The sequence below is a fragment of the Neltuma alba genome, unplaced genomic scaffold (genome assembly GCF_004799145.2).
Source record: "Neltuma alba isolate B1F8T4 unplaced genomic scaffold, ASM479914v2 tig00012192_pilon, whole genome shotgun sequence".
Classification (NCBI taxonomy): Eukaryota; Viridiplantae; Streptophyta; class Magnoliopsida; order Fabales; family Fabaceae; genus Neltuma; species Neltuma alba.
In genome coordinates, this window is record NW_021636732.1 from 16 (window position 1) to 72,104 (window position 72,089).

At 35.0% G+C, this 72,089-nt stretch overlaps 3 protein-coding genes, 1 long non-coding RNA gene and 1 pseudogene across 7 annotated transcripts in view; 3 read left to right on the forward strand and 2 right to left on the reverse strand.

The window, feature by feature from the left end:
* Positions 1–1,226: 1,226 nt before the first annotated feature.
* On the reverse strand, positions 1,227–5,927 carry LOC114724594 (amino acid transporter AVT1A-like; annotated as a pseudogene).
* Positions 5,928–9,980: 4,053 nt separating this feature from the next.
* On the forward strand, positions 9,981–13,359 carry LOC114724593 (phosphatidylinositol 4-phosphate 5-kinase 5-like). The gene is made up of 8 exons (XM_028910967.1): positions 9,981–11,185; positions 11,278–11,445; positions 11,613–11,778; positions 11,890–12,006; positions 12,087–12,280; positions 12,408–12,538; positions 12,641–12,713; positions 12,801–13,359. The coding sequence occupies exons 1-8, from the start codon at positions 9,981–9,983 to the stop codon at positions 13,087–13,089; spliced, it is 2,343 nt and encodes a 780-aa protein (XP_028766800.1). The 3' UTR covers positions 13,090–13,359.
* A 2,942-nt stretch (positions 13,360–16,301) lies between these two features.
* Positions 16,302–36,270, forward strand: LOC114724595 (ferredoxin-dependent glutamate synthase, chloroplastic-like). The gene is given in 34 exon segments (XM_028910968.1): positions 16,302–16,723; positions 18,782–19,094; positions 20,119–20,561; positions 20,643–20,774; positions 21,145–21,243; positions 21,984–22,054; positions 22,686–22,782; positions 23,543–23,635; positions 24,506–24,651; positions 25,128–25,287; positions 26,088–26,198; positions 26,318–26,342; positions 26,345–26,532; positions 27,736–27,893; positions 28,157–28,286; positions 28,511–28,569; positions 28,747–28,852; positions 30,244–30,340; positions 30,608–30,723; positions 31,276–31,473; positions 31,648–31,758; positions 32,154–32,393; positions 32,481–32,579; positions 32,873–32,968; positions 33,061–33,258; positions 33,369–33,443; positions 33,589–33,717; positions 33,861–33,959; positions 34,412–34,554; positions 34,639–34,732; positions 34,855–35,093; positions 35,226–35,304; positions 35,579–35,662; positions 35,782–36,270. Coding segments are annotated over 34 exon segments (4,875 nt in total). The 5' UTR covers positions 16,302–16,438; the 3' UTR covers positions 35,944–36,270.
* Positions 36,271–68,012: 31,742 nt separating this feature from the next.
* LOC114724605 (kinesin-like protein KIN-7O) overlaps positions 68,013–72,089 on the reverse strand; it is an 11,078-nt gene continuing 7,001 nt past the window's right edge. For 3 of the 4 annotated variants that reach the window (XM_028910982.1, XM_028910981.1, XM_028910979.1), the window contains exons 24-33: positions 71,868–72,056; positions 70,957–71,163; positions 70,739–70,828; positions 70,493–70,633; positions 69,972–70,069; positions 69,155–69,239; positions 68,939–69,070; positions 68,733–68,852; positions 68,581–68,652; positions 68,013–68,498 (exon numbers count right to left, since the gene is read on the reverse strand). In XM_028910982.1, coding sequence (XP_028766815.1) covers positions 68,256–68,498; positions 68,581–68,652; positions 68,733–68,852; positions 68,939–69,070; positions 69,155–69,239; positions 69,972–70,069; positions 70,493–70,633; positions 70,739–70,828; positions 70,957–71,163; positions 71,868–72,056 — 1,377 coding nt within the window. In that variant the 3' untranslated portion in view covers positions 68,013–68,255. The remainder of the gene's footprint in view (positions 68,499–68,580; positions 68,653–68,732; positions 68,853–68,938; positions 69,071–69,154; positions 69,240–69,971; positions 70,070–70,492; positions 70,634–70,738; positions 70,829–70,956; positions 71,164–71,867; positions 72,057–72,089) is intronic. The other variant, XM_028910980.1, reaches the window with a different exon arrangement.
* Positions 70,045–72,089, forward strand: part of LOC114724606 (uncharacterized) — a 14,048-nt gene continuing 12,003 nt past the window's right edge. Inside the window, exon 1 of the long non-coding RNA XR_003738331.1 lies at positions 70,045–70,056. This is a non-coding gene — a long non-coding RNA (uncharacterized LOC114724606). The remainder of the gene's footprint in view (positions 70,057–72,089) is intronic.

The following is a 72,089-nucleotide window of genomic DNA, read 5'->3' on the forward strand; positions in this document are numbered from 1 at the left end:
TGAAACCTCTGCGAAGATTATTAACTCTCACGCGAGAATCGGAGACTGATCCGGCAACGAGGCATCGTCCGGCCTCATAAACTGTGGCACGTGGCACGTACACTGCGAATTCATGTGATTATATAGCATCGTAAGTCTCGTTTCAAAATAAATTCTATATATTTTATAGCCATCCGGCCATCCCTCATAATAGGATCTCCAAATACATAAACTATGTCACCTCAAACGCTGAACTCAAACCAAGAATTTTATACTCCCTCTGGTCTAGCTAGTTTTTCAGTCTCTGTCCCACATGCTGTATAGGTCGATCAGAATTCCACCATATTTAAAAAATAAAATAAAAAAATATCTCTTCAATGATCTGCCCCCCGCTCTTCATGCCTTTATGAACGGAACTGAGGAAGTATCATTTGATTCTTTATTTTACCTTTGCCAAAACTAATGATGTCCGAGGATGAATCAACTCGGAACGTTTTTCAACAAAATATTACGACTTGACGAGCCCATCAACGTTAGCAATCATCCTCTTTTTTTTTTTTTAATCACTAAATCAAGCAGCGGACCCTCACCTTGTAGACCAGAATAATCAGGATGTAAAAAAGTTCATTTGGATTTGGCTTCAGAAAAAGGCGTGAACTGAGGAATTTTCCTGTGCATTGTATTCAACAAGAAGATGAGTCTATTATGGCTGATCAAGTCGCGAAGAGGGTAAAGGCCGGATGATTTGTCAATCAACTCGGCACTTTCTTTTCTTTTTGTTTTTTAACGACACGATCACAGCTCAAGCCGTGCAAAAGTAAACTAAATTAGGGCACGTCGGACAGTTGAAATCTCTGCGCCTCATATAAGAGTCATTGATAAATCAAACATCAAGACTATATTGATCTGCTTGATAGGCAGATTAACATATTCCGGCAGCAGAGTGTTCTTCACTTTCACGTTTTTTTCCAATTCCATCACGGGTCATAGCCTCATAGGAAGAAGAGGACCCTTTCGCTCATAGTGATGATTCCTTTTCAGAAAAGCCCACGTAGCTTTCGAGAGAAAAGAGCTGGCTTATAAGCTACAATTACTAAATTGAAAGGGGTGGCCAATGGAAACATGCCACTTGTTTTGCTGCATTGCTACGATCCTCTACAAAGCTTAGGGTTATGAACTAGGTTCAAGAGTGATACAAAGGTATATATGGTCACAATAATCCAAGTGGCCTCCGGGTCACACACTGAAACCTCACTAGCACGAGTAGTTTAGATATGAAGGGGTTGAACTGTATGCTCTTAGTAGCTCTCCGCAAGTCTTTTCACCGAAGAATATGTTCCCAGAATTCCACTTACGACTCCCAACACTGCGATTGTGATGCTCAGAGCAACCTGATTATGTCAAGAAAAAATAATAGAATGGATTAGATGAAACTGAGCAATTCAACAGTTCGAAGTTAAGAATTTGGAACTGTTTCTGACAATAAAGAATTAGAGAGAAAAAGAGGGAGTGAGTGAGAGAAAAGGAAGAAGAGATAAATTCCAATTAGATTTCCTAAGTTTCAGGATAGAAGAGTTAAATTAAGATTAACCAATTAACTAAGTGTTGAAAGATAAGCTGCATACTAACCTGCGTTTTTGTCGCTTTTCCCCGCATAATTTTCATAAAACATAGAGCTGGCATTATGACAGCCTGGGAAGGAAGCCAAAAAAAAAAAAAAAAAGATTCAGCAACATCTCACTTGGCAGTTTCATGTGAAATTCCCACACTAAACACTGACAGCTATTAACAATAATAAAATAATAATAATCATCAAAGCAATAAGAGTCTAATTCATGTCAGATCAATGTAAACAAACATTATGGAGATATAGAGTTGCGAGGCTGTAAGCTGCAAAGAATCTAATGACATTAATAATGCATGTGACCATTTCACAAAATGAAGAAAGAACTACGTTTGAGGAAATTCAATGGCCACTTCTAGTAGTATTACCCATACACAAACTAGGAGCTAACGAATACAAGGCACTAAAATTTGCTGTGGCGCAGGTAATGTTTACTGCATGAATACTAAATAGAAAATAGTCAGCTCAATTAAGAGAGACTATCTATGAGCATCACAGGCACTGGTTCCGAGTGTGCTAAGACCTAGCTTCTCACAAGCATCTGTTAAAGTAGCATAATCTGTGAAATCCTAGAGGAACAGACTGGCTTGCAAATACATGGCTGGGTGAAAAAGCTAGATTTTCATTGTATTTGAATGGCAGTCACTTTCGAGAACAAGTTACAATGAGAAATTAAAACCTTAGTTTTCCTTCAACACATGACTTATTTGTTGACAATGAAGCTTTTTGAATCTACAAAGTATTCTAAACGTCGTCAGACATTGGCTTTCCCATACACGTTTAACTGAAACATATGCTTACCACAAGGATACTGAGTACAGAGCCGATTAGAGCCATCACAAGTCCTGAAATTATAATAAAACAAGTAAGATTTCATCAAGCACACTTTACGAGCATTGACAATTTAAACATTTCTTCTTGCATTGGATAGCCCAGGCAATCATAAGCATAAGTTATCTGAATATTAAAAGCCCACAAAACTAATATTTCTATCCTTGATAGTTAATAAGGAAATTTCCCTTGAGCAAAATGGATGAAAGAAAAAAAAATCGACAATGATAGGATTTTGTTCAGTATCCGTTACTGATTGGGATTTTATACGATAGAAATTTTTGTATTACAAAGTAAAGTTTGTAACTTACCGAAGAAAGGAATCAGAAAGGCACAACAGACTGTAGATATAACAAGCGCTGATCTAAGTGTAATGAACACCAATAGCTATCCACAACTCTGGCAGGTAGCAACTCCTCTATACTTCTCGCCAGCGGGTTCATCAACAAAGCATATTTTGTGAACGGGTAATACCTGAAAGAGCAAAGAAGAATAATATAATAACTATAATCCCCAGAAACGTCCAAAAGCAAATAACGATTAGAAGCTCAAAGACTTCGCACTCACTGTGGTCCACAATGCAACTTTAGAGACAAAGGAATGTGGCGGCATATGTTCAGTGTTATCTGAGACAAGGTGGCTTCACCAAACATGAGATATCCCATGACTGCAACACCTCCATATACTAAAATACACAGAACAAAGCTGAACACATGAAACCAATAGTGAGTTAATCAGGTGTTGGTAAACAAAATTTCTAGCAAGTGCCAAAGAATGTTCTGTACCATATAATTAAGGCGCTGGTGAATTTGGTTTTGTCAGCCATGGACTGGTAAATGTTTGGAAAAACTGAATGTCCTGAGTAGCAAAACCCATAGATACCAATAGCAAATGGAATGCCACTCCAATTCACAACTTGACCTGGGTGATGGAACCCAACATCCGTTGTTACCCCAACAAGAAACACACAAATCACAATAAGAATCGTGTTGCAACAACCCCTCCAGCTGCAGAATTATTCAGAAAGCTGTGATAAGTGCATGCTAAATTAGGAGCATTTAAAACAAAGAAAAATCTTCCTCAGAATTTGCAAAACCTGAAAGATACGAGATTACGCGAAGGTCCCTTAACCAAACAGTGGGGAGGACAATAAGTGCGGTCAAAATTCCAAACAAGTGCATGGAATCCAGCTGGAAAACCACCCCAATCCAGGAACGTTCCAGGAAACAGCCTAGTTAGGTTATCTCCCTCCAAGATGATGAACTCCACACAGTATGACTGCACTCAAGAAAAGAGGTCTCTACACAACAATCATACAGAGTAAAAGAACATGGTATTATTTCATATCTAAGAAGAATGATAACAATAAGAACAGATTCAGCACTTACATATAAATCGGTGTACAAAATAATCTGCAAAAAGATCCAAAAGGGAAAATATTAGTAAATACTGGATTATGAAACCACCATTCCGTGTATTTTATAGCAATTTATTTCAGCACTTGGGATTTTCCACTCATGCATAATACATATAGAATTTAGATGAAGCACCAATGGTAGAAGGAATGACACATCACGGAACATATCATTATCTTAAAATAATCTGTAAAAGGATCCAAACACGACAATATTAACGGAGTAGCAAAACCACCACACTCTGCCTATTTTAAAAGCAGTTCATGTCAGCACTTGGGATTTTTCTCGCTTATGCATAATACATATAGAATTTACATTGAACACCAATGATTGGGAAAATGACGTGTCATGGAACATGTTACAATCTTAAAATGTAAATAAAACAAGGTATAAATGATAAGGAAGAACTGGAATCATTCAAGAGTAGGCCAAATAAAAGAAGTAGAACACCTCTCACAGGCACTAATAGATTTAGAGGTTATAATATAAAGCTAGAAATGAGCAAATAAAGATATGCGAAGCAGTGCCACAGCCAAAAACAACACAAATCCCAGTTGACACTTCAGACTGCCTCATAAGCATTGCTTAGCAATTAAGCATATTTAAATAACTAAACAAACTCACAGATATGGCAAGACGGCCTGCTCTTCCGAAGGCTGCTTCTCCAATATCTGGATATGTTAGGATGCCTTCTCTGCTTTCAAAGCAGATCTCATAAGTGTGGCTGTGTAACAACATACAACTGCAAAAAGAACCAGCACCAGCAAACTTGCCCATCCAGCTTGTTTCACTGTATAGGACGTGGACAGAAGGCCAACTCCAGCCATCACGTTAACCCCTGCCAGGTACAGAAAACACCTTGGGGAGTGATTAAGTCGAAACAGAACGTGAGAAAGTGGGAGTTCTTGGATGCAAAGGATGAACCAGATAAACAGGAATTCATCATAAAGCTCTTAACAAGGTTTTTAAACCTAAGGTTAACCTCTCATTCGTTTACACTGACAACCACTAATGTCGCAACAAATCGCTGACTCACTGCGACGAAACAACTTACCATTGAAAACTGTTTGAGTGAGGCTACATCCTTGACCAATGGGTAATTCTCCAGTAAGTTGCTTTTGCAATGAAACTCCCTCCAACCATGACGATTTCTTTTGAATCAAGTCTTCATGATCAGATAATAAAGGAGTCTTTCCATCTAGGCTTAAACTACTCTTGGAACGATTGACAAAACTTGAATATATCAAACTCGGTGTTCGGAGAACAGCTGCTCCAATATTCGGCGATGCAGCAATTGTGTATGAATCGACAGTCTCTCTATCATAAGAAATCCAAGAATAACAAAAAAGAAAAGGCACCAATCAGTGAGTTAAAGCGGAAGACTAGGTTCATCAGGTTTGCTGAAATAAGTGAAAAAAACTGGACATCAAATGCGAAAAATAATTCTAACGCCTCTTATTAAGTAATCTAAAACATCGGTCCCCCTCCGAATTCGTTATTCTCATCGGGGCCCATAAAATGCTTCACGAGTACCGAATATCAACTTAATGAGCATGATTCGAGGAATTTCAAGGTTTCTAAAATGCATTGTAAAAAAACGGTATTGAGAAGTTATCATGGGGAGATAGATGCACAAAGAGACAAGTCAGAGAAGACTTTACTTGTAACTCTGGGGCCATTGCTGCGATGAGAAAGTGTCAGGCCCACCATTGCCGTCGTCGTCGCTTCCGCTGTCACTACTACTCTCAATGACAAGCTTGGTAGATTCATCGTCATCGTTGGCATCCTCTTCGTTCTGATCGAAGAAAAACTCGGCATCTTTCTGCTTCTCGTCGCTAGCCATCGCAGATGAACTTTTTAAGAGAAACCAATTAAAAAAAAAAAAGACGCAGTTTTGAAGAACTCCAAACAGAAAAGCGGAAGATAAAAGTAAAAACGAAGCAACGCGGAAAGGAATATAATGCCTGATAACGGATCAGTAATATCGAGAGCAATGAAGGCATACATGTGGGTGCAGACAGAATTCTAGAACGTCGGAGAAGGCAAAGCTGGCTATTGGCGTTTGAGAGCTGGGAGACTCAAGTGGTTGTATTGTATTGTGAGCCGCGAATTATAGGGAAGGAGGAGCTGAGGTGGCGGTTAGTTATCATCAGCGGGAAATCAAATCAGTGGCGACAGAAGAAGACAAGCCTGTGCGTACGCCCACGCGCTTAAACAAATGAGCGTTCTTTGATCCGATCCGCCTCTTACGCTACTTGCCTTGTTCGATTTAGCTACTTCCCATTTATATCCTTGTATTTTTTTACTAATTATGACATCTTGTTTGTATAATCAAAACGGAGGTAGTACATTCATGCCTACGTTACCTTGAGCTGCACAGCTTATTTTTTTCAATCAGGAGTCCAGACTAGTTAATCTTAGCCCCCGATTCTTCCTATGAGTTGGCTTGTTCGCTCAAGAATTTTTAATTCTTTTAATTAGGGAATTTTTTTAATGATTGTTGGCTGGTGATGAATAGTAGGGGAAGATGATAATGTTTTTCTGGTGGATGTCCTTATCCCATCTGCCATCAACCGGGGAAGATTCACGAGATCAAAAAGTTATCCCGTCTCAATGTTCAGAATGGGTTCATTTCATCCCAAATCTATTATGAACATCCTTGTTTTTTCAATGTAAAATAGAAAAATATATATTAAATTTTAGTTATTTAATAATTAATACTACATTCATTCTTTATACTTAAGTAGATAAAAAATTAAATTAGTTATTTTAATAAATATTTTTTATTATATTTAAATAATCAAATCTATTTAAATTTTTTTTTTAAAAATTACTACAAAAAGAGCGTAGAAAGGTATCTTTTATAGATAAGTGTGGAAGGTGGAAGGGAAAGAAGGATGGTTGAATTTATAATGGCGGCCAGAATACCTTAATGATCGTATATAGTGTTAAGTTTGTTATATTTCGCATCGCCCATGTGTCGACAAAATTACTACCCCTTTCATGTCGCCTTGCTTCCAATTTCTACGACTTCCTCTATCGCCCCCCCTATTTTCCCAATCATAGCCAGTCTCACCCGTCCTCACTCGTTGGGATTTCAAATTGGCTGTGTAAAAAAAAAAAAAACACACAAAGTCCATTCAAATAAGTTATGATGGATTAATGAGCCCCATCATCAGAAAAGTCCCACTGGTAGTAATTTTTTATTCACTTGCCATATATACTTTCTTCCCCCTTGAAAGCGTGTTTGTTACATTTTTTCTAGAAAGCGACTTCCTTATCGGTTTATCAAAGCCCACGTCGAGGCACGGTTGGCCATTCTCTCCACTTCTTCTCCCATCCTCTTCCCTTCCGCTACTCTTTTTTTCCCTCATAACTATTAGATCAAAATTTCAATGGTCCAGATTTAATATTTACAATATTTTATAAAAATAAATATAATTATAAAAATAGATAAATAAATTTAAACTGTAAAATCTAATTTGAACAGCTAATATCTACAGACTATTATTACAGAGCAATTTTTTTCAATTTTTTAATTACAGTTGTTAATGTTTAGACCATATTTTAACAGTTTAAATTTATTTATTTTTTTTTAATAATATTATTTTATAAGATGTTAAATCTGGACTATTGGAATTTGATCCATGGTTGTGAAGGATAAAAGAGGATAGTGGAGGGAAGAAGGGAGAAAGTGGAGATCCAAATCCGAGGCTCCAGGCTTAATATTAAAATCATTGTGATGCGTGTCACTCCGCCAAATCTGGGCTTTCACTATTATTGCCTGAAAATAAATAAAAGCGAGCAATTAAAGCCAGATAATCCAACGAACTTCATAAATACGAATAAATAAAGTGATCAGCGAATTTTGACTGTGATAGCGATCCATGCCACGCATCTCAAGTACCTGGCACTGAATTCTGAAAAGTGGAGCATGTGTCTGCCGCTGCCTACTATAGTCTGCAACAATGAAATGGATGGCTAACGAACTCGTTTAACATCCTCGAGATTTTATGACACATTGAATAATCCAAACATCTTTTCACACATACACGTCACTTGCTGGATATAAATTATAGTTAAATTAAATATTACACGTGCTATCTGTATATCACTGAACTCAAGGTGCTCATGGAGTGAGCGGTAATTAAGTTTAGCCTTTTTTTTTTTTTTTGCTGGCCACTGTATCTTTTTATTAGAAGCCATCCGTTCCAAGTATTGTTGATATTAAATATATTTACCTTTTCAGCAAGAATTCAAAGTTTGTGTCGTCAAGTCATGAGGAACTAAAGCAAGTTCTTCAAATATACCCAACCCTGTCCGGGCTTGGTCTGTAGAATAAATATACAAAAAACAGATTCTTGTTTGAAAGAATTACAATAAGGGCCTAGAAAAGGAAAATAACTATCAACAAATCCCAATGACTAGTTAAAAGTTGTCATTTTCTATTTTAAAATTTGTGTTATATACTGTTTAGATCTTTATTGGAATTTCTTAATAATTACATTTTTTTTTGAAACTTGATGGTAATTCTCGCTCCTTGTCTTCGGTTGCAACAAATAGGGCTTTAAAGCAGGCCTTTCTTTGAACGCTATCTCCAGAGTCTGTATCAATTAAAGGACTTTTCACTTTATTGGGCCCTAAGTCTCTCGGGTCCCTTGAGCTATCAACACCCAAGCTTCGCTTCCCCTGGCCCCAAAAATAAACAAGTAAAAGTTCCCCACCCCCACGATATAAGACTAGTACCAGTATTCATGGCCCAAAAAAGGGACTAGTGCGAGTATTAACTTGAGAGTTTATTAATATTAATATTCATATTAATATTTGCTTTTGGATGATTGTATGGGATCTGATTCCCCTGAGTTTTAATTTTTCTTGTTGGGCTTAGCCCTCTTTTGTACCAAAAAAAATATTAATATTCATATTGACATAGAAGGGCTAGTCCTTCACAAGATAGCGAACTAATATTCGAATCCTTATTGAGAGAGGTGTCCATATTTAGTACCTGACAGTGTCTCAATAGGATTGTCTCCAACAGGAAGATACCTATGTTTCAGCAAAAATATCAATATTGATATTGCATATGAATTTGAGACAAAACACAGTTCACTTCCACCGAGAAAACAATCCAGCGTTGAAAGTAGTTAAAACGCCATATTTGGCCTTATCTCCGAGCATTCAATGAATGAACCTGATCCTAAACTGATCATGAACCCCCTAGACCACCCATTTTGTCGCACCCTTCCAAGAATATAGGAAGATTTTAATGGTTTAATCAATCAAGTTAATCTAGTTAAATATTTAAAATCTGTTTAACAAATAACAGCCATCCGATTAATATGATTCCCAAGTCAGTTTATTTTGTAACGACAGGGTGTGATTTGTTTTCTTTTTTTCTTTTTATTTTTACCCGTTTGTTCCCTTTATTTTTGTTTTTCCAGCGGAACCCGCCAAGGAGATTAAATAATCAAATCAGTACTTGAAAATTCTCATTTGGTCAGAATCATCGGTTGGTTATTATTAAAGAAACTACATTTTTCTTTTTCTTTCTTTTTTTTCCCCCCATAGTCTGCTTGCCTGAATTGGAAAATTTGTTGATGGACAAAGGCGAAAAAGAATGGGAAAATCTGTTGGAGAATCCAAGGATAGTAAACAATCATACACTTTGATTTAGCGCTGGACTCCCCCACACATGTCGTGGTTCTTAGAGGTTGTAGGACATGAACGAGTCTCTCCCTCTCAATCGCAAAAATGCAATTACAAACATCGGAGGAGAAACTGCACGACACAATTCCTAACGTTTTGATTTCAAACAACTCAATTCATTGGCTTGGCCGGCAAGGCAAACCAGAAATTCGACGGGCAATGTGGTGATCATTCCCCGGGAGCATAAGAAATTTGAAAATATCACCACGAAACAGAGAGACCCATATAATTCTGACACTCCCCTTGAATGTTCTAGCATTGGTGGAACATCACAGGCTTGTGATGTTTCTGATTCCTGATTCATCTTGGTTGCGTGGGATGTGTGAAATATTCCTCTTAATTAAATTTCTTTACTTGGGCAGCTATGATTTTCCTTAGACAAGCTTAGATTTTAGCAAAAAGACAATTTCCAGGAGTAGAGAGAAATGATTGGTAGAGAAAGCGGAGTTATGAAGGCATGGGAATTCACAGTTCGAAAGACGCAAGCTGTTGCGAAGAAGCGAGCGAACAGCATATTCGGGTTAGGCGCAATGTACATGGCTCACTCAGACGAAGGAAACCACCACGAGGAAAACCCAGAAGCGTTCGAAATATATCTCGCCGAGAAGGTTCTTCCTAATGGAGACTACTACAAGGGCCAATGGGCAGATAGTTTCCCACATGGCCAAGGCAAATACTTGTGGACTGATGGGTGCATGTACGTGGGAGAATGGTACAAAGGCAAGACCATGGGAAGAGGAAGGTTCAGTTGGCCCTCAGGAGCCATATACGAAGGCGAATTTAAAAGTGGGTACATGGATGGAACAGGAAGCTACACAGCCCCTAATGGCGAGACCTACAAAGGACAATGGAGTATGAATCTAAAGCACGGCCAAGGAGTGAAGTGTTTTCTGAATGGAGATAGGTACGAAGGAGAATGGAAACGAGGGCTGGAGGATGGTCAAGGGAATTACGTTTGGAAGAATGGAAATCAGTATTCTGGAGAATGGAGGAATGGATGCATATGGGGAAAAGGGTCGTTTGTGTGGACAAATGGGAATAGGTATGATGGATATTGGGAAGATGGTTTGCCCAAAGGAAGTGGGAGTTTTCAATGGTCAGATGGTAGTGTGTACGTGGGCAATTGGAGTAAAGATCCAAAAGAACAAAATGGAACGTATTATCCAGCAGGGTCATCACAGGAGGCACATTTGGAGTGGGATCCTCAGGAGGTGTACAATGAGTTGAGTGAGTGTCAGGTTTGCCCAGGAGAGAAGGTTTCGATTTTGCCGTCTCAAAAGAAGCTTGCAGTTTGGAGATCCACGAAGACTGGGGATGGCAAGCCAAGAAGAAGGTCAGTGGATGGGAGGGTAAGTGTGGGTGTTGAGAGGCCATGTGATAGAATGAATTTATGGGATGGTGGTGTGGAAGTTCCTGCCATTGATGCTGATGCCACTTGTGATTCAACTCCTACTGCTGTCAAAGCATTACATGAGGACTTGATAAACATGCATATAGTTGATGATGCTATTTCAAGAGGGGGCCCACTTCCCAAGCTCAAAGCTCCTAGGAAATCTAAGAGGCAAGGAGAGATCATATGCAAAGGTCACAAAAATTTTGATCTCATGCTCAATTTGCAACTGGGAATTAGGTATTATTTTCATTCTTATATTGGTGTTTGCTGCGAAATCTGCCATGTTTCTGTTACATATATGGGTTTTGTGGTGTTTGAACTTTGAACAGACATTCTGTCGGAAGACCTGCCCCTTCTGCCTCGCTTGATTTGAAACCTTCGGCTTTTGATCCCAAGGAGAAAGTTTGGACAAGATTCCCCCCTGAAGGATCCAAGTATACTCCACCTCATTCATCCACAGAGTTTAGATGGAAGGATTATTGCCCTGTAGTTTTTAGGTATGGGCTCTTTTCTGCTTGCTCTTTTGGACAAAAATGATACCAACTTCTTAAGTTACCAATAATTCATATATTAGTTCATGCGTTCTAGTTGCCCGTCTTAAATATGAACAGTCCTCTAATCATCAACATATGTAACTTGGTCTCCCATTATAATCTGTCCTCAGGACTTTAAGGAAGCTATTCAAGGTGGATCCAGCTGATTACATGATATCCATATGTGGAAATGATGCCCTTCGTGAATTTTCCTCTCCTGGTAAAAGCGGCAGCTTCTTTTACTTGACCAATGATGACCGTTACATGATTAAGACAATGAAAAAAGCTGAAGTGAAAGTGAGTATTGCTCAAGCTGTACCCTACTTGAAATTGATGAGGATTGAGGCACTTTTTTTTTTCTTTTTCTTTTTATTGACTTATTTGGCTGTGTTTGGATTTCAATTGTAGGTGCTCTTAAGAATGCTTCCAGCCTATTACAACCATGTCCGATCCTTTGAAAATACATTAGTGACTAAATTTTATGGTCTGCACTGTGTAAAGTTAACTGGAGCTGCTCAGAAGAAGGTGCAATTCTTATTATTGCTGTGAAGATGCAGATTAGCATATTCTATAAACTTATCAGACATTGTATGTGATTTTTTCAGGTTCGATTTATCATAATGGGAAACCTATTCTGTTCTGAGTACACCATCCATCGGCGCTTTGACTTGAAGGGTTCTTCACTTGGCCGTATCACAGATAAGCCCGAAACAGAGATTGATGAAACCACCATCCTTAAAGATCTTGATCTTAATTTCATATTCCGACTTCAAAAATCTTGGTTTCAGGAGTTTTGCAGGTAACAGAAGATTTCATTCTTTTTCTCCATTCTTTTTTTTAAATATTTCAAAGACAATAAATGTTATTTGCTTTTTCCATCCTCTAATTAATTAGACTAAGCACGCTGGTCATGTTTTTCCCCACAGGCAAGTTGATAGAGACTGTGAGCTTCTGGAACAAGAGGGGATAATGGACTACAGCCTGCTAGTGGGTATTCATTTCAGAGATATATCAGAAGATGGGGACCTTATTCCTTCAGAGTCTTGTAATCCTACAGGTGGTTCTATTGTATGCTTCTATGAAGTACTCTGCAACATTTTTATGCAACGTTTATATTCTGCTGAACTAATAACGAACCTGTTACTCTCTTCAATCTCAGGTGATACGGAGGGCGGTGGAACTCCTCGCATGTCAAGAGCAGACATGGACCAACTTCTTCTAGATCCTTCAAGGTAAAATTTATGTTAAAAAATGTTGTCTTATGCCATAAAGACTACACTCATAAATGTGCTTATAACAACGCAATGGGGTATTTTCAGGTGGGCTAGCATCAAATTGGGTGTGAATATGCCAGCTAGGGTGGAAAGAACGGTGAGAAGAGGGGATTGTGAATTACAGCTTGTTGGAGAACCAATTGGAGAGTTCTACGAGGTTGTGTTGTTTTTTGGTGTGATTGACATACTCCAAGACTATGACATAAGCAAGAAGCTTGAGCATGCATACAAGTCCTTTCAATATGATCCAACCTCAATATCAGCGGTTGACCCCAGACAGTACTCAAGACGTTTCCGTGACTTCATATTTAGAATATTTGCCGAAGACACTTGAAGAAACACATCAACCATCTCTTCACTCTTTTTATCCTCCCATGCCACCCCCTTGGACTCACTTCAAAGCCTAAAGTTTCAAAACTCTAAGTTTTCAATCAGTTGGGTGGCCAGACGTGACTTGGTATCTCACTCCTTCAGACTAACTTTCCTTCAACTATTCTTTCATTACATTCATTTTATGTATTATATGTAGTGGCTATGTCATATTTCTGAACAAGCCAGGGAACACACTCACACGTGTTGGCTAATTTGACAGAATACCTATAGACTTTCTGACTAATTCATCTTTACTCGTAGATGCATAAGAGGGTGATGGGGAGTTTCAACATTTGTATCACTTTGAATTGTACATAGGAGAATTCAAATGGATAAATTGATGTATATGTTCACTTTTTCACTTCTCTGCTTCTTTCTATAATCTATTTGCGTTGTATCATCAGAACTAGGCAGATTCTTTTGTATCAGCTGATTCTTTCTGTGATGATAAAAATCGATATAAATTGTAAAGATGGTGTTTGAGAACAAAGAAAACCTTGAAAAGAACACTTGCGGTTGGCTGGGTATCTTTCAATGTATGGTAAAAGGATGTGATAAATTGGCTTGTGGACCATACTTTTTGGTGATGAAACTGTGGAGGCAAAACAATGAGGTTGACAGCAATAAGAAAAAGAGAAGCAAATTGAACACCAAAATCATCCATTATATGCCCTTAGGAGTCAGAAAATGAAAAAGACAGCATAAATTGGTTATTCCTAAAGAACAAAGAAGAGAGGGTCAGTTGGCTCTAGGACCCCCAGAAAAGCCATTGGTTTTTCTCATAACACACAAACAACCATCAGTTTCTTGTGTCGCCAACGCTTCCAAAATAATTCTTCAATTCATTTCTTTTGAAGAACAAACAATGTTGAACTAAAACACACACACACACACAAAATTAATGGGTTGGTGCTGTTTAAAACTGCAACCGTGCTGCTATTTTAACTTATAACAAATCTGCAAGTTGAGCTGAAAGTCAACTAAGCATCAGAAAAAGCACTACACCCGTTTGTTTTCTTTCAGTGACGCAAAACTCCCTTCACACATTAACATTTTAAAATAATGAAGATTTTTTTTTTTGGGGGTGGGGTGGGGGCTTACGTCTTTTGCGATTAAAATATCACAATTTCTGGATATTAATCAACCTCTTGTACATATAAATTTGATAGCTAACTCATATCCACATAATTGGATGACAGATACGTACAAGAGATACGTTGCGTCTTCCAACTATCCCACCCATTAGTTTTATTTCCTTGTCATTTTCCAGATTCTGAGTAGAAGCATCAGATAATCCTTGTTGAGATTTATAATTAATCGAGCTGTGAATCAGTTAACAATGGAGGGAGCCCATATGCGTATAAAAAGCTACTGAGCAAAAAAGCTTTTGCAAGTTACGTTCTAAAAGGTTATCTGATATTTCCAAAAACTCTAAAATCAGTAGCCAAGTTCACCACACCAATTGATATCCACGTGACCGTGTCAGTGAATACCTGACATTGTTAACACGTGGATACAAAATTAGTGAAACTTTTTTTTTAAAATTTTTTTCTCTATCAAGTCGAATTTGAAGGGGAAAAGGATAAACACAAGATTAATAAATAATAATATTAATTAATCCGGAAACATATAAATGCAAACTCAAACGCCGATAACACGTGAGTGGAGCTCGTGTCAGCCGTCTTTTGGCGGGATCAAAGGGGCGGTTCGTAACGGACAAAAGGAGAGGCTTTTTTTAATTGTGTAATTGCTGATAACAGCGTTGCTCCGATTCCGCTACGTGTAACTCCGAGATAGTGTAATTTTTTATTCTGTCTTGATGCTTTTTTTTTTACTTCTAAATATTGCTGCCCCTTCCAACAAGCGATGGAGATTCTTGGAAGGAATTTCCCCGGAGGAAGTATCAGGTGCACCCCCGCTTCACCAGGGCTCAATCCCTATAACGTATCCGATCCCCTAAAACAGAAAAATTCTTTTAATAATTATCATGCACGTACTCCTTAATTCTTTTAAACTGTTTTCCGGCAAATTTAAGAACTACGTAAGATTTACGAGTTGTGAATATTAATTGTAAATAAACGAATTTATCACCTTTCGTGATTTTTATAATTATTTATTATCTAATATTATCAATTAATTTAGATTTCGATATATATATATATATATAAACTTTAACCCGTAGGAGATTTAAAATATAAAATGATTTAAATTTAAATAAAAAAATTAAGAAATAATAAGATAATAGTGCTCATTTATTTTGTTTTTATATAATGTAATAAATAAAATATTATGAGATATTGAATCCGTCTACGAAGTGATTTTTCTAATTTAGGCCGCTCCCATCAAGTACTTTCTACCATTTTAAATTTTTAATATAAGAATTAGTTGATTAATTTAAATAGATTAAAAAAATTTGTTGAGTTAGTTACTTGTAATAATTAGATGTTATCTTTTTTAAAATACTCTTAATAATTATATACTCCTCCGGTCCTAATTATAAGACCCAATTGACTTATTTGAGGAGATTAAGGAAGTAAGTTAAGTTGGTTATTTATAATAAATAAGTGTTGTCATTCCTAAAATATCCTTGCTAATTAAGTATATTGGCTAAAACTATCATTATTAGAATGATTATCTTATAAAAAAATGCATAAATATAAGAGACAAAATGGATTGGGTCTTATAATTAGGACCAAATAAAAAGTCAAATTGGGTCTTATAATAAGGACCGGAGGAGTATTAGCTAAAACTATTATTCAATTAAACATTTAACATACCATAACTACATTAAAAAAATAGATAAATATAAAAAATAAAGTAAATTTAAATCTTATATTTAAAACTAAATTGGATTAACAGGAGTATTATTTTGATTCCAATCAATTACTTTATTTGCCAGCTGTTTTCTAATCAAATTAAGTTTAACTGATGACTGATTGCAGTGACTGGTCAGCATTCGTGTTGACCATTTATCATCAATTCATCATCTCCAGGCCAAAATGAAAGCGGCCATCTGTCTACTGTCTCTGGTGGTGCTTGTGGGTCAAGAAACCGGGAGTCACAGATTTAGACTGTAGACCGCAGCACAGCAGAGTATAACCCAGAGAGTGAGGGAGTGTGGTGGACGAAGGCAAACTGAGAAGCAGACACCAGAGTTGCGTTGCTGGTGCTGTATGTGAGGCCGGTGCTTCCTGACCTCTCTTCTTTTTATCCCCCTCCCTCCTCTTTCTTTCATCCATTCTCCGCTCCACACGATCCTATCTCTCTCTCTTCCCTCTCCCCCTCCCTCCCTCCCTCTCTCCCTGCCCGCCATGGCGTTACACTCAGCGTCTTCCATAGCACGACTACACCACACTAATGTGCATTCAGACGTTGTTCCCTCCATTTTCGCCTCCGGCAGTGGCAATTTACTTGTCGACTTCACGGGTTTGTGCTCCAAATCCAAGCGAGCCAGACGCAGATTAGGAGCCTTTGCGTCTCGCAAAGCTTTTCAGCATTACTTGACGAAGAACTCGTCGCCGGTCAAAGCCGTTCTTGACCTTGAGCGTTGCAGTAAGCTTCTTGATGATTCTGCTACTTCTGATTTAAAACCACAGGTGCGTATTTTGCCGATCGTCTTGCCGCCACCGGCTTCTCCCCCCCTTTTATCCCTCAATTCAAGTTTGTTTTGTCGATGTTAGAGAACTTCGTCTGTACTGAGGTCTTGCCGTTACGGAGCCCATACTTCTTCTGTTTTTTTCCCCCATCAAACATCCTCTCCGGTTAATAAATATACTTCATCGTGGCAAATAAATCCGTCGTCTAAATTGGAGAAAAGTCTCTTTCTAAATCATCGGCCTGTAATTCTCATATCGTAGTGTTTCATGAGAGATTTTTCCTGGTTTGGAAGATAGAAGTGCCCAGCCGTGTATAATGTACAAACATCAATCATTGCATGATTCTGACTATACAGTTTGAAAGATGGAAGATACTTTACGAGTGTTTTCTCAATTTTCCTGTCTCTAAAATAACTGCACATTGATTTCACAGAATTATTTTGAAAACGGCAGCAACAAATATATCTCGAGTAGTTCGTGCTAAAATAAAAAACCTATGGCACTATATACTAGACTATATTCGTGCTAGAGGTTCACCAATCTCTTGTTTTTTATTATGACTTCGTTCTGTCAAATAATGCTTTGAAAAATGACGATTAACTTACCAGTATAATTAAACGAAATTTTTACGACACAATCTTTCAGAAACTTCTCAAGTTTATCCTAAAGTTGTTGGGAAAACGAAGCCTGTAGGACATTCAATTGACATGGTGGTACCCAATAGTAGCGGTGAAGTCCTCGTGGTCATAAGGACTTCATTGAGATTATGTTGATATAGGTTAATATTAGTGGATTTGTGTTAGTGAAAAACAATGAGACTGATGGGAGGCAAGTGCCACATCCTTAGCTAAAGCTGCCAATGCTGTTCTTGTGTGTTTCATTCTAAAAATAATCACTCCATCCTCCCCTGGATTTTATGAAAATTTAATACAGCTCATTCTGCTTCTAAAATCCATAGAACCCATTTTAACGTTTAACAAGGCAGTAAGACACTGTAACGTGACTCATCCATTTGACGCTTTTTTCTTACAGACATTGTAAGAGGCGTTGGATCTCACAAAATGTAACAAAAGTTTCTCAGATGTGACAACTTCTCATATGTTAGTGAGTAAATAGTCTGTGAAAACATCCTAGTGGTTCATAAACCCATCACTTGATACCATGAGAAGATACCCTCATGATATACAAGTTTATGACTTTGACAATATTCGAACCAGTTTACCCACAATTTCATTGATAATTATGATACTCTGAGTTTGACTAGCACTTCATTCTTTGCTGTTTTCTTTATGACTAGGAGTATTGATCGGGTTACTTATTTTGAAATGCCTTTTAAAGGCCAAAGGAGGTCTCTTTACAATCTTAGGAGAAGATTCTATAAATTTTGAATTATCGGAAATTGTGACTAGTTTTAGTCAAATATATGTCAAATTAAAGCATTTTCCTCTTGTTTTAATAATCTAAGATAAATTTATTGCTTTCCCTGCCTGACACATGGGGTTTACTTCTTCTTCCTCCCTTTTTTTGGCGTGCATGATTGGCTGTTGACAATTATGAAATCTAGTATGTATGAATACATTATCTGGAAATGCATACTGCATTGTGTTTTTATTTAACTGAATTTTTTTCTGGTAAAGAAGAGTTAATTCAATTTTCATTTAGTTTATTGTGCCAGTTCATTGACTACCATAACGCATATGTGGATTGATAATCCATGTAGGAAGGGAGAACTGGCAAACTGTGCTTTTGACCATTTTCTTCTTTGGTGTGCTTTTTTCGTTTTGTTTAAATGATGGTTTAGCGAAGATCTGGAGAAGAGTCATTTAGTGGAAGTGTGAATTTCATCTGTCTTATAATAGGGTGCATATATTATGTGGAGAATAAATTTTAAATTTTAATTTTATCTGCTAGTACTAGGTATTTGGTGCTGCACTTTGCATTGCTATCATTTTGGTTTGACAATTTCATTGCTCTATGCTGGGCTAATGAACTGGGTTGTGACGTGTAAGTAATTGATATAAACAACATGTTGAATGATTCTGATTGTTTGTTCGTCAGGTTGCACACTTGGAGGACATAATATCAGAAAGAGGAGCTTGTGGTGTAGGGTTCATTGCCAATTTGGAAAATATAGGATCACATCAGATTGTTAAAGATGCTCTTACTGCTCTGGGCTGTATGGAACATCGTGGTGGCTGTGGGGCAGATAATGACTCAGGCGATGGGTCAGGGCTGATGACATCTATTCCATGGGATCTATTTGACAATTGGGCCAACAAGCAAGGGATTGCATCATTTGATAAGTTGCATACCGGTGTTGGAATGGTATTTCTACCCAAAGATGAAGGACTTCTACAAGAGGCGAAGAAAGGTAATAGTGTTTTCACTTTGAAGGGCTTGATTCAAGAGTTTCTGCCACATTGTCCTAATCATTTCTCAGTTTCATTGCGACAACCATGCCTATTCATTCCTTTAATTTTTGACATGTTAAAATTGCTGACTTTGTAAAAGTAATGTTAATAGATAGAACATAAAGGGGGGAATAAAACTAAACAGAGGCTCCTAAAATGTCCATGCTGTAATTGGTGATAACGCATATTACTGCTATTGAAGCTTATGGAATCTATGATATGTTATATCACAAAGCTTCTTGCTTCTTTTTGTATTTTAGTTGATACCTCTTTACTTTAGCATGTTCAAACTTTTTAATCCTCTGTAGAATATGATATAAACCATAAAAAACCCACCCAACTAGCTCATGAGATTGGGCCGCCCAAGATCCACATGAAGCCTATATGGAAAATTCCTGAACTTTAGCTGGTGCAATTAGATCATAAAATTCCACTGGGCCTTGCAGCCATGTCTCGCATGGATATGGTCATCGTACTAGCTTTCTAGCCCTAGGTGAGCTCTGCAATACCAGTGTTATCACTTGCTTTGACAATAGCAGCTGAGAGATCATTAACTCATGAGGTTTGAAACCAGGGTTCATATAAATCCTACACCGGAAGTCCTATATGTCTGATGTTGGACTCACATTCCATACTTCGTGGCTGGGTCATCAGCAACATCATCTTATAGCTTCCTTGTGGATGGATTTAGGGAGGGATTGGAGTTCTTCTTTGAGCTGGTGTTTTCATCTTTTCATTTTGTTGGTGCTTGCTTGACTGTTGAAGGATGTCTTATCCTCCTTATTTGAACTTCTATTTTATTTAATTCTTCTTCCATTAAAAAGGGCTCAAAGTGAATCTCTTATGTTTTCATTAATATTCAGAGTAATTGGCAAATTATTTGACTTTGATTGATGTCATTCACTCTCTTAAATGGGTAGAAGTTAATTTCCCATATGCTGTAAGAGGTCAGGATTCTGACGTGTATTTTGATTTCTTCTGTAGTTATTGTAAATATATTTAAACAAGAAGGTCTTGACGTGCTTGGGTGGAGGCCTGTCCCTGTAAATACTTCTGTAGTAGGCCATAATGCAAAGGAGACAATGCCAAACATACAGCAGATATTTGTTAAGATCATAAAAGAAGAAAATGTTGATGACATTGAACGTGAATTGTACATCTGCCGGAAATTGATTGAAAAAGCAGTAAGCTCAGAAAGTTGGGGAAATGAGCTTTATTTCTGTTCTTTGTCAAATCAAACCATAGTCTACAAAGGAATGCTTCGGTCAGAAGTTCTTGGATTATTTTATCATGACCTTCAAAATGATCTTTATAAGTCTCCTTTTGCCATTTATCATCGAAGGTATAGCACGAATACAAGTCCTAGATGGCCTCTTGCACAGCCAATGAGGCTTCTTGGACATAATGGAGAGATCAATACCGTACAGGTGAATTTGCTTTGCTTTAGAAATTTTTCTGGCTAAAATTTACCTGGGATGGAATTAGGAAATTGCGACATGGTTTTGCAGGGTAACTTAAATTGGATGCAATCTCGTGAAACATCATTGAAATCACCTGTATGGCATGGTCGGGAAAATGAAATTCGTCCATTTGGAAATCCAAAGGCATCAGACTCAGCAAATCTGGACAGTGCCGCAGAAGTATGTCATCCACTCTTACTAGTTTGAAACAATTACTGTTTCCTACTTCACAAGGATCTTGATGATGATAATTCTTATGAAATAAATTGTTGAAGTGGAAAGGTGAAGTCTGAAGGAGAAAAGATGGTCTATCCAGTTCTAGTTGCTCGGGAAGGATACTTGAGTTTCTCATCATTTTTCAATCCATCCGTTCCCTCTTGCTATTGTTTTTTGGTCGTTAAATTCTTTTTTCCCACTTTCTTTCCCTTAGCAGGACTGTTTTTACTGGTTCTTTGTTTTAAGAGTGTTTTCTTGTGAAATTCTCTGTACTTGTTTCTGTGTTCATAATCATATACATCTCTTTTAATCTATAAAATATCTTCTGATTCAGTTGTTGATAAGAAGTGGTCGTAATCCTGAGGAAGCGATGATGATCCTTGTACCAGAGGCTTATAAAAATCATCCAACTCTCATGATTAAATACCCTGAGGTAATTTATTTAATGCACACCTACCAAGAGAAACAGTTAGGTAGTTAATATTTTAAAATTTTTACGGCTTTTTCCTTTTTTAAATGCGTGGGGATTGGGCCATATCAATGAGGGGAGGTGAGTATTTTTTTTTTTTTGTCGAGAATTTTGGGGGAAAAAAGACATTAATTGCTTTTAGAAATCTGTAAAATGCCTTATATATTGAAAGATGGAACTTTCCCAGACACACCATATATTTGAAATGAAGGATGTATTATTTAATGCTTTTGAATTCTTAATAGTTTCGAACCCCCTCTTAAATTTTAGCATAATCTTTCACGAGTTTTGATTTTTTTCCCCCCTTTGAAAGCTTAACAGAATTTATTGATTTTTAATCAATAGCTAATGGCAACTGCTATTAAAAAGGTCAAATAATAACTGGGTGTTGCAGTAGGAAAGTGATCAAGGTCAGTGTCAAAGAAACCTTGGCCCTACCACTGCAAGGTTAAGCAAGAGACCTTAGCCCTACTACTGGAAGGTTAAGTAAGAGAGTGAAGAAAAATCTCAGTTGTAACTGGAATTGCCCATCTAGAGTGGTTCATGGGCCCCCACTTTTAAATGAAACCTCACTAATAGTACTCATTGAAGCTTGCTACGCTAAGTGAAAACCTATTTCCTTTTACTGTGAAACTCTATCAATGCTCTGAATCATATTTTACATTTCCAAATTGAAGTATTTGTAACCCTATGTTGCTTTTTAGGTGGTTGACTTCTATGACTACTACAAGGGTCAAATGGAGGCATGGGATGGACCGGCCTTGCTTTTATTCAGGTAATGAGTCTAAAGAATGTGAAGCAATATAGTTGCTTTGCTTCCCTATCCTAATTCATTTTGCTTCTGCCAATATTGAGTTAAATTGATCATGGTGGCATGGAAACTAAAAGTAAAAGTAGAATTTGGATGATCCCAATCTGTGTGTGGCTACGGTTTTATTTATGATGATGGGAAAAAAGAAAGAAATGGGGGTTGTCTACCTGTCCAAGGGCTCCACGAGCAAGATGCAAGTTTTTATTCTGTTGGCTTTTCTTGGCAACTTTTTTGCTTTAAGACGAATTACACCCTTTTCTTGGTGTTTTCCTGGATGAAGTTTAATTTAGGTTAATAACTCATGGGAAAGTTAATTTTAAGAGGCACATATTAGGGGAACACAATATATGAAATCAAGGACGTAAATTTGGGTTGAAAATTTGTCATAACAATTATATTACATTCTGGAAATATTTGCCTTTTTTGCTGGGGCTGTTATTCATCATTTATTTAATCTTTATCTTTGAACGCATATTTTTCTTTTCAATTAGTTTCTTCATTGTTTAGTTATAGTGCATACATTTTATGTTTAATCTTTTCTCCCAATAGTTTCCCCTTTTCCCTGGTTATCGCTAATTCAATTTATATGACTCAGTGATGGAAAAACTGTTGGCGCATGTCTTGATCGTAATGGCCTGAGGCCTGCTAGGTATTGGAGAACATCAGACAATGTTGTATATGTTGCCTCTGAGGTAAGTCCCTTCTTTTATCTGTTGGCTTAAAGATAAAATCAATTTGGTGTCAGATTTTACCAGTCAGAAGTTTTGTGATTTTGGAGTGTGTAGTAGTTTTTTTTTTTTTTTTTGGGGCTCGTACTGGACTTTGAAGAGCTTAGGATTTGGCTAACTTGTTTTACCTGATCGTGTATCAATTCCACATCTTTGTCATTGTTGGTTCATTAAAGATTTAGGCTTTCTTTGCTGGCCTTTAATTAGTATCGTTCTATTTACAACTTTTTTATTGGCAGAAATTTGTAGTTGGTTGATATAGAAACGAACTCAGCCAATGGAATGCAGATCTGCTGGCCACGTATTATTTTTATTTTTTTTCTTCTGGCACCTTCTGTAGTCCCTTGGGTTCATCCTTTGTATGCGGGTTCTAATGTGCCTCCTTGTTGTCCTTTTATTATAGACTTGCAAAAAAGTTCAACTGTCCTCTGCAGGCAAGGGAAATGGCTGACACTAAGAGTCTATCTAGTTTATGTTCTGCAGATAATCGCATTCTTCTTAAGTCTGTTGTCTTGACTAGGCTTTTTTTTTTTGGCCAAATGTCCTGTGGTTATTCGTATAAAAAATTAAATGCATTATAGTTTGGTTCATAAAAAAATTTCCATCATTACCTTCTCTAGTACTTGTTTGCAGTAATTATTATAATGACGTAATCTATTAAGCCTAGTTCATGACTTACATCCAGTGATTAATGATATATTGTCTTGTCTTTTCCTTTCTTCAGGTTGGTGTTCTACCAGTTGATGAATCAAAGGTTATCATGAAAGGCCGATTAGGTCCAGGGATGATGATAACGGTTGATTTAGTTGGTGGTCAGGTTTGCATGACAACTTTCGTTTTTCGGTTGATTCACAGTCTCTTTCAGTAGCTACTTATGAATATTGAGGTCCTTATTTTTCCAGCATCTACTGGATGTACATTTGCAGTAAAACACCCTGTTGATATAGTAATATGATTTTAAAGATAAACAAATATTATGACTACAGATAAAGAAGCAAGAACAAGGAAGAAAAAGAAGCCTGACTATGAAGCCTCAGATTTGTTTCCCGTAAAAAGTTGTTTTTTAAGAGAATCACTTAATATCCTTTAATGGGCCAGCTCAGGATAGCAGTTACCTATCACTATCATCAGTTAACAATGTATTGATACTTCCAACAATTAAGTGCTTCTTTCTCGTTCTCGATTTGATAAAGGAGTAGAAAAATTGAGTTCTCGGCTCCTTTTGAAAACGGACTTCTTCGAATTGAAAACTCAAAGCTGCCACTTGGATTATACCACTTCGATTTAATTGACTAATAAAGCACTTGTATCCCTCACTTTGTTTGGCATGAGGGAAGTGGAAGGGAGGGGAGTGAGTTTGATTTGAAAAATTGGAGAAATGGGATTATAAAATTTTAATAAAGAGAAGATGTGAGATTAAAAACTGAGAAAAATTAATTAAAATCTTTTAATCCCACTTCTCCAATTTTTTAAATTAAACTCAATAAAATTGCCCCTCCCCTCTCCTCCTCTCCGTTTCCTCATACTAAAGAGACCCTAAATTTCTGATCTGTAAAGCTTGGCCATTTCTCCGTGCATTTTCCTTTTTCTAATAATTGACCTCTAATCTTGGAATCAATGCTTGTAAAAAGCTGTTGTTTTTGCTGCTTTAAGGAATTTTTTAAATATAAATTATTTTGCATGGCAGGTTTTTGAAAATACTGAGGTTAAAAAGCGAGTAGCCTTGTCAAATCCGTATGGGGAGTGGGTCAAGGGTAACTTGCGGTCTTTTAAGCCAGCAAACTTCCTTTCGGCTGCGGTCATGGACAATGATGCAATATTAAGACACCAACAGTGAGAATTCTATGCAGTTCGTTTTTCAGTTTTATCCTGATAAAAGATAATGTGTTCTTTGGTGTTGGCTTCATAAATCCTATATAAACACACTGCTACGCCTTGGCTTGTTAAAACCTTTATGGTCTATATGGTTGCTATTCTCTTAGTTCTCTATGCTGTCCGAATAGCATTTGACAGAAGTGTTGCAATAAGAAAATATTAAAACCGCAATTTTTTTTTGCATAAGGGTTAGTAAAAGCATCTTGCACGGGGTCTCTGCTTTATCAACGCAAGTGAATTAAGGTTCCTATGAACATATGAAATATAATCAAATGACCTCAGGTGAACTCAAAATCGGTTGGTAACATGATGATGGTCTAGTATGTTTGCTTCGGTCGTAGGAACCAGCCTTGGTGATGGTCGAGTTTGTTAGCTTTGGATCTCTGCATATACCTCTTTTAGGGTGCTTATATTCCAATCTTTAATGAGACCAGGGCATTTGGTTACTCAAGTGAAGATGTCCAAATGGTGATTGAATCTATGGCTTCTCAAGGAAAGGAGCCCACATTTTGCATGGGAGATGATATTCCACTGGCAGCATTATCTCAGAAGCCACATATGCTTTTCGATTATTTCAAGCAACGATTTGCACAGGTATGCGCTGGAAGAACTTATTTTCCACAACAGTTCATGGAGTTGCAACTTGTAATTTCCTCTGTTAAATACAACAATTGCATCAGTCACTAAACTTTAGCGGAAGCTTGATTATATTTTTCACTGCGTTTTTATAAAATGCAACATAATTTATTTTCTTTGTCATCTGATAATTGATATGGGCGTCTATCTAAGGAAGTTCTGTGCACTACTCATTCTCTCTGCTTAACCTTCTACTCCTCTATTGTGTATTTTTATGTCTCTTGTGCCAATGGCCGCAAGAGACATAAAACCCTAGACTTCTATGTCTTTTGTTGCATGTTTTGGTGGCCAGAGACATCAAAGAGTGATAAGAATGAATGGGTCGGCACCCATCACAATCTTCATGAATTCATGCTTCTCTGATAGGCAGAGGCGTTAGGGATCTCTATTGCTCTGTTATAGATCTCTTTTCTATTAGTCTTTCTCAATGATGTCCATAGACTTGTGATGAAATCCGAACACCTAAAAACACATGGGTTTGGACTAGGGCCCAACCACTCCTACCCAATTAATAGCTATTAATGATAAAAATATTCAAGCTGTTCCTACTTACTGTCATCTGATGTTAGCGGGAGAGTCATAAATATGGTGTGATTGATATATTTTAAAACACTACTGTATTATAGAAAATATACTGGGAATGACATAATCATCTCAGTTCATATTTTATTAAATTTGATGGTTATAATATTTTTAGAATGCTCTAGAAGTTTATTCCTAGGAAGCCATTTCAGTGCTATTTATTTGCATAAGCGCAGGTCACAAATCCTGCTATTGACCCTCTTCGAGAAGGCTTGGTTATGTCTCTTGAAGTCAATATAGGGAAGCGAGGGAATATATTGGAAGTTGGACCAGAGAATGCCTCACAGGTATTTTAGCGTGCTTATCATAAATTGTAACCATATTCCGTCAGCCTGTATCAGTCCGTGATTCCCATTATTTTGTTACCCTTTTCTGCCCCCAAGCTTACGTTATTGATTTGGCTCAGGTTATATTGTCTAGTCCTGTGTTGAATGAAGGGATCTTGAGTCATTGTTGAAAGATCCCCACTTAAAACCGCAAGTATTACCAACATTTTTTGATATAACCAAAGGGGTTGAAGGTTCGTTGGAGAAGGCATTAGATAGACTTTGTGAAGCTGCTGATGAAGCTGTCAGAAATGGCTCACAGCTGCTTGTTTTCTCTGATCGTTCAGATGCACTAGTAAGTACAATCTTGAAGTATTCGCATACTTTTGCTGAAGTGCTTTTTTTCTCAAGGGAGATTATTGATCACACTTTGAAACTTTCCATTTTATAGATCTAAATGATGGAGCAGATGAAAAAAAGGCATATTTCAGTAGATTATTACAAAAAGCAATATTCTCTTGCTTTCCTCTGATTTGTGTCGTATTCCAAAAATTCTCTTAATTTTTTTCCCCTGTTTTGTGAGGAAACCTGAGCAGAACTCAAGACAATATAAGAGAAATACCAAAATCTATAGAATTCGGATAGACAGAGAATGGCAGAATGACCTTCATGGAGAGAATACCTTCAAGATGTTATCTCCCAAACCAGTCCATCATTTTTTACATGATACTCTCTGCTTTCTCTTGATTCAGTGTTATTAAGCCTTCCTCATAAAAGTACTGCTGAGACTAGGCTATCAGATAGTTACATGTGATCTCTTCTTGTCGTCAAAGTTACACACTCCCCTCATATTAACCTGTCCCTTGCTACTCTGCTTAAATTTTCTATTATACCTGGGGTCCTTCAGATACATCTGCATTAAGTTGAAGTTCTTTTACCCGAAGTTGTCAAAACTGAACAAGCTGTTCGACTGGAAAACTGAGAACCAGTTCGTAGTTTGCTTTGGTCTTGGCCATGTAGTTTTTCGTCAAAGAAGTGATCAATGAAAATTATGGATGATGTGGTAGCTTATGAAGTGTCCAGTTCGTCCTCATTTGATGGACGTAAAAAGGAACTCTTACATTGTAGGAGTCTCTTATGGTTTGATTTGTATGATGATTTTTCTACTCCTAGCCTCTGGATTTTTCCTCCTTTACGATCTAACACTATAGCCTTATACTCCAAAGAGAAATGGCACTCTTACATTTAAACGTTGAGACTTGAGAGTTGGTTTGCAAAACCTACTACTGTTTTTAGAAAGTGTGCCCTTGGGGGGGGGTATGGTTACCAGGGCTTTGTTTGTACGGTATGATCGGGGCAAAACGATTTTCTTTGATATTTTCTATTCTTATTTGGAATAATTACCGACCTTCCCATTTTTACTTTTTCCTTGCAAATTTTTTTTTATTCATTCAAAACAAATTTCTTTTCATAAAAAGAATGGTTTGGACCTCTAACTGACCTTTCTATTAATATTTTAAGCATGGATTGATGCACTAATTATTCCCTTTTGTCTTAGGAACCAACTCATCCAGCAATCCCAATCCTTCTTGCTATTGGTGCTGTTCATCAACATCTAATTCAGAATGGCCTACGCACGTCTGCATCACTTGTAGCAGATACTGCTCAGTGCTTTAGCACTCATCAGTTTGCCTGTTTGATTGGATATGGTGCAAGGTTGTTTGCATGCCTTTTGAATCCTCTATGCATGTTTCTTACTATATTTTTGTCAAGCTATGGTGGTCTTGCTTATGTACTTAGGAAACTTTAACTTTGTCATAGACCATTTCCTTATGTAATATGACCAGGTGTAGCTTCTTGTTTTCCCCGTCAAAGAATTGTTTTCTAGTATTTTTGTGGAAACTAGGAAGCATAGGTCATTCTCATTTTCCATGACTCTAATATCTTGAGCATGACAAAATGTCTGTTTGGATTTTTAGTGCCGTGTGTCCATACTTGGCATTGGAGACATGTCGGCAATGGCGTTTGAGTAACAAGACTGTTAATCTGATGAAGAATGGAAAGATATCAACTGTATCAATTGAACAGGCGCAGAAGAACTATTGTAAGGTGAGTGGTCAATATGTGGTTGGCCTTGTTTTTCATTGTAGTCTTTTATTATTTATTTTTGCATGCACATAAGTTTTTACTGGTGGTTACATATATGTCTTGCCTGATGTTTATGTATGCTCTCCGTTTTGCAAAGCAGTATGCTTCAGGAAATTGGAAGAACTCTACTTTTGCTTGATATTCATAGTTCTGGTTTCGTCATGATCTTTTTATCCGGTTTTCAGGCTGTTAAAGCGGGTCTTCTTAAAATTCTTTCCAAAATGGGCATCTCATTACTTTCCAGGTACACGTTGTTTTATGATTTATTTTAAAGCTGCAGTTATAAAGAACCACTAATACCGGGGAGTATTGGTATTATCATGTTTTAATTATTTGATAGTTTCTCGTATATTTGTATTTTTCTTTCTAAATCAAATATGTTATGCTTTTGTTAATGATTAACTTAGTCCCTTTTTTGTAGTTACTGTGGTGCACAAATATTTGAAATCTATGGATTAGGAAAGGAAGTTGTTGATCTTGCATTTAGAGGAAGTGTATCAAAAATTGGTGGATTAACTTTTGATGAGGTGAGTTAGAATACAGTAATGAATCCCATAGAAAATTCGAATTATCACAATATGTTGCTAGTGAGATGAGCACCACTCTTATTTTAGATAAATAATGCACATAAAAAATTAGAAAATTTATCACTCCGCACCCTTTCCATGCATCCCATACATGCATCCCATAATATAATTTGCATTTTGAAAGTGTTGGATTATTTTTGCATGATTTTCATAGTGTATCCATTTTCCTTTACATGTATTTATAAGAAGATTGAAATGGCGGAAATCCAGAAGAGAATGAAGAAACCAGACAATACATACAAACATAGTATTTAAGGTCTATCGGTTTATACATAAAAATTGACCTGTCATCCTTTTGCTAGCAACTCCTTTCATATTCTACTAGACTTTCCTGAGTTCTTAATGTCTCTTAATAAGGTATTTGCTAGTAACTCTTTGACCTAAAAAATTGTTAGTACTTTTTTAAGACTCTACCTTAAGTGAGACTCAAAATCTGCGTCTTATTACAGACAAAACCTATGAAGAGAAAAGCTGAAAGCATAGCCCACTCAAATAAAAGAACTCCCTCATTTATTGAAGAACTTAAGTAACTAGCACTCCTTTTGACAACATCCTTGGGAGAAGCACAAACCGAAAAATTCTTCAACCTGGTCCCTGTGAGCAGCTATCTGAACTTTATTGTCGCTTCCCTCCACAGCCACACTTGGCACAATGGCAACTTCTAGAAGTCTTTGGCCTTGACCTACTTCCTAAGAGTAGCATCCTCAATATTTTGCCCTCTTAATCTCCGCTACTTGGGCTGAACACCTAGGCACCAAAAATACATTCCTCCCTTTCAAGTGCCATATTCTTTACTCATCTGATATTATTTAAAAGTCACTAGCAACGAATTTCATTAGAGCCAAGAAAAACTTTACACCTAATTAACTCTATCTTAAAATTTAATAACTTTTCAACTTTACCCCTATTTAATATATATACTCTCCCAGAAAATAACAATCTGCACAATAATAAATAAAGAGCAAAATAGTACATTCATGTTGAAAATTAATTATGCGACTTATTAATGGGACCCAAAAAAAACTTCTCCCTCTGACTTGTAAAGAGGACTAGAGGAGCAATTCAAAACTTCAGGGTCTTTGCTCTCTACATCTGTCCAGGTGGTGCCAAGAACTTTAATTACTGCTTCATTGGAAACAAAACAATCTACTGAAACTCTTGTCCACTATGCTGCGTTACCAGTGCGATAATAGAACTCAACATGAAGTTATACTCACTTCAAAAATGTTTCAGTGTTTCGATCTATGTGCAGAATATGAATGTGGGGATGCACTGAATTTGCATTATACCACTTGTGAATGAAACTTCCCTCTCACTTTCTGTTTGTGCAGCTGGCAAGAGAGACTTTGTCTTTCTGGGTGAAGGCATTTTCTGAGGATACAGCTAAAAGGCTAGAAAATTTTGGGTTTATACAGTTTAGACCTGGAGGTATCATTTGCTTCTTGACTTGTTAGAAACTTGGAGTTTAGAGAATTATTATGCCTTTATTTGTACTTTTAGAAGCTGTATAAAATGAGCCTTATGTTGCGCTGTACAATATTTATGTGGGTCTTAGAAACTGGTTTTTTTGAAAGTAATTAATGGTTTGCCATGCGTTATAGCGTGTAGGCATTGTTCAAGATTCTGTTAAGGCCCATCCTGTGAATATTTCTTGGTAGGTGAAAGTTTCTAACAGACCGTTTCTCTTTTTCAAAGGGGAATATCATGCAAATAATCCAGAGATGTCAAAGTTGCTCCACAAAGCCGTTCGTCAAAAAAGTCAAAGTGCCTTTTCAGTGTATCAGCAGCATTTAGCTAATCGGCCTGTTAATGTGAGTTGAAAATTTTGCTTTTTATGACTGTTTTTGTTGGAATCTAATGGTGACTAAGGTATTATGAGATGCCTGTGTCCTACATTGAATAATGTGATGTGCTTTGAGATACTTTAGGTGACTTGATTCTCCTACCTTCATAGCTAGTTTTCTGGAGAAGTTCTCCACCTGAACTAGATGCTCATCAAAATCCCTTGAAATAATGGCATGGGATTATTGGGAGAAATCTTGGTAGTTAAGGTAGTTAATGAGCACTAAAGTGAAGTGTTTTGTTTTGTTTTTTTGGGCGGGGGGGTTTTGTCTGTTTGATGAAGCTTTTTGTTGCCTGTTCATTTCCTTTTATTTAGAGTTGATTGGCTCGTTTTCTGTAGCCTTTATTTCCTTTGATGTTGAGGATTAAGTAGCTGATTTTCTGTAGTGTACTTCCTCTATATCTTGCAACCTATTTTGTAACAAGAGCAGAGGCTCCAGAATGAAATTCCTTAGATTTACAATTTTTCTTTTAATTGTGATCATTTGAAATTAACTGATATTTTTTCGAGTCTGTTGCAGGTTCTGCGTGACCTCCTTGAATTTAAAAGTGATCGTGCTCCAATACCTGTAGGAAGGGTCCAACCTGCTTCATCAATTGTTGAACGCTTTTGTACTGGTGGCATGTCACTTGGAGCTATCTCAAGAGAAACTCACGAAGCAATTGCAGTTGCAATGAACCGACTAGGTGGAAAATCCAATTCAGGGGAAGGTGGTGAGGTAAATAAACTCTATTCCACAATAAGGCAGGTTATATTTAATTGTGCTCACAATCAATTCTAAACAAGTCCTTTTATTGCCCCACTTTTTGCTTTAATTTCAATTGCTCTCCCATTATGGTACTAATGATAATATATGGCCAAAAAGTGATGACATATTGTGTACTGCTTTCAGGATCCCATTCGCTGGAAGCCACTTACAGATGTTGTTGATGGTTATTCTCCTACTCTGCCACATCTCAAAGGTCTTCAAAATGGTGATACTGCTACTAGTGCTATCAAACAGGTTATTACACTGATATTTTATAATGAATTAGCGGTCAAAATTTACAATTACATACCTGATATTTGCATTCACTATGTTCTTGTATCGCATATAGTAAATGAGGCCAGTTACTGCAGAATGTTGGGAAAACTTAAGGGTGGTGGAATATGTCAATTGCGTAACTTTCTTTATTCTAACTACAAAATATGTTAAAATTCCTTATAGCATCAAATTTTCCAGGAATTCTTCATAGGATGGAGGCATTGGATAGATTGTCAGGACTGATTGATATTCAGTCAGTGATAAACTCAGAATAACTGATTGAGTTCCTAATCTTTATAACACCTCCTTCTTTGCAATCATTGATGCATATGCTGTCCAAATTACTTCTAAAAAGTATCTTGCATTGTCTACAGGTTGCTTCAGGGAGGTTTGGTGTCACCCCAACATTCTTGGCAAATGCTGATCAAATAGAAATTAAAATTGCACAAGGTGCAAAGCCTGGTGAAGGAGGACAGTTGCCTGGGAAAAAAGTTAGCATGTATATCGCAAGGTTGAGAAATTCTAAACCTGGGGTTCCTCTTATATCTCCACCTCCTCATCATGACATCTATTCCATTGAGGATCTTGCTCAATTGATCTATGATCTCCATCAGGTGACTGAGCGTTTTATATCTGCCCATCCCATTTTTAATCAAGCCAGTGTTCTCAAGGAAAATCTTCATGGTTTTTTGGTTGAACAGGTGAACCCTAAGGCCAAGGTCTCAGTGAAACTGGTGGCTGAAGCTGGAATTGGTACTGTTGCATCTGGGGTTGCCAAGGGTAATGCTGACATTATACAGGTATTAACTCATCTGTCATACATTATGCATCTGGAGTGGTCCGGTATTTGATGTCCTGAACTGACTTTGATGGTCTAGGCTGAAGTAGACTCTCATCACCCGTATTTGTTGTTCCTCTTTAATGAAATTGTTCTTCATTTATGGAGGAAAATAAAAAATTAAAGATTGTTGGTTTCATTGAAGGACCTGTTAAACTCAAAACAACAGAAAATTCGTTTTATGTTTTTTTTTTTCTTTTTTAAATTTTAGTGCTCATTTGAGTAGAATAGTTATACCTTGTTATTGCTTCTCAGATTTCAGGGCATGATGGTGGAACTGGAGCAAGCCCAATAAGTTCTATCAAGCATGCTGGAGGTCCTTGGGAACTTGGTCTTACAGAAACTCACCAGGTTATAATTTGAACTATTGAATTATAGTGTTGTAATTTATTCTTGACATTTAAGTGAAAATTGGATGTTAATTCTTGATATTTTCCTTTCAGACACTCATTGAAAATGGGCTTAGAGAAAGGGTCATTCTCAGAGTTGATGGTGGCTTTAGAAGTGGAGTTGATGTGATGATGGCTGCCGCAATGGGTGCTGATGAGTATGGCTTTGGTTCAGTGGCCATGATTGCTACTGGATGTGTAATGGCCCGCATTTGCCACACCAATAATTGTCCAGTTGGTGTTGCGAGTCAGGTCTATAGAACTCTTCTTTTAATGCTGTATTTTGTTAGTTAATTGTCATTTTAATAACACCACGTATACATTTCATTGTTTTAAATTTCAAATTTGATCTGATACTCCAGAGGGAAGAACTGCGTGCACGTTTTCCTGGTGTACCGGGTGATCTTGTCAACTACTTTTTGTATGTTGCTGAGGAGGTATCATGTGCCTTATGTTTACTTCTTTCAGATTTATCTTGATGCATCATTCTAGAAATTGTCCCTAGTGATGTTTTATTATTTATGTAGTTTGGCTCAAGTTGCTTCTCCTGCATTAAATAAATTTAGTTTCTATTCTGGCTAGGTAAGAGGCATATTGGCACAGCTGGGTTATGAGAAGTTGGATGATGTAATTGGCCGGACAGACTTATTGCAACCACGAGACATATCTCTAGTCAAAACTCAGCATATAGATCTCAGCTATATTCTCTCTGTATGTGTTGTATATTTCTTAAATTGGGTCGTTATTAGAAAATTATCTTCTTTTCTTTCTTTCTTTTTTTTGGTTGATTGCCTTTCTGGATCCAGTAACTGCCTCCTTCTCTAGCTTATTTGTAATGGAACTTTCGTTTTCAGAACGTTGGGTTGCCAAAATGGAGCAGTACAGCAATTAGGAAACAGGAAACTCATACCAATGGTCTGGTTTTGGATGATGCTTTGTTAGCTGACCCAGAGGTAGCTTTTTAATCAACTATAGGTCTAGCTCAGTTTTATTATTGACATACAACCCCTGCAGTTGCATGTTTTTTAGACCAGCTTGTGTTAATTTGAGTCAATGCTTAAATGCTATTGACTGACGTGTATTTTCTTAACTGAATCTAATCCCTAAACCTCCAAAGTGGGAAATGAAGAAGCTATTCTGTGCGCATGCATTAAATAGCTCACATGACCCCAACCTCAGTCACTAAGATCGAATGAACTTTATGTCAATGGTCAATCCCTGTTCATGCCCTTTTCCCCACGGCCTACTTTGAGGCCGTGAAGCCTCTTATTTAACACGGGAAAAAGCAGCAATTTCCCCTTTTATGTTCAAGTTGGCTGTTGTTTTTCATCACAGCATGAAGCGATGTGAGGAAGATATTTACATGCCTTGTATAAGGTGAAAAAAATGTTTTTTCATCATCCAGATTGCAGATGCTATTGAGAATGAAAAAGTTGTCAACAAGACTGTTAAAATATTCAACATTGATCGTGCTGTATGTGGGCGTATAGCTGGTGTTATTGCTAAGAAGTATGGTGACACTGGTTTTGCTGGACAGTTGAATATAACGTAAGATGCCCTCTGCTATTCTAAAGTTGATATCATGTTTTATCATATGGAAATTAAATAAGATGCTTTTTTCCATTATTCCAGATTTACAGGAAGTGCTGGCCAGTCGTTTGCATGCTTTCTGACCCCTGGAATGAACATTCGCCTGGTAGGAGAGGCTAACGATTATGTGGGGAAGGTATCTTCATTAACTTATTCTTTTGAACATAGGTTAATAGCTTAAATATGTGATTTTTATTTGCTTGTTTTAGTGCTGAAGTAATGAGTACGTGGGGTGTATTTATGTACTACTATTGCCAGGGAATGGCTGGAGGTGAGTTGGTTGTCACGCCAGTTGACAAAACAGGGTTTCAACCTGAGGATGCAACTATTGTGGGGAACACTTGCTTGTATGGGGCAACAGGTGGACAGGTCTTTCTTAGAGGGAAGGCTGGGGAGCGATTTGCTGTGCGAAACTCACTTGCTGAAGCTGTTGTTGAAGGCACTGGAGACCATTGTTGCGAGTACATGACTGGTGGTTGTGTGGTTGTCCTTGGAAAGTGAGTAATGTTTCATCATCTAAACTTAACCCTTGTTTAGCCAACCTCTTCCTCTTTCTTTTTAGTGATTGGTGAATTGGATGAATTGACCTGAATTTACTGAGCCTATTGCATGTCTTAACTTCTTGGCAGAGTGGGTAGAAACGTGGCTGCTGGAATGACTGGAGGGTTGGCTTACATTCTTGATGAAGACAGTACTCTCATACCCAAGGTTTGTGCCAGAGACCCATATTCAGTGTCTCCTCCCCCCTTTTTGGGTAGCCATATGCATGAATGGGCTTAGTCCCTGGAATTCTTTTTCCTGATTTGGCGGATCTGATTTCACCGTCTACCCCTTCCCATCTCGAAGAAAGCACAACCACAGGTCAAAAGGAAAGATGTAGAAGAAATGAACGATAAAGCCCTTATTTTTGTTGCATGGAAGCGAATAAATATGCTGCTGTTGTTTCATCTTTATGATCACTTATCTGTATAAATGCTGACAGGTAAACAGAGAAATTGTAAAAATCCAACGCGTATCAGCGCCTGTAGGGCAGATGCAGCTGAAGAACCTTATTGAAGCCCATGTTGTAAGGCCCATATCTACTACTGCATGAAATCTATGCATGTTTAAAACAGTCAGACATCTAAGTTTGTTTTGTCGTGCGAGCTAAGTTGTGGAGACTAATTGAAGTTGTGTGGTTTGAAGGAAAAAACGGGGAGTAGCAAAGGGGCGGCGATTCTGAAAGAGTGGGACAAGTACTTGCCGTTGTTTTGGCAGCTGGTTCCACCAAGCGAAGAAGACACCCCGGAGGCTAATGCCGAGTATGACACAAGAGAGGCTGAGCAGGTGACTTTGCAGTCCGCTTAGGAGCACAATCCGAGCTTTACTTTTGAGTCCAGTATCATATGGAGCCTCGGTGCATGAATTGCTGACGTGCCCAACCACCCCCCCCCCGGGGGGGCACAGATGGAGAACAAAATTCCAACTCTAATTCAGGGGATTAATTTATCCCCTCAGAGCCATACGGCAACGCCACTTTTGGTTGCAGTTGGGGGTCGCCCCATTCTCTCTTCCTAGTTTTGTATAGAAGGCGCTTTGTACAAGAAAATGTAGATAAAAGGCACTCGATTTCTGTCTGACTGAAATTTTTTCTCTTTAATTAATTAATGGGTTGATTTTCCCAGTCTTCTCTTCGCTCGTTTGTTCTGCACTTACACCCAAACAACGACCGTAGTAATTCTGCCTGGCGCTATTGTTATGTGGATTTAGGTCAGCCTACGATATTGTTTCGGGAGACAGATTCATGGTTGAGAGAAACTAGTCTCTATTTCCTGCCTTCGGAGTTTCGAAAACTACTACTGCTTCTCCCGCATTAGTTTAGGCTCGTCTAGCTGCCTACCTACGACGTCATTTTTAAAATGATGAGTTGCCTCGAAAACAATAATGATGAGATTACAGCCCCCCCCCCCCAAAAGAAAAAAATCCATTCAAAGATTTGCACGATACAAAAAAAAATAAAAAAGAGTTCCTTTGATTTTGATAGAACACTTTAGGATTCAAAGTTTATCTTTTGCTGGCTCCGATTTTATATAATCTCAAGTACTAAGTACCTATTTCAATTCCTAATTATTTGCATTTTAAACAATCTACCTCATTCCAATTTCACACTGAACTTTTGATATATGGTTATCCTATTACTAATTGAAGGATGAGAATATTAAAAAAAAAAAAAGTAAAGGAATTTTTGATTGGATCAGAAATCCATTTTTGAATTGGGTATAATGTGTTCGTGTGTGGAGCATTGGATGGTTATGTTGATTTTAACAAAAAAGTTAAGGATCGATTTTCCAAAAAGTCGGTGGAAAAGGAAAGCATCACCGCAAATGATTGTGGCGTGGTGATTCATTTGAAGCTCGTGTCAAATAGCCTGTAGTTGTTCCAATCCCCGTTCCCATCGTGAAAAAGAAAAAAACCATGGTAGAAAGAGGAGGTCCGCTCCTAATTCCTTTCCCAAATGTACCTTTTTAGAAGCACGCCAGAAATCACAATCAATTTGCTCGTGAAAGAAGATTTACTCGACAAGATTTGCGTCAAAATTTTGCAAGAGTGAACCGTGGCTGAAGTGTCTCAGGAATCACGAGACGATGTAATTGTTGATATGTAAATGCGTAATGTTTTGAGCAGCCTAGGATGCGTACAGAGGGGGAAGTTTCGTGGCAAGAGAGGAAGACAAATGGCTTCAAAATTTGGAATCATAATGTTCTGTTGAATTTTGCTGTTCATGGGAAGGCAAATCCCACGCAGAAAGCAAACGTAGCCGTTTGGCGGTCCAATGCGGTTGTCCAAACGTAGTTTCTTTCAAGGCTCACCTACTCGTTTTTCCACCCCCCCCCCCCTTAAAAGTGAAAAAAGGATAGGGTGTCACAGCAGTCACTTGCTCAGAATTCAGTCTCACTGTTCCCTCTTCATTCGTCTTTTTCATTCCCTTTTTTTATTCGATACCAAACTCTTGGACCAAGCTTGTGCACCCAACAAAACAATGAACCACCAAACCTTTTCCACCAAGACATAGCCCCCCAAACACCTCGGCCCAATAGTAAAACCCCCACTACGTAATTCAAATAAAAAAAATGAAATATTGGGAATCAAATTGACACAAAGAGGGGTCAGTTAGATATTTTAGCAGTTACTAGTGGGGTGGTAAAAGGAGTAGCCTTTAAGGAGGAGGAGAAGGCGAAAAATCGCCGGAATTGGTGAGCAGTCGGCGCAAATGGGTGTTGTAATGATGTAGAAGTTCTTGATACAGATACAGATGAACTTACTTTTGCTTATATGTCGCCCACGGTTTGCTTTTTCTCTCTTCTTCCTTTCCTTGGAAAACAAAACAAGGCATCCTGCGGTAACTTGTTCCCTCGACGTGTCCTTTTGTCGGCGTTGAAAATCTCTTCTCCCAACACACATACTTCCAAACACCAGAAAACTTATATCGGAAAAAGCAAAATCAGTTACCTCACTCTCCTGTACCTCCCCCACCCCCCCCCCCTTCCTGCCTCCTCGTTCTCACACTTTGTAGTTTATTCAATTATTCGTAAATAACCGTACTCTCCAAACTCTTGTCTCGTACTTGTTTCCCTTCGCTTTCTTGCGATCTCAGGTTTTTTCAAATTCAGTTCCCTTGTTTCGCAATTAAAAATATGAACTTTATCAGGAAACCGATTATTCTAATCGCGGCATTCGCTACATTAACAGGTTTTCTTATAAAATTACCTGCATTGCTCTGGTTACCAACCCTGCCATATCCGACTGCACAACTCACATTCTTGTTCAGTCTCGGTGGTCAGACTCACGAGAAAGAGCTATTCTGGAACAGAATCGAAGAGAAGAGACTAATCTGCACTGAAACCATTATTTACAATCTTATCCGCCCAAAAGAACAAAAACAAAATCAAGCAACTCCTAAGACATTTCACAACGACACGAAAAAATAGAAGACCAGAATTAAACTCGCATCTTGTCATCTTGTGCATGCACGCTAGCTTCATCAGTCTTGAGAGAGGTGCGTCAAATAGGAGGATTGATCACATCAGGGTAAGGTGAACGAGAGAAGGCGAGCCTCACCAGCAACGACATTATAAGAAGAGGCACGATCATCAGTATCATCGGCGGCGGAGGCAACGGTGGCAGAAGCAGCGGCAGAACCACCAGTGCGACGCCCAGGAACAGCAGAGTTATCGTCCCTTTGAGCCCAAAAAGGCTACCATTCTGCATTTTCTGGTGTCAGATCGACGGCGGTTTTATGATAAAGGGAAAGAAACGGAGAGAGCATAGCAGAAGAAGAAGAAGAAGAGGGGAAGGAAGGAAGTGCAAGCTAGAGAGGTCAGAGTGTGGGAGGATTCGTTTGTGAATCGAGGCCTTGTCTTCATTCGACCAACCATTGAATTGGATTCAACCACAACGGACACGCTACACCGTATCTTTATTTTCAGGCCTTCCTATGAAAATTCAGGGTCATTTGTGTAATTACACACAGTCGTCGTTCCAAAATTCAGTGCGCCATCCTCAAAAATAAATACACAATTGGTGTTTTGTAACTTACCAACGTTATACTTTATTGAAAAATAAAAACAAAAGATGCATTCATCTTTTCGCACATTGAATGTAGACTGCATCATTAATTTCTAACATTTTCCTCGTTGGGGTTAAATCTTTGCGTGCCCCTTTGTATTTTTTATCCTGGCTTAATATCTTAGACTCTCTCCTTTTTAAATTTTAATGAATTGAATTTGTTTGTCCACTTCCCTTTACTATCCACTGTATTGAAAGCCGGTTCACACCGAGGAACCAGTCATGACGCAAGCCCGTCTGAAATACAGATACTAATCGCTAGATCCAGAGAATATTGAATCGGTAAAAAATATGTCAACCCGATGAAAACTGGTAACATCCCCACATCAGCAAGTTAACTCATTGAACTAGTCATCTACTGCATTCGGTTCTAATTATAAGAACCAGCTGACTAATTTGAGAAGATTAAGAAAGTAAGTTGAGTTAGTTATTTATCCTAAATAAGTATTATTTTTTCTAAAATATTCTTACTAATCAAGTATATTGACTAAAACTATAATTATTAGAAGAACTATCTTGGAAAAAATTAAGTAAATATGAGAGATAAAGTGAATTGGAGTCTCATATTTAAGACCAAAATAAAAGTCAAATAGGGTCTTATATTAAGGACCAGAGGTAGTAATACGTGACGTTATTAGTATAAAAATTAGTTTGATATTTAATTTAATTTTAAGTATAAAATTTAATCTATTTTATCTCTCATGTATAATGCCTATGTTGTAGTGTAAATCTTTATGTCTTAAATGTAAGACTCATTTGCATTATAAAATAAGTCATATATTTGGGATTATAGAGTATTATTATGGCTTATGATAGAATTTTTTATTCCTCAAATTTGGACGAATTTTAATTTTAACTCTTCTAGTTTCAAATCATGGGTTTCACCAGTAAAATGATTTAGATATTTATTAAATTATAGGAATTTATATTTTAGACGAAAAGAAATTTGAAAGATAAAAAACTTATAGTTTGAAATTTGATGACCTAAAACCAAATCGAGGACAAAGTTGAGGCACAGACAATTATATTAATCCTATTATTATTTTAAAAGTAAAATAAATTTTTTTGTTTGCCAAAACTTAGTTACTAATGTTTCTAAGCCATGATTTATACGGGTGAGAACTGAGACATATGAAGAATAATTGAATAGAAAAAAGAAACTTACATGTGTTTTAAAATAATAAATTATAAAAGTGCTGCGAAAAAATAAATTATAGTACATGTATATTTTTTATCTTACAGTCATTTATTTTTAAGTTTTAAAATTAAAAAAATTTATTAACTTTTTAAATTATATTTTTTATTTTAAAATAATTTAATATGGTTGGGTAAATTTTAAATTTATGAATAGGACTTAATACTTAATAAGCATACAATTGAAATTCAAAAATTCAATAAAAATGAATTTCCAGTTATTAAAATTTAATAACCCGAGATTAACTAAAAAAATGACAAGATTAATAATGTAATGGACAAAAACCAGAGTTTACGTTTTGATGCGAGAGCCAAAATTCCTTCTTCACAGATCACCCCGATTAAGCAGCCGAAAATGCCTTCATTTTAGAATATCCTGGTGAATTTAGTTTTGATTTCAATCTAAACTTCTTTCCGAGGATGTTGCAAATCAAGGTTGCTGCCAATGGTTTATTGCTTGCAGACATGTGATTTGAGAAAACTATAGGAAAATTAAACTTTTATATAATTTGTATTGTTATATAAACATTTATTCTTATGATGCTAACGTCGAGTTGTCCCAATAACAACCTCCTCGTCACAGCTAAAGGAGGCTCTGGGTTTAAGAAAAACCATGGTGACACGATATGCTCATTGGATCACTTTGTGCAACCAATATTAAATACTCTATCTCTTTTAGTATATGCCTGTGTTTAAACTGTGTAAAATAAAATAAAAAATACTTGTATATATCACTTGTGAACGGTTATGTGCATCTCTTTATAGCAATACCAATAACAGATTGAGTTTTTTCTTTTCTTTTCTTTTTAAAAAAAAGAATAATCACATAAGGGGACCTAATTATAAATACATAAAAAATGCCACTGGTTTTTTAACGCCACTGTTGTGAATAACCAGCATTAATTACCAACATTACAAGCCTATTTTCCGGTAGTGGACCTAGGCATCAAAATAACACGAGATGCTAGTCGGATTGCTTGGTAAAACCAATACTATTTCTGATCCTTAATATAAAAGTTGGTGGATTAATTTGAGTAAAATAAAAAAAATAGTTAAATTAGTTATTTATAATAAATAAGTGTTATCTTTTCTAAAATATTTTTGCTAATCAAGTATATTAGTTATAACTATTATTATTACAAAAACTATTCTGAAAAAAATAAATAAATATAAGAGATTAAGTGAATTAAGATGTTATACTTAGAACTAAAATAAATATCAAATAAAGTCTTGTATTAAAAACTGAAGATAGTATTAAACATCTCTTTAAATCTTTTTTGAAAATAAAATGCTCTGAACTCTACTATTAGTGATTTCGTAGCCATCGCAACCTTTCATGGCTGATAAGTGATGTCCTTTGATTTAATTATGCAAATGCAAGTAACCATCCCCAAATATATTATATTACTCGGCCGATTTTAAATATAAGACTCTTATACTAGTGAGTATATAAAAGTCTTATATTTAGGACCAGAAGAGTATTAAATAATATTCTTTCTGTTTTAAATGTAAAATCTATTTATATTATAAAATACGTCTTGACTAAAAAAAAATATTTCTTGCAAATTGAATTAGTGCACTTTAAAAGGGAAAATTATGTACAGGTCCCACAGAAGGCAATTTATTACTCTGAGGTCCCACGAAATGTCAAAATCAGTGACAGGTCCCAAGGCTTAGAGTAATATTTTCGATTTGTAAAATGACATTACTGCCCCTCATATTCTAGATTTACATTTGCTCTGTCATTGCGATTTACAACCTCAGCAGCGACTAATAACAACCTAATGAGAGGGCGTTAACAACCCTAATAGTATCTGTTAACAACTTACTTTATAAAATCATATAACCTCCACATAAGAGTAAATTATAACCAAATAGTATAATACAACAACTTTAACACTAAAATGGGAAGCTTTTTGATATCATTAAGAATTTTAACTAGGGGTGTGTTTGGATGAAACCAAACCGTGGTTTGGAAAAGTGATTCTGGAGAATAGATTCTGGGGAAAATAGATTTTGTAAAAAAGTGATTCTGAGAAGTGAGAGTGTTTGGATAGTTGTTATCAGAAACACTTTTTATATATACAAATTACTAAAAAAAAAGACATAAGTTAATATGATAATCATAGAAAAAATAGATTTTATGATATATTTTAATGGGGAAATTTCACTGTAGGACCGCAGAAGGCAAATAATTTCAAAGAGCCCCCAAAACTTTCTGAAACCTCACTGCAGGACCAAGGGACCAATCTGATATTAATTTTTAGAGTGAGATTACAATAATACCCCTCTTTTTTTATTTTATTAAAAAATAAATATTTACCGGAGTTACTGTTCCGGCCACCGGAGGTCGGAGGTCCGGCCACCGGCGCTCAGGTGGCCGCCGTCGGGGTCCGGTCACCGGTGGCCGGAACAGTAACTCCGGCGGGACCTCCGGTGGCCGGAGTTTTTTTGTTTAAAACAAAGTGGCCAGGGGAGGGTTTGAACCCAGGACCCCTTGGCACACCAAAAGAGTTGTAACCACCAAGCCAAGCAACCCATTCAATCATAAAATGCAAATAAAACTACATATAACAAAATAAACGCAACAGTCCAAATGTAAGTGAACAAGTGAAATTAGACGATTTACAAGTGAAATTTTAGAAATTTGCGACAAAAGTTAGGCAATTTACAAATAACATAATAGAAGTCATAACCCAAAATGCAAGTGTTTAGGTGCAAATGAGCAAGTAAAATTTGAAGATTTACAATAAAAGCTTATGGATTTACAACCCAAATTTGGCAAACACAAGAGAATTCACAACCCAAAATGTAAGTGTTTGAATGTAAGTGAACAAGTGAAATTAGACGATTTACAAGTGTAATTTAGCAATTTACAACAAAAATTAGACAATTTACAAATAACATAATAGAAGTCATAACCCCAAATGCAAGTATTTACGTGCAAATGAGCAAGTGAAATTTGAAGATTTACAATAAAAGTTTATGGATTTACAACCCAAATTTGGCAAACACAAGAGAATTCACAACCCAAAATGTAAGTGTTTGAGTGTAAGTGAACAAGTGAAATTAGACGATTTACAAGTGTAATTCAGCAATTTACAACAAAAATTAGACAATTTACAAATAACATAATAGAAGTCATACCCCCAAATGCAAGTGTTTAAGTGCAAATGAGCAAGTAAAATTTGAAGATTTACAATAAAAGCTTATGAATTTACAACCCAAATTTGGCAAACACAAGAGAATTCACAACCCAAAATGTAAGTGTTTGAGTGTAAATGAACAAGTGAAATTAGACGATTTACAAGTGGAATTTAGAAATTTACAACAAAAATTAGGCAATTTACAAATAACATAATAGAAGTCATAACCCCAAATGTGTTTGAGTGCAAATGAGCAAGTGAAATTTGAAGATTTACAATAAACTTTTATGAATTTACAACCCAAATTTGGTAAACACAAGAGAATTCACAACCCAAAATGTAAGTGTTTGAGTGTAAGTGAACAAGTGAAATTAGACGATTTATAAGTGGAATTTAAAAATTTACAACAAAAATTAGACAATTTACAAATAACATAATAGAAGTCATAACCCCAAATGCAAGTGTTTGGCAAATGAGCAAGTGAAATTGTCGAATTTCACTTGCAAATTTATAAACTTTTGTTGTAAATCTTCAAATTTCACTTGCTCATTTGCACGTAAATACTTGCATTTGGGGTTATGACTTCTATTATGTTATTTGTAAATTGTCTAATTTTTGTTGTAAATTGCTAAATTACACTTGTAAATCGTCTAATTTCACTTGTTCACTTACATTCAAACACTTACATTTTGGGTTGTGAATTCTCTTGTGTTTGCCAAATTTGGGTTGTAAATCCATAAGCTTTTATTGTAAATCTTCAAATTTTACTTGCTCATTTGCACCTAAACACTTGCATTTTGGGTTATGACTTCTATTATGTTATTTGTAAATTGCCTAACTTTTGTCGCAAATTTCTAAAATTCCACTTGTAAATCGTCTAATTTCACTTGTTCACTTACATTTGGACCGTTGCGTTTATTTTGTTATATGTAGTTTTATTTGCATTTTATGATTGAATGGGTTGCTTGGCTTGGTGGTTACAACTCTTTTGGTGTGCCAAGGGGTCCTGGGTTCAAACCCTCCCCTGGCCACTTTGTTTTAAACAAAAAAACTCCGGCCACCGGAGGTCCCGCCGGAGTTACTGTTCCGGCCACCGGTGACCGGACCCCGACGGCGGCCACCTGAGCGCCGGTGGCCGGACCTCTGACCTCCGGTGGCCGGAACAGTAATTCCGGTAAATATTTATTTTTTAATAAAATAAAAAGGGAGGGTATTATTGTAATCTCACTCTAAAAATTAATATCAGATTGGTCCCTTGGTCCTGCAGTGAGGTTTCAGAAAGTTTTGGGGGCTCTTTGATATTAATTGTCTTCTGCGGTCCTACAGTGAAATTTTCCCTATTTTAATTTGAAGGAATAAAATTATTAATAATATGTTTTTTACCAACATAATTAATAATACATAAGATAATATAATTAATAAATAATTAATGTGTATATATATTTATAAAAAAAATATGTTTATAAAAAAAATAACAAGATACATATCATATAAGCCTTCACACTCTCCCTTTTTTCTCTAAAAGCAAAAAAATTTTGCTTTTTCCAAAACCATGGTTTTGGTTTTTGGAGGAGGTGTTTGGGTAAATTATTCCCCAAACCATGGTTTGGGGTGTCACCCAAACACACCCCTAGATCCAATAGGATTATAGTAATATTTTAATGCGAAGATCCATTTACAACCTCAACAGCGACTATTAACAACCGAATGAGAGGGCATTAACAACCTAAGCAATATCCGTTAACAACTTACTTTATAGAATTATATAACCTCCGTATAAGAGTAAATTATAACCAAATAGTATAATACAACAACTTTAACACTAAAATGGGAAGCATTTTGATATCATTAAGAATTTTAACTAGATCCAATAGGATTATAGTAATATTTTAATGTGAAGATCCATTTACAACCTCAACAGCGACTATTAACAACCAAATGAGAGGGTATTAACAACCTAAGCAGTATCCGTTAACAACTTACTTTATAGAATCATAACCTCCATATAAGCGTAAATTATAACCAAATAGTACAATACAACAACTTTAACACTAAAATGGGAAGCTTTTTGATATCATTAAGAATTTTAACTAAACCCAATAGGTTATAGCAACATTTTAATGCGAAGATCCATTTATAGCCTCAATGGTGAGTATTAATAACCCAAAGAGAGCTGTTGACAATCGAGGCAGTATCTGTTAACAACTGACTTTATAGGATAATATAACTTCTAACAACTATATAAGATTAACTTTAAGACTATTGAGTTATAATTTAGTTAGTTATAATTATAAGTTATATTATCCGATAAAGTTAGTTGTTAACAGACACTGCTAAGGTTGTTAATAGTTCTCCTTAGGTTATTAATACTTATTATTGAGATTGTAAATGGATTTTTGCATTAAAATGTTGCTATAATCCTATTGGGTTTAGTTAAAATTCTTAATGACATCAAAAAGCTTTCCATTTTAGTGTTAAAGTTGTTGTATTATACTATTTGGTTATAATTTACTTTTATACAAGGGTTATATAATTCTATAAAATAAGTTATTAACGGATACTGCTTAAGTTGTTGATGCCCTCTCATTCGGTTGTTAATAGTCGCTGTTGAGGTTGTAAATGGATTTTTGTATTAAAATATTACTATAATCCTATTGGATCTAGTTAAAATTCTTAATGATATCAAAAAGCTTCCCATTTTAGTGTTAAAGTTGTTGTATTATACTATTTGGTTATAATTTACTCATATGTGGAGGTTATGTGATTCTATAAAGTAAGTTGTTAACGGATACTGCTAGGGTTGTTAACGCCCTCTCATTAAGTTGTTAATAGTTGCTGCTGAGGTTGTAAATCGCAATGATAGAGCAAATGTGAATCTGGAATATGAGGGGCAGTAATGTCATTTTACAAATAGAAAGTATTACTTTGAGGTCCTTTGGGACTTGTAAGTGATTTTGACATTTCATGAGACCTCAAAGTAATAAATTACCTTCTGTGGGACCTGTACGTAATTTTCCCTATTTAAAACCCCACGTTGCAATGATGAATGATCACTTATTTGAAGCCCTTAAAAAAAAAAACGGATGAGCGGCATTCCTAATCAAACACCCTCGTGATTTGAACATCAAAACGTGTTCTTAATCACCCGCATAAATTCGGTCAATTTATCGTTAATTATTACTCCTCCGGTTCTTAATATAAAAACCTAATTGTTGAGTTAGTTTTGATTATAAATATAAGACTCATTTCTTATATTTATTAGTTTTCTCTAAAATATCTCTATAAATATTCCCTCAACCATAACTAAGTAAAAGAAAAAGAGGAGGTATTAAGAGAAATGATTATGATATTTTAGGAAAATGTGTCATATTTCTTATAATTAATTAACTTATCTAACTTTCTTAATCTAATCAAATTAGTTAAATAGGTCTTATATTAAGAACTAGATGAGTATTTTTTTTTTGGCAGACAACTACTTGTTTGTTTAAATTAACTTATAAGTAGCTTTTTAAACGTGATTTATAAAATAAGAAATAAGTATTTAAGGAGATTTTTATCTCACCTTATTGAAAAATCTGTTTTAAAAGAGTTCCAGGCAAGCCCTGCAAAATTAATTAACCTGGTTGACGTCACACAAAACCAGGTTCTCAGTTTTGATGATCTGTCTTTTCACTTCTTTTTTTTTTTATCTGAATCTGTCTTTTCAATTTAAAGTCCAATAAATTGGTCTAAACGCTATAAAAGAGTTCCAGGCAAGCCCTGCAAAATTAATTAATCAACATGCGCTGCACATAAATCGGATTCGGGTACAGACACACAAAAAGATAGCCCGGGGGGGGGGGGGAATCAAATTAAGAGAATAATTATAGTGTTTTCCTCATTAAATTTTAGATGCCATGAAAATAAAATTTTTCCTATTAAAAAAATGGCCATTTTGATTCTTGGTAGATACCTATGGAAGAAGTATTGACACAGATTGATATCCTTTTAATTCTATTTATAAAATACTTTTAACATGTTTTATATAAATTAAAAAAATTTTAAACTGTATTAATTTTTTATTAAAATATAGTAACTTTCTAATTTTACTCCTATTTAATAGATACACTTTTAAGAAAATAACTATCTACACTAAAATAAATAAAGGACAATATAGTATATTTATGGTAAAAATTTAATGAAATAACTTATAAATAGGATAAAAACAAACTTCTCTCTTTGCCTCAAAAATAGGACCAGAGGAGTATTAGATACTATATAATGTGAATAATCCACTTTCAAGGTAACGAGAACTAATTAAAAATACAAAGAAGCGAGTAATTTTTTTAATTAAAGAGACGAGTATTACTAGTAGCTCAAAGTTATACGTAAAATGGAATTCAGACCCTCCCACACGTAAATATATATATATACTACTTCCAGTTTTTAATATAAGATCTCGTTTGATTTTTATTTTAATCCTATAATCTATTTTGTCTCCTATATTTGTATATTTTTTCTAAGGTAGTTCCTCTAATAATGGAAGTTTTAGCCAATAAACTTGATTAGTAAGGATTAGGAAAGACAACACCTATTTAGTACAAATAACTGATTTAACTTATTTTTTTAATATCCTCAAATTAGTTAACTAGCTCTTATAGTTAGAACCCACATAGTATTATACTACCTCTTGTCCGTAAGAGTTCGTTTAAAATTTAATATAGTTTTAAATATAAGATTTTAATTCACTCTAGCTCTCATCATTTTTTTTTTTAAAAAAAATATCCCTATTGATTTTAAAGAGTTTCTACTTAGTGACAATCCAATAATTTAATATGACTAAAGAGAATAATTTAGAAAAATCAATATATATTTATGATAAATAATCAACTTAACTAATTTTTCTAAAAAAAGTTCTGCTATTCAAGATTTGTTGGGCACAATTTCAGTATTGAATTTTAAATGAATGAACCAACTAATTGATATGAAATCAAATTACAAAACACGCTGATACGTTGCTTAATTCAGATAGATTGATAGCTGAGGTTTGAGTCCAAAAAAAAAGATTGATAGCTGAGGTTAAGACGTCATTCATCAAACGTGTTTATGTTGAATTAACCCCCCCCCCATTTAACATGGGACTGTGATGACGTGGCAAAATCTTTATTGTCAACGCAATCAATTCATTCTTCATGTCATATTAATCCAAATTGAACTTTCTTTCTTATATTCTCAACTTTTTCGGCCCAAAAAGTTAATCAAGTGTATTTGCCCCCATTCCTCAACAAAACCTCTTAATTCTAAAATATCACGGCATTTCATAATTTCAATCCACAGTTTTCTTACATTTAAAACTTTCTGTTTTTGGATATTATATTATTAATTATTTTTTACCAGCATATTATATTACTCCTCCGGTCCTTATTATAAGACCCAATTTGACTTTTTATTTGGTCCTAATTATAAGACCCAATCCATTTTCTCTCTTATATTTATACATTTTTTTCAAAGATAATTCTTCTAATAATGATAGTTTTAGCCAATATACTTAATTAGCAAGGATATTTTAGGAATAACAATACTTAGTTATTATAAATAACCAACTTAACTTACTTCCTTAATCTCCTCAAATAAGTCAATTGGGTCTTATAATTAGGACCGGAGGAGTATTAATTAAAGGTCACACATAGCTAGCTTGGATTATTTACAATAAAAGTTTGCCAGAATAGAACTGGTTCCCACCTTTTTCATACAAATCTAATCTTTTTCAGATTGGGCATTGACTACTATGTATAATCTGTCTGTGGTTTTCAAGATCAAAGTCGCCGTCAAAAAAATTGTAAACAGATATATGCCGCCCACCCTGGAAAAAAAAAAAAAAACCTTTAATGCGCTAATTAATAGCCTCATCGATTTTAATTAATGCATGATCCGGTATATTTATGGGGTCCCCCTCTCCAGTTTGTTATGCTCCCTCTATTTTTAATTTTTATAAGGTGGCATTTGGAAATTAAATATCCGTATTTCATCATGATATTTTTTTTGCCAGCTTCATAATGATGTGTACTACTCTGTGTAAGACATTTCGCAAATTATACATAGAGTATTTAATATTGTTTCACAAAAAATATCTTTAAAAATTAATTATTGATATTTGATACTAACAGCCTATGTGGCATGAAAGGAGTGAAGATGAGAAAAAATTTTCAATGAGTTTGATTTTTAAAAAAATTAAAAAAAGTTATTAATATCTTTTAGCTATTTTTTTTATTAAAAAAAATAAGTTCTTACTCTTTTATCTTATATTTTGTCTTTACTAAAATTTGTCATCACAATTCTCCAAATTTTTTCAATTCAAACTTATTAGAAATCTTGTTAATATCCAAACAGATCCTTAATAGATTTAATTATACTTAATCAAGAGCAAATTTTGTTAGAAGTTACTTATAGTATTAAATAAAAAAATAATATATCATATTAATATAGGGAGAAATTAACAAAAATGAAATTGGTACTACTATTAAGATTATGGATTAATATAAAATTTGGTTCCTCAAATTTATTTTCATTTTAATTTTAAGTTTTTTTTATTTATAACATTAGTCTTAGAATTCAATAAAAATCTGGACCACTTTACTTCTTGAGGGAGCAAAATTTGTGGTTTAAAATTTGAGAGATTAAAATCAAAATAAAAACAAATTTAGAAGATCAAATATTATATTAATCTTAAAATTATCAACTACGTTCCCACTTCTACTGCCTCCCCTCTCCGCCACGCCACCATTCATTGAATCTCGGCTACTGCTCTCTTCTTAAATTTGATGGAATTTTCTGACCTGTTGTCGTTTTGGGCCGCGGTTGAAACTTGTTGGAGCTCACGGGTGTCGTTTTATGTGGGCGGGTATTGTTCTTCGTTTTGGCGGGACATTTGTCGTTTGCATCGTTTTGCCTCAAATTTTGAATTATTTATGCTGTTCACTGTTCACTCACCAGGGTCAGGGCTCAGGGGTTTTTTTTTTTCCCCCAATTGGCGATCTTCTTTAGAATATTCCTCGTTATCAACAACTTTTTAGAATGCAATCTAATATAAAATACTAAAAAAAGAAAGGAAGGGCGAGCAGTGAGTTTAAAACCCCCCTAGGCTCGGAAAAAATTGTCATGAGAGAACATTAAACAAAGGTACTGCCCACACCTCGTCCGAGTTCAGCCGGTGAAGAGATTAGACTCTCTCATAACATGAAAGGGTTTGATCATGAAATTAGTTGAAGTGTTGGGAGAGGCATATTAGAAGCTAATACCTCAACTCATAACATATGATGATCCTTCACATAGAGCTATCCCTGTTCCAATTTAAACTGCAACGCTAAGTAGGGCTCTTCTTAAAATTTCTTGACCCAAATTAAAAAAATAATAAACGGAGGCACTACCTTATAATATTTATCTGGCAAATCATCTAAAAATTAAATGAGAAAATATTATGTCATTCTAAATTTGACTAATGCTGAAAACTTTAAACAGAGGTAAATTATAATATTCCATATCTTATTCTGAATACTGTGATTTCAATGTTTTTCAGCTGTGATTAATATTAGTATTGTTTTTTTTTTGAAGGATGTGACTGTAATTGATCGCCCCTGATATGATAAACATTAGATCCCATGAACCCTTTAGTGTAATTTTCCCAAAATTTTTTGTTAGAGTTACAAATGTGTTTTTTTTTTTCCATCCTTTGGCAAAATACTGATCTGGGAGGGGTATATATATGTAATGGAAAGGGAAAATAATCAAGAGGTCCTATAGAAAAAAGTTAATTATCAAAAAGTCTCAACACTAAGTAATTAATATGAATCTGTTATTATTTTTTTATTCTAAAACTTATCATTACTTATTTTTCACTTATTAATAAATCTTAGCGTAATTAAATCACATCCTTTGACCTTATTGTAATTCTTGCTAATGGAAATGGCAAGTACTGCTAAGTTCTCCTGTCTTTAAAAAAAAAAAAAAGAACTGTCGCAAATCAACTGAATAATGACACGCACATAAAAATAATGAAGAGCACAGATTAACTTGAGGTCATTTTCTAAGTACCAGATGTGGATCGAAGTACGTACAAAGGGAGTACTATTTTAATTTAGGAAGCAGTAGTAATCAATAATACGTGCTGACGGTTCTAGGGTTTAGAACCCAGGTGGATTTCCCCACTATATGTATATAAAATACAAAACCATTTTAAAAAGAAGAAGGTAGCCCGCAGTTACTATTTTAGCAATAAGGCTTCCAAAGGAATCCCAAACAGTGCTTTACTGGTTTGCGTACATTGTCTCACCATAAATTATATTACCATTCTTAATTATATATCATCACCCAAAAACCTGAAAGGCGCGTTTGGTTTGAGGTCATTTTCTTTCTATACCAATTTTGGGATTATTACTACTTAACTCCACTCAACTACTTCTATTTTTTTAATCTCTGAAACTGCATCACCACCTTCTATACACAGTCTCACAACCAACCCAACCATTTTTAATACCCCAGCCTTGCCCTCCTTCTTGTTTCTTTGTCTTTTTTGTTGCAAGGAGGGAGCAGATAGTAAAAATTCAAAATTATAAATAAAATCAAACTCACAACCTCTCATTTATAAAAAAAATCTTTTATGCTATAGACTACCTCCTCCTAATATTCTTATCATCATCGCGTTCACTTAATACAAAGATTTATTATCATTTTATATAAAGTAAAAAAATTTAACTAAAAAAAATAAACATCGGAGACTTATATATATATATATATTTTTTCCGTTAATTAAGTTGAGATTAGGTAGACGATGAGAGTGGTAAAAAATGACATACTTGATATTCGGAAACGAACGAGTCTAAGCTTTTCATTTTTTTTTTGTAAAATATTTTATACTCCTGCGCTATATTTTGGGTTAACTAGAAATTTCTTTCCACGTGATGCATAAGGTAATGTGTAACTATATATGATTGGATTTAAAATAAGTAAAATGTCTTTATAAGGTATATTACATATTTAATTCAATTAAGATATGTTATTCTATTTGTATTCTTCGTCGCTTCTTATTAAAACAATTAGGATATGTTTTTCATGGCCTCTCTTATTCCAAAAAATTCTCATTTCTCCCCACCCCAAAATATTCTTCTTTTGCTGTGTATTTTTAATATAATTTTTTTTTATATAAAATAAAATAATACAAATAAAGCAAATATATGTGGAGAGATAGCATATAGGGATACAAATTTAGGTTATTCGGCCATAAAATATTAGATCTGTATAAAATTAAATAGATTAAACTATTGTTAATAATCCACTATAATTACATAAGAGAGAAAATAAAGGCATACATGAAGCTGAAGTAAATTTAGATTAAAAAAAGTTATGAATTTATAATCGATCTATTTAAATATTAGTAGGTATTACGAGATTTTATAAGTATATTAGAAGATAGATAGGAACAATAGCGGTTGAAATACACCCATAATCATGTACCCGTGCTTATGATGATGATAATAATAATAATTAGTTTATGTGATAAAATCAATGAATGGCGTGTAATGATAAAACCGCAACTACGCAGATATTTTATTATATTGAAGAGATTGAATTAAAAGACAAAGGCACTGGCGAGACGAGCTGATCATCACGATCTTGTCAAACAAGTGTCATTTACAAGCCAATAGGAATCAAATAGCAAATTGCCAGTATATGTACTGCTAGCTTCATTTGTCACCGCTTGCCTCCAAATTCCAAATTCATTGATCGCTGAAACTATTTATTAATTTATTAATAACTTCGCGGGCCCCCATAAAAGTGAAGCAAGGTTTGGCCAAAATACAGAAAAAGTGAAGGCTGGTCCAAACTGGACATAATTTTTGCAGAGCCTACTTGTGGACTCCATGGTCAACATTCTTCACACTTATCATGATCGAACGAAGCTTTTGAATTAATATATATTATATTATTATTCAATATCTAATATCAGCTATGCTACGAAGATTCGACCCAGAGGATAAACATAATTTTTTTTGGGGGAAAATTTCAATTAAATCCCCAATCTGGACTCAATAAACAAAAAGTCTCAAGAGATTCTAAAACTTTAAATTGCTGATGAAATTAAATTGTGAAATCTTTTTTATAGAAATACCCTAATCTAACTACTTGTAAATCGAGTTGTATATTTTCATATGTAAAGTTATTTTTTATTTTTATTTTTTGTTGTTAAAATTTGTATCCCCTCTTGTAACTTGCCTAAACATTTATAAATTGAGTTGTAAATGTCTATATGTAAAGTTGTTATTTTATTATTTTTATTGTAAATTTTCACATTTTGAGTTATTATTTTTTTGGGTAAAAACAAGAGCTGTTGTTTTTCTATTTTCTATTGTAAATTTTTACAAGTAACTTTTCTATTGGTTATAAATTTTCGTATGTGTAGAGAGTTGCTATTGTTCTACTATATTTGTTGTTAAAATTCGCATTCCCACCTATAATTTATTTGAGAACTTATAATTGAGTTGTAAATATTCATATTTTGAGTTTATATTTTTCTAATATTTGTTGTTAAAATTTGCATTCCACTTATAAGGATAACATGGTCTTTTTTACCTTCTAATTTAATTCCATTTAGGCCTAAAAGACTCTAATGACATTTCAGAATGTTTTGGTCCTTGTTTTTAATAAAGTCTTTTACATGGGAGTTATGTGAAATCCCCCTCTCCCTTTTTTTTTTTTTTGTGTGCAAATAAATCCAATTTGTACGCTGTGATGACGTTACAGCTCTTTGGTGGTGGGATAATAACGCAGCCTCCTGGATTGGATAATGGAGACACGATCATGTGATCTAACTCAAAATCTGCTTAAGTTTAATTAATTATTTAATTATTGTCACCTAGTTTTCTTCTATAAAACAATTTGCTTACCAGATCTGTCAGCATGATTACAAAATGTACAGTTGTTAACTACATAATATTCTTTAAGCATTATTCTTGTTTTATTAATCATCAAATGGCAGCCCTAGTTGGAAGCATACGAACGTATTTTTGTCTTTCAAAGGTAAGGCGCACGCCTTCCAGTATAACTTGCACAAGTCTTATATAATCCATCAATAAAGAAATAATACTAGTTATAAAATATGAATAAATTAAAACGAATCATAATCTAGTATATATAAATTCAACTTAATTTGAAGAATGGTATTTCATTATAGTCCTCTGCTTCGTTTTTTAACACTTGCATAATTTGGCTGCTTACCATTAACGATGGTCTGATATCATTCTACTGCCTTTTTTTTTTTTGGTGTCAGAATCATTCTATTGCCTTAAAGAACAAATAAAACAAGACAATAACATTAAACTTAGCTTGGGATTATTAAAAATAGTTGTAGGAAACAATAACTTTTTATGCTAGTAATTCTTTAAGGGGGCAGTGTTAGCGGACAAATGTAAAGCTCTGCGCAATAACCAATGAACTACTTATAAGAATATTCATATATTGATCTTTCTGTCACAGAGAAAAAGAAAGATCAGAAACTATGAATAGATAATCATCATTTATATATGAAGTACAAATTGCAGTTAAAAAGAGAGAGAAGCGAAGCAAGTGTTGTTCATATTCAACGAACCTTACACTTATTTAATTATTAAATAATTGAATTGACAGCAGGAAGTGAGAAAGATCCATGGCAGGGGGGATGCTGGGGAATTAAATTACGTACACCACTTAGGACACTGCCTATGCCTCTCTCTCTCTCTCTCTCTCTCTCTATATATATATATATATATATATGAATCCAACTCGTTCACATACACTTGCTGGCTGTGTGTGTGCCCACAAATAATATACATTCCTCAAGAGGGACAGTAGAGTACTAGGTTTGTGTCTTGTTCTTGAAGAAGAACAGCCTCAAAATAGTCAAGTTGTTGGAATATTCAAACACATTTTGAGAATGGTTTTTTTTTTTTTTGCCAACACATTTTGAGAATGGTTTTAAGTAGAAAGGAATCGATTCATGCACCTAGAACCACGATAAAGCCCATTTGTATGTGTGTGCATATATATAAATATATATATATATATAAAACTTCTCGTGACCGTTTTAAATCCCTGTTTAATCTGCACAAAGTATGAAGTAAACAGTACTTTTATTTATTGCAATAATCAATTACATAAAAGGAAAAGAAGCATATTAAAAAAGAAAGGCTATAATGCTGGATGCGGGACCATATGTGCATTGCACGCAGCCCAAACGCCGAAATCATGCTATTCATGGCTTAAAATATTGGCATATGGCTGCTTCATCTAAATTTCGCAGACACACATACATGTGATATATATATATATATATATATATATGGTTATGGGATTTTTATTTGTGAAAAGTAGCGGTACAGGTTTCGCTGTAAGATGGAGCGTGTACGATGAGGGCCAATTAATATCTTAAATGCGTTGGAACGAATAAGGGTCCAAATTAAAAAGGTGAGATAAGGATGTATAATTATGGCATTAGCACGTGTGCTTTCATGATTTGCATATGGAAAGGCCCTGCCAAAAATAGTGACCCAGCCACACAGAATCTGAAGCGTAAAATAGACGTGGGGTCATCCATAATTAATTTTGCCTTGTTTAAAAAATTAAAGAAATGAAGTTTTAAAATTTTAATAAAAAATACTACTTCCTGTTTTTAATGTAAAACCTTATTTGACTTTTATTTTAGTTCTAGATATAAGGCCCCGTTCCACTTTATCTCTCACATTTATGTATTTTTTTTCCAGGTAGTCATTGTAACAATAATAGTTCTAGCCAATACATTGATCAACAAGAATATTTTATGAAAGAAAACACATATTTGTTACAAATAATTAACTTAACTTCTTTTCTTAATCTTCTCAAATTAGTCAACTAATTTTTATAATTAGGACCGGAGATAGTACAAGATAAAAGAATAATTCAAATTAATTAAAAGCTTTTAATTATTTTTTTAATTTTTTTCTGTTCTTTCCTTCTTTTCCATTTCCGTTATACCAAACGGATAGAGAAAGGCGCTACTGGCTCATTTTCATACAAGGACACGCACACATAAAAGCTACACATTTTCGTACTAATTAATCAATAATGTAGTTCATTCCCAGAATTAAAAAAAAAACATGAACAACGGTTGAACAATAGAATATGTGGTGAGAGAATAATACATGTAAATACGACTGCGAGTTTGATTGGGGTGGCTGGCTGATTGAAAATAATACTAAAGGGAAGTGGGGCTAATAAGGGTAGGCGTCCTGCGATGTCTCTTTGTTTCCTCTCAATTTAGAGATCAGAGACACAAGGCAAGTGGCCTATGTGGCCCAGGCATGGCTCCTACTCCCATCTCACCAAGTGCTGTCCTCTGTGCCTTCGTTTTGTTCTTCCTTATTTCCCTATTTTCTTTGCACCTTGAAATTACAAATATCATCACTCCTTATTATCATTTATTTCATTAGTATTTCTCATTTGGATGCATCTCATCCCATCTAGTTTCCCCATTATAATATCATCTTAAATACAAGACATGATAACTAGCTAGCCCCTTAATTTATGTATGATGGAATGATTTGATCGAGTTCATCTTTATCTAGTTAATTCATATATATACCAACATTGGTCATTCCTGCAGTAACAGGTACGCGCCTGTGTGATTTTAATTACTCTTTCCAGTTTATAATATAAGAAGTTGGTTAATTATTCTTACACATGCTAAAAAATAAGAACTTAGTTATTAAATTTATCCTAAAATAATAGTTTTCCTATTTTACCTGTAAATTCATATTACACTTTTATTATCTCCCGTTTCTCTCCTCTCTTTTCTATATTTAACAAGAGTGAAAGTTAAAAAAATCACATTAATTTGACTGACAACAATTTTCTTCAAATCAACATCTTGTACAGCTGTATTGTATAATGGAGCAAAGGGAGTATGGTTGAATTGAACAAATGCTAGTATAATTTAATTACTCGGCGGTGGTAGATATTGTACTATGCTTTATAGCAATTACCAGCGCAGATTGTAGCTGGCAAACACCCCTATTAATAGCAAATTGTACATGCATAGCAGCGCATTTATATGTGTCATGCACATCTCTTGTGCATTTAATTATTGTCATTATGTTCCTCACTTCTTCTTTTTCCTTTTTAAATCACACAGCAATTAACTTGACAATATAATCTCTGAATATGTCTCAAGAGCATTAATAAATTAAAAAAAGAAGAAGCCATGACAGGATAATCTTCCCTCAATTCATGGCTCGATATCCAACTCAAATTTAGACTAATAAGCATCATTAATAGATTGAACATTAAATGATTTGCCTGCGAGGCAAGACATCACATATCATTTACCCACGCAGGATTGTGTCGTTGCACGCAAGATTCATCAGCAAACAACATTGTTACTGTCTCGGATCGCTCGGATGAAATAAACTGTAATGATTCATACGCATGATCGGATGAATCTGATAGCTAATTTTGCTCATTCCATTTGACACTGCAGAGCAAATCAGCTGCATACAGACTTTCAATCTTCTGGTAAACCAAGTAATAAATAATTAATTAAATTGAATCTGATTTAGCAAAAGTGGAAGGATATATATATATATATATATATATATATATCCTCTTCCTTCAAGCAAAGAAAAGCAAAGCGTGATGCAAACCCTCTATTACCATAATTTTTTTTCACAGTCCAAGGGAACCCCTCGGAGAGGTACTGTCCCTACATATATTGGAAGTGAAGCTTTCTCTACGTTACTCTTATGGGTAAGGGGCAAGAACAGTGAAACTGATAGGTAAAGATTCCTTCCCCCACATTATTATTTCTTTTATCCTTTTTGGTATTTCTATCCCTTACTTTCGGAAACTACTTGGCTTTCTTTCTCGTCTACCACTTCACACCGTATCTTCCATAATTCCATTCATACTTATCTTATAGGTAGATTCATTGCAGTCCAAGTTTTGACGAGAAAATTCGTTTCATTTTTGAAATACTGCGCAATAATCTGACCTTATTTAATTCAGTGTGTGCGTTGAGGACTGAGTCATATACACGGGATCTGACTAAGTCCCCAACATGTTGTTTCCGTTTTGAACAACAGCGTTTGAACTTTATGCCTCCTTTTACGACTGACCGATGGAGATCAGTTTTCTCAACACTATTATCATTCAAATCTCCGTCCTCCTGCACAACTGTGCTGGCTTTACTCTCCAATCCAACCAAGTCGACTTTTCGTTATCTCACGGTAACATCTTGACCACGCCGATCTCTTCTCTTCCACAATATCATATATTAACATTTCGTTGTTCATCTCAGAAAAGAAATCAACAAAACATACGCAATCCGCACAATAAGACTCAAAACTCGAATAATGTCTGTGAAACGAAGCACCCCGAAGCACTGCATTCAATTCCTTATGTGTGGAGAATGAAGACATTATACATATTCAAGAATTTCCAATATGGATTTAATTAATTTCTTCTTCACGTCTGGGCAAATTGTATCCTGCCGATCTTCTCCTTAAGGTCGATGAATTCAACCCATTTCATCAGAAAACTCAGATCAATTCTTTCCTTTTGATCGAATATATATATTACCGGCCGTACTGGCTATATACTTATCGTTAGATTATGCATCATCGCTTTGAGATGAATAGCATAAGAATGCGATATGTATACATAAAATGGAAAGCAAACGCGAGCAGCATCAACCAAAACAAAACAAAACTCTGCGCATCTCATATATTTTACAACGGCAGATCTACAAAAGAGACATTAAACAAGAAAGACTACTCAGATTAATATCCACTTTGCGCAGCAAAGTGTTCATAATTATTCATTTATTTGGAGTCTTTGGATCGGATGACATTAAATGTCAGGTAGGAGAAACAAGGGCCATGTTGGGAAGGTTGGAGGGAGAGAAAGCAAGGAGGAAGAGAAGGAACAAGATGAGAAGAGGGAGGAAGAGAAGGAGCAAAGGAGGAGGAGGAAGAGGAGGCAACACCAGAGGCAGCAACAGAATAGAGAGAGTCAGAAAAGCCAAAACCATGACTGAGTACCTTAACATGCAACTATCTCCTACCTTCACACTCTTATCCTTGTCCTGTGCCCCTACCTTCAATATCATCAACATAACACCACAGATATGCATACAAGGTTTGGATCAGACTAGGAAATTAATATGCGACCGCCTCAGATGGCGGAGTAGCGCGAGAGGGATATATGTAGCAGATAGAAGAGAGTTTTAGAGAGAGAGTGAGAGAGGGGAGTTGATTGGAGTATAAGAAGGGGTGGTGGGGCCATGGGTCAGTGTCAGAGACCAAGACATAATGTCCGGGTTCAACCAAGTGAGATGTATCTTTCGTAAAAAATCTACAGTTACAACGCTTGTGTTTATAATGATTCATTGATTGTGCAGGGCAGGATCATGCATATGACCTGCACCTTCTTCACCTTTACCCTTAATTACCATTCACTCCTCCTCCTCCTTTTCTTCCTTTTTCGAGAGAGAGAGATTAATGAGACATTCTTTTCTCTTTTTGGAATTTTTCATTATCAGTATCCTGTCCCTCATTTCCACTGTGTTCCTCCTCAAGTGTTAATATGGCCTTTCTCGTCCCTGCATCTTCTGATCGCTTGACTTCTTTATTTAATTTGGTTTCCCTTATAAGCAACGCCACCTGCACACTTTCTATTTTACCTTCGATTATACCCTGTTTGGTTGATGGCAACGCCACGGAAGGGAGATCAGATATGTGTGGAATGGAAATGGAAAACCATATTCCATTACTATCGTGTTTCGTTGGAAGGGAATGCACTGTGAATTTATTTCATTCCACAGAGTAATTTATTTTATCGCGCCTCAACTGTATAAGCGAGGAAATCCGAAATTCAGTCAAATTTTAGACGGAAAATTAGTGGTACTGGATTCTTGTGAACGGGACGTGAAGTTACTTTTAGAAAATATCTCAAAAAAATAACTATTAAATTTTAAAATTTTGAATTAGAAATTATTTCAAAAATATGTTGTTATTTACTTTTTGAGTATAATTATTTTTTTACGAGTGTGATAACTAATACTAATTTAGAATATTCTCCGGTAAAAAAAAAATTAAAACAATCTTTCTTATTGGGCGTTTTTTAATTCAACAAATATAACGATACTTGTAACATTTTTCCATTACCGATAGTTTATTCTTTTTGCAAATTAGTAAATTTAAAAGCAATACTCCTCCTGTTGCTAATATATAACCTAATTTGAGAACTAATATTAGTCTTATATGTAAGATATATTTTACATGTTTATTAATTTTTTTTAAATTAACCCTATTAATATTTTTTTCAACAATAATCAAGTAAGAGGAGGAAGGGAGGAATTAAGGAAAATGATTAAGGTGTTTTAGAAAAATATATCATATTAATTAACTTAACTAACATCCATAATCTACTCAAATTAGTTTATTAAGTCTTATATTAAAGACTAGGCAAATATTTTTATTATAATTTGTGAAATTTTCATATATATTATATTGTAGCTATTGTTATGTATTGTATTCTCTTCTTAATATAAAAGTTAGACACCTAATTTATGAATATTAAAAAAATTAGTTAATTTATTTATTTGTAATAAACAGGTGTTGTACATTTTCTCTGAAATATTTTTATTAATCATATGTATAAAAATAAAAACATTTTAACATGTATAATTATTATGGGGACTACCTTAGAAAAAAAAGAATAAACATGAGAGATAAAATGGATTGATGTCTTATGTTTATGATCAAATTGAATTTCTAAATAGCTCTTATATCTTACTTAGGACCAGAAATAGTATTAATTGATTCATATTTTCTTTTCTGTTCTTTTATTAATTTCATTCAACCAAATAGAAATACAAACAAATTAAAACTCAACTGTTTCGATGACATATTAAATATAATCGTTTTATTCGATCAAAACTCATTCTAATTTTTATTTTGTTCTTATTCTCAATCTCTTTTCTCGCGAAAGACGTTTCAAAATCAGGGCGCCCTGATTCTGACATAGCATAATGCCAGGGAATACAATACAAAGCAGTGAATATGGGAGTTATTTTCATAGGTCAAATCTGTCACCTTGGTTAATTCCTTGAGAAGTAATGGATCAGGACAATATTTTGAATTTAGATCACAAAATGGGATTTTTTTTTTAATTCGAACCCATAATATCCATCAATTAATGAACTGTTAATTTTCCTGATTTAGTGGTGTTTGGATTTTTGTAGAAATATTTTAAAAAAATATTTTTTATAAATCAAGACAAACTCTTTTACGTATTTATTTTGTATACTATAAAATTACTTCTAAAATCATGAATTGATTTCTATCCAAATACCTCTAATTAACTAATGCCGGAGATATATATAATTAACCACAAACCCAATACGTCTTGCACGACAGAGGAGGTTTTTATCAATTAAAAGTAACAATAAATAATGACAAATAAGAAACATTTCTGACTATGCTTTAATCCATAATTCATGTAATTCGGAATTAATCATTGTAAAAAAGAAATATTAATTTTTTGAAAATATCACTTCTAAAACATCTAAATTAAATTCTAGACAATTCCTATTTATTTTAAAAAAATCACATGCAGTATCAGTTATTTAAAATTAGAAAGAAATATTCTAGTCCCCTCAACTCGGATAATATTATTTACATGTCTGACAGTTTGATCACCAACTAGCAATAACTTTGGTGGATTTTTCTCCTCAATTCCGGCATCATAGATGAGAATAAGTTTTGTAGAATATGATAGCTAGGTAGTCACAACGATTAATTTATAAAAAATAAAAAAAAGCATTGCATGATGTTACACCCAAATTGATTTAAGATATGTATATCTCTAAAGACGAAGGTTTTCATGCCTTGTTCAATGAATCTGAGAATTGGATATAATACTTTAATTATTTGCGTCAAAATCTGGTATGTGGGGAGGACAATGTGGAATAAGCCGAAGTTTCCAAGGGCATTTTTAAACTCAAGCTGTTTCAGTCTCCCAAAGAAAAAAAATAAATAAACAGCTAATGCATTAAAATAATTATATATGGGGGAGAGTAAAATTAATTAAATACCATTACCTCCGGTCCTTAATATAAAACCCTGTTTGACTTTTATTTTGATCCTAAATATAAGACTTTAATCTATTTTGTCTTTCATATTTATACATTTTTTTTCAAAGTAGTTCTTCTAACAATAATAATTCTAGTCAATACACTTGATTAGTAATGATACTTTAGGAAAGACAATACTTATTTAGGACAAATAACTAACTCAACTTACTTCTTTAATCTCATCAAATTATTCAACTGGCTCTTATAATTAAAACCGGAAATAGTACTAAAATACAGAATTGAGAGGTTATCAAAATTCCAATGTGTGTGTGTGTATGCCAAACCAATATTAAGCAACTTTTCTAGAGTCGATAATGACAGATCATGAAATTTCAAACATGATGTAGCTATATATTTATAAGTTTGTGCGATTCACGCAATTCTTATAATTTCAGCCAAAAATATATGCATGCATTTAATTTATATATCAACACGTTAATCCATATATATGCTTCGAATTAGTTCCCTTTCCAATCTTTCGAACTCAAAAGCCCAGAAAACATGACAAGGTTGTCAAAGTTTGGAGAAGTGCCACGTATACATACTTTGTCTGGCGGCGTATACTCTTTTCTTTGTTCATCGATCGATTCCTCTTGCTAATCCATTCATGAATACCAAATTTAAAACAAATTATGATTGGGATGGTTTAGCATCTAATTATTTTAAGGCAAGAAATTCTTGCCTGATAGCTTTTGATCTCATATCATCCAATTTGGAACATTTTTTTTTCAAAAACCAAGGCTTAGCAGTTATTCACACACACGCGTCATTCTTACCATTAATTATCTTTTCACCTTAAACCCATTGTTACCCTACGAACTAAATGAATTTGGAAAAAGGAGACACGTAAATTAATGAGTCGAGATAGTCTAAAGAAGTCTATTAGATGCTAAACAAAAGATAAAGTGGAAAGTTGATGAATTAATGAAGTGCTTTGAGTTCATTGAATCGTTGAATATCATAATACTGAAGAGGCTTTTTGTCTGCTTTTTGAGAGGAAGGAGATCTATCCAGTGAATTTGGAAGCGAATAATGAGTACAAAGGGATAACCACAAGCGTACGTGGATATATCTTCCATTGTCGTTTATCATACGCACACAGTCTTCTGGTCCTTAATATAGGAGTTAATTAGGGAGTTGATGTTGGTATTATATATAACACCTGTTTCACATGTTTATCAGTTTTTTCTCAAATTAACCCTATTAATATTCTCACGACAATAATAAAGTAGGAGAGGGAGGGAGGAAATTAAGAAAAATGCTCAGGACATTTTAGAAAAACATATCATATTAACTAATTTAACTAACATCCATAACCTAATCAAATTAGTTAGTTAGGTTTTATATTAAAGACCGAAGGAGTAATAATCTAAGAGGGCTGCTAATTGATTAACTCTGCCAATAATCAAAGGTGGGTTAGCTTACTTTATCAACCTCTAGCTAATTCAGCAAATAATTAACCATGATCAATAAACCAAGGTTTCTGCTTCAGTTAACACCAAAATGGATCACATACACGAACCTAATGAATAATGCTTGATATCGTGGCAAAAATATCAGGTACCCTCATAAAATAATGGTTTTGGTTATTAATTGTAACATAGAGAGCAATTACACCTAACCCCCAAAAAAGGACCAATTAACTTATGAAGAATCAACCAGGACAGGAGACAGAATAGGGACCAGTTGGAATTACAAGAATAACAATTATGTTTATATATAATGAGATGGATGCATGTTAGTTGATTAAGGCCACCAATTTCAAAACTTTAAATAAAAACAGACCAACCAAAGCCTTGACTTAAAACTTGTATGTCACATAGCATATTGCAATTCAGGGTAAATGGACACTCATCCATTAACTTCCTCGGAAAGCATCGGGCGTTTTCTTGTTAATTGAAGTCCATATATGTTAATTTACCTTTCATCGTATCCATGAACTAATAATGTCAGATTCCGCCCCCCCCTCTTAATGTTAAATAAGCACTATACATTGTTTTCTTCCGCTGGGTGAAAAGGGAACCACAAAGGATTACTAAAATTAAACATTTTTTTTTGTTATGACTCACACAACCATTATACTGAGGGTTGGAGGGGGAATAACCTTGTACTTAAAGATTTAGGGAGAGTTTGGTAACATTTAAAAACACTTAAAAAGATATGTTTACGTAAGTTGAGACAAGATTCTTCTTATATATTATAAAATTACTTTTAAAAAACTAATCCAAACACTCTCTTGGAGAAGATGTTTAGTATCATTGAACTACAAGCTCTTGCCTAAAATCGAAGATATTATAGAATAACATGCATGTTGAATTTGTATATCGTCATGGCCATAAATCTCAAAGAAAGAGTTTATCCCTTCAATCACTGCACTGAATTTTCCGCGTTGGTCAAGATTCTGTGGTTAATTCGCTTTACAGTGCTGGCCTTTTAATAAAAGAACTGATATCATACATGAGCATAAATCTAGCTATAAAAGAGGGTCTATTTCAAGAAGAAAACTAATTAGCTAACTAAGTGGGAACCCTTTAATTTATTGTAAGTCACAGTTCTTAAGTAAGCTTTTCTTTGATTTGAGATTCATAAGATATATTAAAGCAATACGTAAATTGAAAATGTTGAATTTAGAGGGAAAAAACTTTGAGGAAATCAGTGAATGATTGTCCGCTGGTACCAATTAGCGAGTGACACGTACGCGTGTGCTGTCATAATAATAATAATTAAGCATAGGAACAGTATATATAGATGGATGGTGTAAAATAAAGGCCACGTACATAAATAAGGTTTCCTTCCCAATCGTTTTGACCTTTAATTAAAGCGACGTTGCCTATTATTATCACAAGTCACAACCAAACAAATTACGTGTTGGAACACTGTCATGTCGTCATCCAGACTATTAAAAAAAACATCAAAATAACAGAATATTTACACACACACATACATATATAGCTAGTTTATTAAGATAATTAAGAAGGTTAATGGATGGAGGGTCGTGATTTGGCGGATGTGAATGCAAATCATGAGGGGGTCTGATCCTGATGAATCTCATTAAATTGTGCTTCGCTTCGGAACACTGCATGGGATATTGGGTTGCCCTACAGACCAACCCTACCCTTATTATTCTATTCCCTCCTTGCTTTCTTTCATCCTGTCTCTCTCATATACTATAATAATAATAAACAGGAAGAATTGTTATGAATCTAAGAGAGAAATATAATTATTAAAAAGTTTCAGTACCAATATAGTAACTTGCAATAACAAGTTTTAGAATATAGTAGCTTGCAATAATAAGTTTCAGAATAAACAATGAAAACTGCTTATTTATAATTAGGACTTGCTAGTAATTATATTCTTTTTTTTTTTGGACCTCATTCTAATTCTCCTTAATAAATACTCAAATACCCACTAACTCACATATATATTAATAATAATTTGAATATAATTAGTCCTTATCCACAGGCCATGCTAATTCATTCAGCAGCTATATGAGTAATAATTTTATCTCTGCTGCATAATTACTGCGAGTCTTCATAGAACAGCTACTTCATCATTCATTTTAATTTGTGCCTCTCACGCTGAAATGACCATAGAGGTGAAGAAGGATATGCAGCAGCATCTAATTAAAACAAGTGCATGCGCAGCTATTAACTAATTTCATTTAAATCAAAACACTTCTTTGGTATAATTGTGCATACTAATGAAATCCATTAAATAGCCTTTAAAATCTCATAATTTCCAAAAATACATATAAGCTTTTAAAAACATCCTTCAATTGATAGAGAAAGAGAAAGAAAGATTGTGTGAGACGTAAAATAATCAAAGACAATGGAGAGCTCTTTTTTTCTCTTCAAACGAAGTGAAATATTCTACTTATCTGGAAAAAAAATTTATAAATGCTTCAAACATTCGGTGAAGTGGCTTATATTAGAAACTAAGTAAAACCTACTTAACTAACAGGAGGCCTTAATTTCTGTGGTTTGGTAATGTCTCACACACTTGACGTGGTGGTTGTGAGAATTCTGTTCTGTAATATTATTATTCTCACCGAATCCTTAAAGTTGTCTGACCGTTGAAGAATATGCGTTTTTCCACCCTTGCAAGAGAAAAAAGAAATACTCTAGAACTAAAATTAAACAAATAAAGAGAAAAGCGCGCAATTTCAAAAACGCAATCATTGCAAATGGAGAAGCTTCTCTTTATAATCTCATTTAGAGACCACAGAATTTAATTAAACTTTTCTTCATTGTCCAAAAGAATGCATGCTTGAAAAGAAGATAAAAAGAGACCGTTTACCCATGTTTTGGTCGTCATATTGGTTCTTCCTAATTATTTACTTAATCTTAACTTTTCGTTTTTAATCCGTTTATTACCATCCTTAATTTGTATCCAATTACTCAAAGATCATATAATTTTCCTCAATTTATCCCGCAGATTTGACTTCTAATTTTTACGCTTTTCCTATTTTGTTTTTTAAAGTTTGGTCCCAGCAGGTTCATTGTGCACATTCATCATGTTTTTTTTAAAATTATTTTAATGTTGAGTAATTGAATTGAAGACTTCATTGACAAGTTTGAATGACATCACTACCCGTCACTCGTAAATGAAGTTTTAAGCTTGAATTTGGTATTGACATATTTGTATGCATATGTGTTTAAATTTAATAAAATAAAAACAAATTAAAACTTGAATAACTGAAATTAAATTAATGGGCAGAGAAATTGTCCTCAAAAAATTTGAAAAATTTAAGCATTAAAAATGTGGAAAACGAGTACAGTAAATATAAAAAGGAGTGCTGAAATATTTGCTTAGAAAAATTTAATGTTAGCCAAGAACTATAATCCTTTTTAAAATTTTTTAAATATTTCATTGAGCTTTTATGCCCAAAAGTTAATTATACAAATTTGGAAAGATCACGGGTTCAAAGTTCATCGCATCAATACTAACCAGAGATGAAATTTGAAAACTTCAAATATAACTTAGATTATACAAAATTAAAATTAATTTTTGTTTAAAAATGATGGTTAAATTATCTCTATTATATTTTAGATTCCACATATAAAAAAATAAATAGTTAAAATATAAAAATGAACACCTAAAGTATGAGTTTTTTTTTCCCTTGATAACAACTGGGAGAGACTAGGTCTCAAGACAGCTAACACACCGCTAGAAGCACGAGCGGGGTCATGGGAACGTAACCATTCATGCAAGAGAAAGCTTGTATTGCACAGGCTTATTTTTTTTTTAAAAAAAAGCAATGAAATATGGACCCTCCAACTTAATCTGGACAGTCCAAGGAAGTAATGAGTACGGCCTGCATGGAATCCATTTTTACAAAGGCTTAATTAACCCAATGCCAGAATAATTTATTTACAGATTTCCTGAAACTAGATTTGCGGCACGAGACTGCCGATAAAGAGACCATAGCAATCTGACAAGCAACGCATCCAGCCCAAAAAATGGAGTGACCTCGTCAGGAACCAAGAGTTCCTAATACTGTTACAGCAATGATGTACAACAAGACTGTACAAAATCAACAATTATGAACATACTTGATGATGCGCTCTGGCGGCAGACAATTCTTTCTTTAGTGCAAGAACTTCCATGGCTTTGGAAGCCAACTGATTCTTCAGCTTTACAGCACCCTCCTCATACTTTCTATTCATTAAATCAGATTCATCGATGGCTTCCTTGTATCTTCCACGGAAGGCCTCTAGCTTCGCTTGTGTTCCCCGAAGCCTCATTCTAAGCTTTGTCATCTCCTTGTTATTTCTCACGCCATCCTGTTTTCATCATAATGCCAATAACAGGTTAATGGTCTCCCGAGACTAACTCATATCAACTTTGAACGGACATAATACCCACCCCATGCATTTTGGCTTCCATCCTGCAAATTTTCGTACTTAGTTCCTCTACTTGGACTTGTGCCTTCGACAGCTGAAAACCAAACACTCTTCGAGGTCAGTAAAGAGATTTAAAAGACTAAATACCGACCAAAGGTACGCCTTTTACCGTACCTCATCATAGCAATGTTTTCGTTGATGTTCCGCTCCCATTACATTATTTCGGCGCTCTTCCAATTCGATCAATATATTGTCCCTTTCTTTTGTAACGACGCTGAGTTGTTCTGTGAGATTCTGTCAAGGAGGCATCATGGTATGAGCAACCTTATTTCCGATTTCAATATGATAATTTCTACGTATATAGGCAACGAAGAAGAAACCTGAAACTCGTTCGTGTGTTCTGTTGATAGATTACTGCCCTCAAGTACGTTTGTCTCCTGAAGCATATTTACCCTCTCGTTGTCAGTATAGTCATGCCCCAAGGACAGATTCCCAATAGACGATTTTGACACCTGAAATGGATTACAAGATCGTAATAAATGTGGGGTATGTTGTTAAAATGTCAACGCTAGAAATTGACAGCTGAAATTCTTTACTTCTTGGAGTTCGTTGTTCTTGGCATTATCCGTTGTGTCCTCATGGTTCGTTGGCTGATCAATCTCCAAAGAATTCTCCCTGTATCTAATAACAAATAAGATAGAAGTCAATCCACTTAAGACAATTATAATAGGCAGGGCATCATTAAAAAGGTTAAAGAATAAGGAGTAGGGAGCATCTTCGTTTTGGAGGCGACGAAAAAAACAACCTAAGGCCGCATTAGTGAAATTAAATGAGAAGAAAAATGCCAAAAGCAAGGGAATCCAACCGCACTAGAACCCAACTAAGTTTAAAATATGAATACAGCAAATTTAGCTAATTAGCACGGAATCAATGGGGTGTAAAGCAACTTTCTCAGCATCAAACCCATCTGGGTACTAACCCAGCCTCCAGCAAGCATCTGGTAACAAAAACCAAAACATATTATTTCTACATGTCTGTGTGTGTGAAACTGCGTGCATGCATCAACAAGGGAGCAGTCAAATCTTGATATCGCTTTTAATGTCGTTAATTAGGAAACACTCATGTTGCTTCCCTCGATTACAGTAAATGCAACTCATGCCACCATCCGATAAAGTAATCAAATGGGCCAACTAGAGGCCCTAACAGAACTATACTCAAGCAGAATTTAGCACAGGACAAGCAGTTGACAGAAAAATAAAGTTGAAGTACTAAAACCAAACTCCACAAACCTTTATACGTAAACGTACCATTTGAATATATTAATTCACGAGATAATAAATAAAGAGATAGTGGGAAAAAAAATCAAAAGATAGAAAAAGAGGGAAATAAACTAAGACGATAAGACAAACAAACCTAGATTTGTCCTTGAAATGTGAATCCTCTTTCGAACAAGTCAATCTTTCCCTGAGGACCTTGCATTGTTCTCTATAAGATTCCAGTTCATTCTTTACCTGAAATTTATAAACAAAATCAATTCAGGCAGACAATAGTATGTGAATTACAAAAGCAGTTTATCCATAAAAGCCGAAAAGAAAACCCATGAAAAATTAGCCTGATTTTTCACTTGAACATTATCGGAGATTATAGTCTTGCATCAAAAGCAAATAGATAACTTCAGAAATATCATTGCCAAAACTTGAACTTTGATGGCAACTATGCATTCGAGTTTTAACAGGGAAAAAAAAATACCAAGAACAATTTCTAAACCGTATTATATAACCAGATTAAGAGCCGTGGAAACACAAGACATGCAATATCTAAAAAACATACACAGGCTTCAAGGACTTCAATGACAACAAGCACGGATGAAGTATTTAAAAAAATAAAAATGAACAAACCAATGCTTTTTAAATGGAAAAGGAAATGAATCTCACGTCTAATAATTCTTTTGATAATGACATAGTCTGCACATTGTTTAACCTTGCCTTTTCTTCTATAGCCTGAGCTGCAGCTTTCTCCTTTGCAGACCATATTGCCTTTTCCTCCTCCATTTGCAAAAGGGCATCTGTAAGTTGCTGCAAGATCAAGGAGATAAAATAAAGCAACTTTACCTTGATATAAAGAAGGCTGCCAAGGAAAACAGATACATCACAACAAAGAGAGAAAATAACATTGAATACCATTGCCAACTCTTCTTTTTCTTCAACCAACATCTTGATAGATTTTTCCAATTTTTCGTGGTGAGAATTAGATTCTTCGAGCAGTTGTCTCTGAATGGACAAGAATAAGATGCCAGATTCCACGTTTTAAATATTAACAGATGTTAGCAATTTTACGTGTCATCTTTAGATCAAAGAGCTGAAGGTGAAACCTGAGCAGAAATATGCAGAAAACTTACAAGAGCAGAAATCTCTTCGTTCAAATTACATAGTTCAGAGTTTGACGTGTTCAGCCTATCAGTCAAGTTTTCCAGTTCTGAAGCCAAACTTTCATTGAAAGATATTAGATCTTCTTTCTCCTTCAACGCAGCTGACAGTTGTTCTTCCAAAGAAGTGATTCTTGTTTCTGATTCAAATGCAAGAACTTCCAGCCTTTTGTAATCTTCCTAAACCATGGCAATATTAAATTAACAAAGAATAATACATTATGCATCAAATTAATTCCATTCATGAGGAAACTTTATCAAATGAAAACAAATGGAAAGCATATCCATATATAACATCATGATCAAACATGTGCAGCAGCTGTCTTGAAGTTTATAATGACATCATCACCAAATACAGGCAGCGGCGTAGGAAGAAAGTACCTATCAGGGTGATGCGATTGTATGTTTTAATACACAATATTTTTTGGGAAAAAAATCTACTCTACAATATATGCGGGCCATAAGTAAACACCCCCTATATGAGCACGTTGTGGCACTCGCACAGCTCCAATTGCCTGCGCAGCACCACAACATAAAACACGGCATATTTTTAAAATAAGTCTTTATATGTTCGCCACAAATTGACGGGCGTATTTCTAACAGTACTTTACGATGCATATCAAAAGCAACAGAACAGACTATTTCCGTTGGTAAAGAGTATTGAAAATGACCTATTTTTAAGCCCAAGCAAAGACCAATAAAGGTTGCTTTTGAACGAATAAAAGCAATAATAATGCTGGATAAATTACATTAAAGCTCAATCAACTCTCATCACAAAAAGAAGCAACTATCAAGCACACTTATTTGTTACTATGACAAGATTCCAGCAGCTTAAAGAACTCAAGGAATTTTACATAAGCATATAACAAGTAAAATTTCAAAACCTGAAATGTCTGTTCAAGGGGAATAGCGAGACCCTTTGGTCTTTTCGAATCAAACAGCTTCGAACTCCTTTCAATAACTGAATCACGCCTTCTACCAGCAAGTGAATCGCGTTTATTAATATCACGTTCAAGAAGAGAATTCTGACTGTGCAGTCTTTTTATCTCCCGTTCAGCATATGCTTTCTCACCCTGCCGGTGTACATAACATGTTAGGCATGTGCT

Coding starts and splice junctions, on each gene's coding strand:
- LOC114724593 (XM_028910967.1), top strand. CDS start 9,981: ATGATTGGTAGAGAAAGCGGAGTTATGAAGGCATGGGAATTCACAGTT. Junction 11,779..11,889: donor TGAAAAAAGCTGAAGTGAAA/GTGAGTATTGCT, acceptor TTTCAATTGTAG/GTGCTCTTAAGAATGCTTCC. Junction 12,007..12,086: donor CTGGAGCTGCTCAGAAGAAG/GTGCAATTCTTA, acceptor TGATTTTTTCAG/GTTCGATTTATCATAATGGG.